The sequence below is a fragment of the Leiobunum rupestre genome, chromosome 1 (assembly GCF_980474605.1).
Source record: "Leiobunum rupestre chromosome 1, qqLeiRupe1.1.hap1, whole genome shotgun sequence".
NCBI lineage: Eukaryota > Metazoa > Arthropoda > Arachnida > Opiliones > Sclerosomatidae > Leiobunum > Leiobunum rupestre.
The window spans coordinates 12,310,605-12,382,693 of record NC_143384.1 but is presented as its reverse complement, the minus strand read 5'-3'; the positions used below and the strand labels follow the sequence as shown (position 1 = coordinate 12,382,693).

Here is a 72,089-nt window from a genome sequence, read left to right as displayed (position 1 = left end):
GGGGGCCTATTGTAAACTTAGCCCCCCCAATTAAAATGTTAATAAGTAATTAATGGAGACGGAGCAAAATGGTTACGACACGGAGCGTAATAGAGCAAAATGAGAGCAAAATGATGGATTAAGTAAATTTTGATTATGAGGATTGGAGGGGCCAAGTTTACGGAGCCCTAGCTGCGTTCTCCTTGTGTTTGTTGCTTCTAAGTTTCAGCTAGGAGCAACTATCACAACACCCCACAGAAGGAGAACGCAACCCGTCCAAAGTCGTTGATTTTCTTATGTACATTTTTCATTGGCTAGACGCTTTAGCGCCTGCTGCCGTCGGAAGGGGAAAATTCGGAAATTGTCTCCCCCCCCCCCGCCCGTAAAACGTTCAGCGTAAAGGCTCGTGACGCTCGTCCAAAGAAATTCGTACACAACCCTTCGTTAGCGTGTTTAAAGGTTGGCTGCGTTCTTCTTGTGTTTGTTGCTCCTAGGTTTCAGAGAAATTCTAGAAAAAAGTATAAGCTATTTCGAATATATGCTAATATTCTAAAAAAAGTTAAAATAAGATTACTATCAGATATTCGTCACGATGGTTTTTTTTATTGAAAAAATCATCTATAATTTCACACTTCTACAATAATTGCATGTTGCAAATAGTCTCACAACCTTCAATAATACATTGTTTCCATTCATCAAGGTCACGTACTTTTGTCGTGCACACTAAAGACTGTTGATGGTTATGTTATTTAAGTATTCAGTCGCTGTAAAAATTGGATCTATCGAATGTTGGCAGAATACTGCTTGTAGTTTTTGAAGGTGCTATGGGTAGAATTGGTGTCCAGGTAAATTGGCCTTACCCTGACGTGAGTAACCCCTTATTACCCATTGTGTTACTTGGTTTTGGAAATGAGGTAGCGAAACGCGAATATGCTTATTTAGATTAATTTTAAGACGAGCATAATTTTTCGAATTACCGGTTTTGGAAATAAGTTAGCCATGTCAAAAATCGCGAAACTCCACACAAATGGAAAAATGATTAACTTCTCGGGCCCAGATTCAAAAGAAAATATATTGGGATACGGAGCCTGGTAAATCCCTAGTAGCACAAACCTGGCGATTTAGAGTAGGCTGTGAGTCGCGGAGTCCATATAACGTTGGCGTCGGTATAAAGTCCATATTTTTCTGTTGCCCGCCAGTTATAGCTGGTTTCACACTCGACGGAAAATATGCCGGAAAGACGATAATAAACGCCGAGCTGAAAATTGATTCCCATTCGATATACCGCTAACGTTCAACTTTACGCTGCTAATTTTCCATCGAGTGTGAAACCAGCTTAAGACGATTATATTTTTTAGCCGACGGTAAAACACCCGATTAGCCTCCACCAGCATATTTTAATTATTACGCTGATGCTGTTTTTAATATTTTATGATATTTTAACTACTAAACGATTACGCCAGGCGCATTAAGAAAAATTAATCGTTAAAAACTAAATATGTCTTACAATCACAAATTAATTAAAAATTAAAAAAATTATAATTTACCGTCGACTTAAAAATATAATCGTCTTAACCGAAAACTATGGACTTAAAAACGACGCCAACCCTATATGGACTTCTCGGCTCACAGCCGACTCTAAAACGCCAGAATTTTGTTTGGCCGGATTTTAAAAGTATTATTATTTGTTAACAAAAACGTACTTTACAGCCACAAATATTTAAAGGAATTTAGCTTTGAAGTTTGTGAGTAACATCATATATATCCCCTGTAGCACAGCCGGTCGTATTAGAGTCGGTTTTAAGTCGAAGACAAAAAGCCAACTTAAAAAGTAGGACTTTTTGGAGTCGGTATACCGACGCAAAGCTGACTTTAAATAATAGTTCATTTGCCGACTTTAAAACGACTAAACTTTTTTAATCTACTATCGGAGCGCCATCTTTGGTCCCGTTCCGTAACTATTAGAGATAAATTATATTCCTGCTTTCGGTTGATTTACACGTGTCGTAACGATTTCTTAATATTTTATATGAAATATTTAACAATTTTAAGTAAAACATTTAAATTATCTGCATACAGTATCAAGATAATCTTCTAAGGTAAGCTTTTTCATTGACATTTCATTTTAATTTAAGATTATCTTCGTATAAGTGGAGGATTGGAATAGAAATTAGGCTTTGGTTTTATTTTGTCCACAACGCCATATTGACTAGCAGTGAAGCCAGTTGAAGGCAATAAAATATACCAATAAGGTCAAAGCTTTTGTTTACAATGTGGTGACTAGCTAAATTAAATTGATAAGTGTGAATTCGGTTAAATTAATTTTTAAATTTCTATTAAATGCAGAAGCTGTTCGCCCCTTGCCGTAATATCGTAAAGCTATTTGACATTGACGAAGTTATGAAATCTTAGGTAAAACACACATTTTTACGAGGGGTGATAACTGGGATTTGAACTACATTTTAAAACGGTTAAGAGAACTGAGTTTTTCGACGATAGCTCTGATTTTAATAATGGGAACTACATATTTTATTATCACGTTGCATTTTTTTAACTGTCACTTAACACGATGACTTTAAAGTTCCTTTATTAAAATTATACATGTTCTTGCCTCATACACACATTATATACACGAATTATTTAATGAATCTTATATTTTCCATTTGAACAAAAAATCTAAGTCGAAAGTAGAGGTCGGCGTTTGAATAAGAAATTATACGATTGTTTATATTTATCCATAACCGAGCATTATTCAGAAATATTCGAAAAAAATTATTAATTTTGCATGTTAAATCGTTGTTTAATCGTATAATATATTCGTATAAAACAAATAATACTAGTTTTAATGATTAATTGAGATTTTTGCGGTTAAGTTATTTGTTCCGCCGACCTCTAGAGGCTCTAGTCAAAAGATATGCATTGCGTTTTATCAAAAGTGGATCAAATAAAAGTAATTAAGGGCCCATAGAGCAACGCTTAAATCATTCGACACATTTGAAATCACGTGACTAGGCGATTCATAACCACCAAGCGGAGAGGTAGGGAAACAACAACTAGGATCAAATACATGTAACGATCGCAGGACCAAAAAATTGTTAAGTATTCGTGGCTGCGCAAATTACTTTGCGTAAATACCAAAAAAATAACAGAAGGGCAAGGGTCAAGGTTCGTAAAACTGCCTACTTGGATTCATGCTATTATTGTAATCCAAAATATAATGTTTTGATGACTACGGATAATCAAAACCAAAATGCGTGATATTGATAGTCCTCCAATTTGTGATATTTCCACTGATGAGGTAACTGCTTTCGATGAAGATATAATCAGCCCTAATAACCATGAAACTTCAGCTACCACTGAAGAATTTATTGGCGTTACCCGAAATAAATTCTTCAGTGGTAGCATGCACAATTTTACATACCCACATTAGAAATAGGCGATGTTGTATATTTTCTTCCAACATCACATTGCTTCTTTAATACTGTTGTTAAATATTGCCTCTTACTGATCCAGGATTTTTCTAACTGTCGCTGCACCTACCTAAATTGAAAAATATTGAGCTAATTTAACGGCCATACAGGTCCTTAGATTAAATTAAGTTACGGATATCATTGCTCGCCCATGCTCCTTGAAATTTGTTGGGTAAAAAGTTGGGTCGAGGAAAAAACATACCACCAATCAAATACCTATTTATCAACTCAAATGGTAAATAAATGGTCAGGGGCCAACCATCGAGGTCAAAAGTCATCTTCAAAGTAAAGTCAAACAAAATATGTTTTCAACTTTTCCCAAGGTTGTGTGGGTGGGTTTTTTGTTTAGGCGGCCATCTTGGATTTTTACATGTTAGGATTTAGTCACTTTCTACTGGTCACTAATACAAGTCTGTAACTGAAATGCAATTAGTCTGTAATGAACCTATATTTTCGCTGCTTTAGCGCTGCCACATTACTACATATAAGCTGCAAAATATCTGTAATGGGACTGCAATTGTCCTATAGTGCAGGTGGGTTTTCACTGCAATTCTGCTGAAAAGAACCCGCCTTATCATAATGGTTCCTTTTTTTTAATATTTTTCCTAAGGAAGTCAATGGCTCGGCGGTGAACTATCAGTATGGTAACAATGCGACCCGAGTTCAATTCCTTATCACGATCAAATTTTACATTAAAATACTTAAATATTGAATTAAATATAAGATTATTATAATTTATAAATATTGAATTAAATATAAGATTAATATAATTTATAAATATTGAATTAAATATAAGATTAATACAATTTATAAATATTGAATTAAATATAAGATTAATATAATTTATAAATATTTAAAATGATGTAGAATAAATTATAGTACCTAACGTTATAACTTTGTAAAGGACATTCGCCAAAGCTGTTTTTTAGAAAAACGCCGTAACTTAACAAGCGTTGGTGGCTGAGTGGTTAGAGTAAATCTCTTGCACGAGGCAGAAACCCTGCCATTGGACGTTGAGAGGTTGCATAACACTCAGCAATCGGTCCGTCCCAAAGTCATTAAGAAGTTGAAGAGAAAACGCCCGTACAAACCAACAAACACAACAGACTCAACAAAAACCAACTCAACAGACTCAACACCCACAACCGTCATAACATAAACACAACAAACTCAACACCCACAACCGTCATAACATAAACACAACAAACTCAACACCCACAACCGTCATAACATAAACACAACAAACTCAACACCCACAACCGTCATAACATAAACACAACAAACTCAACACCCACAATTGTCATAACATTCACACCCTGCACATAAACATTACAATAATGAAATATCCAATCAAACTGAGTTAAAACCGTCACGACGGTGAGCGTTAACGAAAGACACCATCCCAACCGATAACGCTCACCGTCGCACGGTGGTTTTGCCAACCCTTCGACAGTCCTAGAAACTGCGTACGCAATGATTAACCTGTGCACGGAAAATGCGAACGCGTTCGCAGGACAGACAGACAGACACGGTGATTTTTAAGTAAACATTTTCTCGACTTCCTATTGGTCGAATTCCATCGGGTAAAAGCTAAATAGACATAAAACGTCACGTGGAATAACTTTCTAATTGGAACCAACTTTCTAACACTTACGGTTCTCGAGATATTTTTTGGATGACAATAAAAATTGTAAAATTAGTAAAAGTTACAGAAATTTGCCAAAACTATTCCAATGTGAGAGAAGTGAAAACGTGGAAGGCCACAATTATCCCGCAAGGCCTTAATTATACAAAAAAACTAGATATATTTTATCTTGTATTAAAATTTTTTTAACTTGACGCTAAAACATTTTTAGGGGTAGTTTAAATTCAAATTAAGACAGAAATCATAGGAAGCTGAAAAAATTAGTTGAGTTATAAATGAAACTTAATATTTTATTTAAATTGCATCTTTCATAAAATGTTTTCATTTGATGGAAAATTAAACTGTGAAAAAGATTTAGAGAAGGCTTACATAAAGTTGTAAGGTTACATTTTTTATGAAATATATATGTAGCTATTTAATTATAAAATATATTTATAAAACATTTAGTAACGAATTAATTGATAATTATATCAATTGTGAGCAAATGTTAACCAGTCCCTGACCTTAAACCCTACCAGTGAGCTGTACATATTTTATACAACAGAATAATATTTACATCGTGTAACTTACCTTTGAACGTGAGTTAAAAACAGGAAAATAGAAATTTGATTAATTTTATAAGTTCTTGGGGTAATTTGGGCTAGAACATATTCATACATTAGAAAACGGTCGTAAAATTTACGCACAAAATGGAACACAAATGTGTTTCGTAATACAAATATTATAAGTTGATATATTTAAAACAGTCCACCGGAGAGTAAAACAAACAGAGCCCAGGTTATTAATTTATTTTTAAGAAGCAATTTCTCCAACACAATTTGCATCTTGTTATATTTTAAGCCTTAATTCACAAATACAAACACTTATTCGGCATTCCTTTATGCTAAATCTCTCTCGGAATGTTTTGCATCTTGAATTTGTGTAACATGCTAACTCATTTGCTTAAGTCTATAAAATTTTAAGCATTAAAGGGAAAAGAACCTCAGGGTTTTGGTGTGGAACACCAAGCTTTAAATTTTGGTCACCAGTGGCGCTCGCGAATGAATTACAGGAGGATGGAAGTTTTCTGTAAGTTTTCCCCTCTGTAGGCCAACTAATTTTTTCTAAGTTCTAATGCGTATTCGCGGAAAGAAAATGGCTTCGGTTTCGGGAAATATTAAAAAACGGTTTCGCGAGAAAGAAGAAGGAACCCGGTTTGGTAACCAAAAAATTAAAAGACAATGTTTAGAGAGATAAAGAAACAAAACAAGAATACATTTGCACACTGCAAGTGAAGAATTAAAAAAAAAAGATTTTTTGCTAAAGAAAGTTTTCGAAAAACATAATAGGATTAGGCCTTTGCGTGGAAATTTCGCAGTCCCTCCATTTGATAATTCCTCGTTTGTGACACATTTATTAGAAGTTCACAGACATAACTGTTTATCATGCTTGTCCGGTAAGTAACCAATTATTTAGAACACTGCGGCTCTTTTTTAAGGAGTTTTAGAAATTGTTAGTGACACCGAGGAAGCAATTTTACCACTCAACTTGCTTAAATTAAATAATAGATTAATATCTGATTTCAACAATGACGAGATTATACCACCTCAATAAGTGAAATCTCCAGATTGCAGGTAGGTAATTAATTTTAAATACCTGTACTCCAAAATGAAATACAAATTTGTATTTAATTTGGTAGTCTAACTTCCCTTCCCCATCTGATGTCCCCAATTATTGATAGAGAGTCAACAATGCATTTACCACTACTGGCATCAACGAATTGTCAATCTCCTTTACCAAATATATCTCCAGAATTTGGTTTAGAGTCGCCTATGTTTTCATCTACCCCTTTCGTAGCAGGAGTAAGGTAATTGATCTTAGGAAATTTGCAAAATATACACATTTGTAAGTTAACTGAAAAAAAAAGTATTTTTAGGGAAAGGTTAGACAACGCCCATGGGATATCACCAGCAACCCTTTCCAACCTAAATTGCACAATGTAAGAAACTTATTTCTTATATTTATATTTACCTTTACATTTCATACTAAATATTTTCAGAACAATCAAGCCAAATATTGCACCAAAGGATTGTCCAGAAAAAACTGACCTAATTTCAAAACATGTTGGTCGATTCTGTGAAGGGGCCAGCATTACATTACCTGTTAAATAAATAAAAATGGTGTTATGAGTCCTTGTGATTTAAGAATTTAATTTACCAATAATTACACACCATGATTTACATTTATTTTTTTAATTACAAGTTTAGGAATATATTTTACCTATCACTGAGCTTTTCATGTACATAGCTACAAATTCATTGACAAAAAATTTACAATAAACCAAATTCTTCAAAGCCTTTGTAAATTCCATTATCTGATGGGTAAACATCTCGTATAGCCCACACTTCACAAGACGGAATTATCACTCTATTTCTGGGACCCAATCTACCAAGTTTCCAATGAATAAATGAACGATAAGCAGCGTGACGGAATACTCTATGGGTAAAACCTTCTTCCACTTGAATTTGCTCACCTCGGGCGAGAATAACCAGTTCTAAAATATATCTCTCCAAGATATTTGCAGCAAATCTATGATTCTGTGTTACACATCTTGGATCTCTTGCGTCTGTACAGCAAACCCTTTCATCTCGGCAATAGCCACAGTAGCACCAGGATAAGTCTGAAGACTTAAGTGAAGGTGATTTTGGTTCTTCAGATTGACTTGATGTACCTGTAGGGTCCACATTCTTCGAAGCGGAACTTGTATGTTTATCATTTTGCGATACAGTGCATGCTCCTCCAGTACATACTACTATTTCTTTTAAAACACTCAGAGCATCAATTCCATTGAGACAATCAATTTGCTGGAATGGTAAATTAATTTTATCAGTATACGATTGTATATAATTCAAACAAATCAGAACCTGGCTAAGAGTCATTCCAAGACTAGTCCCATCTAATTGTAGTTTTTTGGCAACTATTTGAGAAATTTCATTGAAACTGATACATCCTTCATCAATTTTCCCCCGTTTCGTAATTATTTCAGTTAATTTCTTCACATAAGTAACACTTTTCTTTGGTCCCTTAGCTTTCGGTGGCTTTGTTTTTGGTATTTTCTTTGGTTTTCCATTAGCGAGCACTCTTAAGTTGTTTGTCTGAGTAGTTGCCTTTACTTTAATAATTGAATCAATTTAAGTTCAAGTTAATTTGAAATATAATTAACTATCAACAAACAGTTGAATATTCTTGGAATTTTTTATGAACTGATCCGTTTATATTTAAAAAACCAAAAGCATGTTCCCAAACTCGCGAGATGAAATAAAATTATAAGCGGTAAATACTAAGGTTATGAGGACTGACCAAAATTATTGGGAAGCCGTTTATTTAATTTCTCCCTAGACGTCACAACACCTTCTTTTTCTTAATTTCCCCAATTATTTTCTACGGATGAAGGATAGGCAACTTAGGAGGAATATGTTTTGCCTTACTTAACCCTAATTTGGTGCGAATATTACCCTTTGATCTTTTCAAGTCAACCGGCTTCAGTTATTTAATAATGTTGTTTATAGCTAGCGAATGTGAAAATTCGTACGTATTACGTCTAAAACTAAATAATTTTAATTTTTTTTAGCTGTTACTGATCCTCAATTACCTTTATTTTTAACTTTTCACTTAGCTCGTAAAATATTTCTAGTAAAGAAAAATAAAAATATATGCATTACAAAAATAATAACTTTTTTGTTTTGTATTTATTTAATAATTGATACTAATTTCGCTACATCTCATGTAAGTTATTTACGACCGAATCACTTTCAACTAAAATAACTACCAAAACGGCCAGAATACAGAACTGATTAAAACACGTCTTCATGGTATACGTTGAGCGGTGGTGTAGGCAAGGGGAGGGTTTACAGTTTAATTTTAGCTGTACTTTATTTTTACCGGTTCTCGATCCCGCATAGGTATTTTACATAGTTTAAACGTCCAGCTAACGCAATTGAGATATTTCCAGGTGAATTGTTTTTTTAAAATATTGTTGGATACATGTTAGGTCGCATAAAAATTGTGTTGAAGGGATGTTGAGAATTGCCTATCACCTGCCAAAACGTATTTCGTATTGTTAAAAGAAGACCTGAAAAAAGCTGTTGTTTAGTATTCATGAATAAGATAAAATTATTGAAATCAGAAGTTTTATCTCTAATTTAGGAAAGGCATAAATTTGGTGAAAATAACACCTTTTAACCTTATAGCTAACCGTTTATTAAAAATCTGGAAAATCTAAGATACGTTTATTAGTTTTTTTTTCGTTTTTGGCACCATTTTGAAAATTATATTTTAAGTACAATATAAATAACATACATTGATTTTAAGTTATTTGTCCAAATTTGTACTTAGAAGGTTCAATTATACTATTTTATTGATAACGTAAAAAAAGCAAGGAAATTTAGTACAATCCAAACATGATGACTACACAGTTTATTTGAAATTATATTTATGGTTAACACTGATTTTCAGGAATACAGTCGCCATTGCTATCGTATTGTAAACCATCTCCACAAATGCAGTCGTTTACTCGACATTCGTAAGTACAGAACGTCACTCCGCACGTTCTGCACCTTTGATTAGGAGCACATGATAGCCTCACCTCTCCAGGTTTTCCGCATGGCTCGCTTAAATCTGTGTAAAATAATAAAAATGACTAGATGGTTATATTCACCTTAAATTGTTAAAAAATATAACAATTTTATATTTGTGGTATTTCACCTGGTATAAAAACCATCACGTTATAAAGTGATTGTTTTCTGAACTAAATCATGCTTTTTATGGTCATGATTATTAAAATTATTTAAATATAATTTCTTTGATTTCCGATGTAAACGCTCTTTGAATATACTTTCAGTTTATTGTCCCAAAAGTTCCAAACAGGTAAGTCCATCGAGAGTGATTTCATACGCGATGTATTCTTATTTTACATCCCAGAGGTTAATGAGCACTTGAGTTGTCAATGGCATCATATGATATGACGCAGAAAAATACCGTTACGCCATTGTTTGGTACACAAAACCTATACCAAAGCTACTGCTAGAAGTACTTCGGTTAGTACTACTTATAGTCCTATTCTAAACTTTAGGTAAAAAATTAGTTTAGCTCCGAAAAAACGGTGTTACGGATAAGTATGTGAAACATTCTGGAACTTTTTCTACGAGTTCCAGTGACTAAATATTATTTAATGATCGTGGTGCTACTTATCAGAGAAACGGGCTTACAAACACCCGACGAACTTTATTATTTTCTGTACCAAATTGTTTTCAAAAATGATCATTGTTTTTGAAATTGGCATGCAGCTAGTATATGCTATTATTGTAAGGAGAGGCCCCAGGAAATGGTATAGAAGCTCGAAGATTTTGTCATGATCAGTTTCCTCAAAGATGAAAGCTAGATCGAGGGTCATCTGGTTTTTAGAAAGCGGGCTTAGAAGAAGGTGAAAATACAACCATGAAGCGAACGGGAAAGAGCGCTAGACGTTTCAAAAGACGAACAGTGGCGTCGGAAGGTTCATATTTGAGGGGGGGGGGATAAACCCGCGATATATATTTCCAAAGAGATGAAAGCTAGTTGTATACTTGTTGAGGATCGTCTAATAAAAACTTTAAGCGTGATATGCATTTAATCTAATAATAATCCAATAGGCTAAAATTCAAGAGTTTTTCCAACGCATAAATCATTTGGTTATTTGTAAAACCTATTACTAACGAATAACAAAAAGCCATTTGGGGGGGGGCAACATATGCCTGGTCCCCACCCGATTTTTTTGGGATGGGACCAAGTACCCCGGTCCCACCCCCCCCCCCGTTCCGCCGCCACTGAAGACGATGAGCAGCAAGTTCTTAAAAATATAGCAAAAATTTAAAAAAATTACCACCTCAGGCTCTAATACAAGCGTGAAACCTTCGCACAAAATATTAATGTACCCGTTCATAATTTTTAGGCGTGTTACAAATAGTCTCACAACCTAAAATTAGGCTTTGTTGCTAATCATCAAGCGTGCGTTCTTCTGTCTTGCGCACCAAAACCTTCAGATAATACCCGTAGAAAAATAAGCATTTGTTAAATCTGTAGACCGGGGTGGTCATTTACCTGCTCCACGACGACCTATCCACCTCAAAAGAAACGTAACTTCCAGATGGATCTCCGTCGTGCAAAATCACATGTCCCGTCTGGTTTCTAATGGAACGCCTTTGAAATCACTTGGAAAAAGTATCTTGCAAAAAACGTAGATAGGCATCTCCATTTAGACTAAGTTGTAGAAAAGGTCTACTTTGGTTCCGCTGGTGATGGTTATGTGAAATAAATACTTCATCACAAGAATAAGTGTCCTCCTCAAATGTTAGAAGAATACTGTCTACATACCACTGACCAAAGTCAATTCAACGTGGAACGTCAGCAACGTTTGAACTGGTGTTAATGTAGAACTCGCCAACCCATTACCTAATTAACCCCTACATGCCATCCAACTTTCATGGTACTTCAAAATTGGTTACTACCTATTGCCTAAAGGTGATAAGAGAAATTTAAAGAAATATTGAGGGAACTGCTTCTGGTAAAATCTTCGATTTTCTTAACCATTTCCTCAAGTCTGTCTATAAATAAAACGCATATTTGTTATTAGTAAGGTTTCCCATATTAATCCAAACCTTTATTACCGTTTATGAATTTTTCGAAACAGCATGCTATTTTATACTTAAGTATCTACTCACCAATGCATTTGGAGGAACTACAGTATTTTCCTAATGCATTTTTAAATGTTCTTATTCGCTCTGTTGTTCCACTGACAAGGAGACGACCCGAGGTGTTACACACCGATTTCGTTCAAACTCGAGGGATTGGTAGACCTTCATGTAACTTGAAAAATGCTAAAGGGAATTTATTCAATGGGCAACGGTTTTGCCATGGTAACGATAAATGTTTTTGACAACATAAAATGGAAATTTTTCCTATTTAAGCCATATTGGTTCATTTTCACCCATTTGGTTCAAATTGATCCAAATTTGATCAATTTTGGCATTTTAATTTTTTTTTAATTTTTCACATGGGGGACCCGTGGAATCGGTCCAAATCCCATGTTATTTTCAATGGGAAAATTACCATTTTATGTTGTCAAAAACATATTTCGTTGTCATGGCAAAACCGTTGCCCATTGAATAAATACCCTTTAGGATTTTTCAAGTTACATGAAGGTCTACTAATCTCCCTGAGTTTTAACAAAATCGATGTGTAATACCTCGGGTCGTCTCCTTGTGAGTAGAAAATTTTAAATAAATTCCTTTTGAAAATTGTGGGCATCTGTATCTTTGCTTTTGATGCTTAAAAGCATTCGTGACGAGAACATTTTATTTTTAACTTCATTTCGAACAGTATCATTACTTTAAAGTAGACTGTGACCGTTGTCAGACTTATCTTACTTCTAGACGCACAAAAATTAACTTTTGCCACTTGCATAAAATTTTATCGCTTCATTGATAAAATCAAATAATTATTTTAAAAAAACTAGTTCGAAAGGATAATGTTCTTCAGATTCGAAGCTGTGTCAGGTTTATAGGCAAGGTTTTTAGAGATACCTCTGAAACAAGCCCTTCGGGCCATGAGCATAGACCTTTTCTACTTATTGGGACCCATAGAATGCGCCTCTGAATTTTCTACGTACTTATCTGTTACACCCTGTATATTCCAAATGCAAGCGGAAAATGGTTCCAAGCTCAAACAACAAAACCACTACCTTCGTTGCTTTAAGAATATTACCAAAAGAAAATACAGACATAAAGTCTAATATTAGTGCCTTGACCCGCGACGCCTTATTTGAGGGGTAACAAGTTCCGGGTTTCGTACTGTAACTCCCCTCGCCCATTTTCTGGAACTTAAACCAAATGATGTGCTACACCACCGTATTAATAAAGTTCCTACAAAAATACGCGTATAGTATTTTGAAAATCGTATAATTACGGTAAAAATTGTTGAAATCCAATTAGTTTACCGAAAAAATAATAAAGCTGGTTTCTCACTCGACGGAAAATATGCCGGAATGTCGATAATAAACGCCGAGCTGAAAATTGATTCCAATTTGATATACAGCTAACGTACAACTTGACGCTGCTAATTTTCCGTCGAGTGTGAAAGCAGCTTAAAAAAACTATTTAAATCGCTCTGTAAAATTTCTTTGATGAACTTCAGGCTAACTCCATTGCATCCTCTTTGAAAATATTTATAACAGATCTGGTTTCTTACCAGCGATGTTTTGAAACGGTGAACCAAGCGCTTCGTGTATTGCCAATACGACAAAAAAAGCTAAGACAAAGTAGAAAGTAACGAACTTCATTTTTGCGTCAACTTAAATCCGGTTTTAGAGACAATACAGATCTCCTAAATAGATTTTTGGCATTTTATATAACGTGCAGAGAGTTCCATATCATGGAATCAATTATACTAATAATTGTATTTTCACAACAGGATATCCTTTAAATTTTATGTTCACTAATTAGAAGGATGCAATTTAAACTTATTTCTGATTATATTTATCTCATACAAACAGCTCTTTATTGGAGTAGATTGGAGCTTTTTCTGATATCAACTAGATTAGCCGTTCAAAGGTGGTGCAAGTGCCCAAACAATATATCAACATTTACTTTTAACTACCGTAGAAGTGACAATGTTCAAAATTCATTTTTGTTTTCGTTTCGGTCTCTATTGGAATGATAAAAAGGGAGCCGATTTAATTTAAAATAAAAAAAACCTAGGCACGCTATCTACAGAGAGATGACACTCAAGTGATAAAGCAAAAACCGACTGACATAGTTTTGGAATTAACCAATCTCAGAACCGTTATGAGGCTATTATGACTTTCAAATTGCCTTCTATTTACAGGTTCAGGAAAATTTGTTAATGGTAATTTTGGTTTGATTCGAAGGTTCACAAATTGCGGATAAGCGCGCTGAAGTTGCACCTACAAATGAAGCTAAGTTAGCTTTAACTGACGCAGCTTCGCTTGGCAGGTAGAGGCAAGATTGTTTTACAAACACCTTCATAATGAAAGTGTTAAAGACTATATTCAAATTTTGAAATATTTTGGCAGACTATACAGGGTCTTTTAAATTGATCGATCCAAGCGTTTTTCTCAAAATCTACGTGATGGAAAATTGTACGGGTGTACTGTAGATGTAGTCTTTAATTACAGAAGTCCAGCGGTGTTAAGTTCTGAGATCTAGCAGTCCAACGCACAGGTACATTCCTAAGACAATAGTGGTAGATATGCCTAGGTCTAAAAAGGTACTACGTTCTACAATCATATACTCTTATTGTTCATTTTTTTAACAAATGTTTTAGATTTGTTATCAGAAATCCGAGGCTTTAATTCCAACAAAGGGACATTGTTGTTATATGCTTATTTTGGTTTCAAAAGAATCGATTACCTCCTACGATCTGCTTATCTTTTTTCAATAACTCAAAATTCCGGGGGAAATAACCGTATTTTAACCGAGCCTACCATATTCTTACTTTTTTCAATATGCTCTTTAAATTTTTATTCGCAACCTCCCCGTGAAACAAAAATTCGAAAACGCACAAAAATTTACAAATTCAATTGCGTTATATATACCCTGAAAATTTCATAATTTTCCGTCACGTCGTTATTGAGAAAAACGCTTGAATCTATCAATATAAAAGACCCTCTATGTCAAATGTGTATGTAGAAGCTATTTCATGTAATATCTCTTCGTGGCTCATGAAAAATCCTCAAAATTGAAAATCTGGTTAAGACGGTTTCCCACAACAAACCGTAGTACAAATTGTTTTAAGAAACCCTTAAACACCCATCATTTGTTTCTTCCGACCTACGCTGAAGCGGGTGGTCGGATTTTTTGAGTGCTGGTTCATACTTCTAGAACAAACTCGAAAATAACGTTCTAAAAGTGTTGAAAGACTTGAAACAAATAAGGTTGCATTGCAGTTTGTAGCATTTTTTATTTATTTTTTATTAATATTGTAGTATTTTTAGAAAACATTTTTAGCTGTAATTGATAAATTACTCTATTTTGTTATCTTTATCGTTTATCCTATTTGATCTTTATGAAATAAATTTAAATTTATTACAATTTAGTTTTAAGAATAGTAATATGGAACATGTATTATAATTTGGTCTTCACCGTTTTTTTGAATTCAAAATAGCGATCTACTTTTGTACCACTTTTCTTACATGCATTACATTTTTCAATGAACTTAAAAAACTTATTTTTTTAATAAACGATTTGTTTTTAACAATTTGCATTAAAAAAAACAATGCTTTGACCGATGATATTGTATAGTTGTTGAAGTCACAAGGTTCGTTAACAATTGAAATCATACGGAAATACTACTATTTGCGTATAATGAGGCAGTGCTATAGTCATATACTACTTTAAAAAACAAAATAAAAATAAAAATGAGGTGTGTAACGAGTTTTTCCGAGATGATGGATAGAAAAAGAAATTAAAAGTGTTAATTTTAAACCATTGTTTATGTATCACTTAATTTTATTTGGTTTTACAATACTTTTCTCACTTATGCCAAAAATAAAGCATGTGAAGATAAAAACTGACCATTAATTAAAGATAAGTGAATAAGTTAAAAAGTACTTGAAAATTCAGTCCACTAATTATAAAAATATTTTATTATATTATTGAAATATTATCATTTAAGATTATTTTATATTTGGGATATTTTAAAAATGCTACACATTTTTTGGTTTGTCATCAACGAAAAGTAACTTTAAAGTAAGCATTTATATCAAGAGATATTTTATTGGATGACCAAATATACTTTTTTTTTACAAAATATTATAAGGATATAAAATAAAGTACCAATGAAAATATGCTGAAAAAACCTTTAATTTAAAGCAATTTTTTTAATTAACAACAAATTCCTGTGATTAACATTGGTTTTCTGGAACGCAATTCCCATCTTTGTTGTATCTTAAATCATCTCCACAAATACAACCGTTTATTCGGCATTCCAGAGTGCACACTGTCTCACCACATGTTTTGCATCCTCGATTAGGGGCACATTCTAACCTCACCTCTCCAGCTTTTGCGCACGGTTTGCTTAATTCTGCAAAATTTTAAAAAAAAACATTATCATACACCTTTTCTAAATTTAGCTAAATTATTTCTAAAACAATCAGTTAAATGAATTTAGATGAACTCAACAATTAACACATAAAACCTAAAAAGCATGTTCCTTATAAAAAATACACAATTTGTATCTATGGTGTTCAAATTAATAAGTTAGATGTTTTTTGAATGCCAAAATCTTTCTCAAAGACATATTTTGATTTATATATTACAAAGTTAAATACCTTTCTTATGTCACACCTTCTCAATTTTCTACTAAATTTATTAACAGGAAGCACATGGTTGACTTACGTGGAGAATATTGGGTGAAAAAAATTACCAAATATATTTTACGGGACATAGGGTTGTGCTACTGACACTTTTGAGTTTGCTTCGATTGCTATTGTAACCTTCACTTCACAGTTAACGTCAACGACAATTGTTAAAAATTGTGTATCAACGCAAGATTAAACCACTTTGAACAATTAACTCTTTTTGCTGATGCTCAATTATCTTTAACACTTCAAAAGTTATAACATTAATATTTGCATTTAGTTTGTAATTTTTTTAAATACAATAAAGATATTTAAGGGAGAAATAATATATTTAAAGGAGAAAGAATATATTTAAGGGGGAAAGAATATATTTCAGGGAGAAAGAATATATTTCAGGGAGAAAGAATATATTTCAGGGAGAAAGAATATATTTAAGGGAGAAAGAATATATTTAAGGGGGAAAGAATATATTTAAGTTAGAAAGAATATATTTAAGTTAGAAAGAATATATTTAAGTTAGAAAGAATATATTTAAGGGAGAAAAAATATATTTCAGGGAGAAATAATATATTTCAGGGAGAAAGAATATATTTAATGGAGAAAGAATATATTTCAGGGAGAAAGAATATATTTCAGGGAGAAAGAATATATTTCAGGGAGAAAGAATATATTTAAGGGAGAAAGAATATATTTCAGGGAGAAAGAAAATATTTAAGGGATAAATAAAAATATATTAAATTGACAAAAAATAATAAACTTCGTTGTGCATTTCACATACTCTTCTACATCTCAAAAATGTTTTACACAACTTACCATCACTTTTAACAGAAACACTTTGAACTAAAATAACTCCGAAAGCAATCAGGATACAACACTTAGCAAAACCCGTCCTTTCCATCGTTCAGCTATACGGAATTTGGAGGTTTCCAGAAAAGAATCAATTTATATTCCACATAACAGTTGGTCGTTAAAATATTATGTTAGGAAATTGTGAAATAATATTGTGTTAGGAAATTGTGAAATACAATAGAAGTGCCTGTCATCTGCCAAAACGTGTTTCGTATAGTTAAAAGCAGAACTGTTGTTTTGTATTAACGAATGTCACGAATTAGCAATTGAAATCTCTAGAGTTCTCGTAATACACGCATTAAAATAAAAGTTCTTACCCACAAAACTGACCATTTATTTCAATAATATTTCTTATGAAATATTTTTATTACTTAATATCAAGAATGTATTTATTTATACTCAGGGAGAATGAATATGTCGAAACTATCGACGGACACGTTGAGGCCCTAACCCCGTCACGCTAAGGGGGGGGGGGGGAGGCTGTCTAATTTTTTGCGTCCTCGCAACTTTAAGATCCAATGAGATTGCAGTATTATTTGATTTTATGAGTCATTCCATGTGAAATCGACCAGGCGGAAAAATGACTAATTTTTTATTTTAATAATACTTTTTCTACAAATACATTACAACTAAGATTCTCAAATTTTGAGTCTCGAAATTTCTTATTTCGAAATATAATTTCTTTTTCAAAAATTGAAATTTTTGGCTTTTCAATACCAAATTTTGAATATATTCAAATATCTTTTGAACCAATTCACCGAAATTAATGAAACTTCACACTTTAGGCATAACAAAAGAGCTGAACCTGAATCTGAAACCCAAATTTAAAAATAATTTTTTTTGAAATATTTGAATATTCGGGAGGTCATGGTTGGTCGCGATTTGCGACGCGTACTCCACCTTCAAAAAATCTGATTTTTTTTATTTTTCTTATAATGGGGTAAGAAGTCATTTAAAAACATAATTGTAAGGTATTATTTTTTAATCGCGAGAAAAAAATAAACACGTTTTTTTTTAAATCAATTTTATCGATATTTGAATATTCGCGGGTCACGGCTGGCCGTGATTTACGATTCGAACACCACCGTCGCAAAAAAAAATTTCTGTTTACCTAACCAGTTTATAAAAATAAATTTTTGGTTTATGTATATACAGGTTTCAATAATTCAACCCGTGTTGTGACAAGAACACCTTTTAAAATATTAAAGTAAGCCAACAAACTCCAGAACAATTTATGGTAAATGTGAAGTTAATAATAATTGAAAGCCCACTAAGACAATTTAAAAAAATAAAGTTAAATTACTGTGAAAGTAATTAGTATGAAAGTGATAGTTATATTTTAAACAACGTTATGTGTATCGTATTTTGAAAATAGCTTTTCAACTTTATCAAACTGATTTTCTTTCCGTTTTGAGTTGTTGGACATTCTACGTGACAAAGAATGTGGCAATCTGGAATCCAACATAAGTCTTTTCTTCTTGGCCAGCGGTATGACGATGTTAATCCACCAGGTTGTAAGAATTTGATGAGTGCGTCGTCCTTTTCATCGGAAATTTCAATTACGACTCCAAAATACAACTTGGAATCGTATACACTAGCGACAAAATTTCCTTGCGTTAAATTAACTAGAGTAGAGCATTCCTTTGGTTTAGAACCCACAAGTACTGTGAAAGTATCCGAGTCTCCCGAAAGCCTTGAAATCTTCATATGACACAGATCGGTTGGTATATATTTTAAAACCCTTTCCTTAAATTTGAGCCTTGAAACTGTAACAGGAAACTGATAAAATATTAAAATGCAAAGGAGTACGCGTGTACTTCCAGGGTTTTCTATTCGTCGAGGAGGGGGGGAACTACATTGGAAATCACTTACTTTTTCCATAAGAAAATAGCGAAAAGAGACACAGCAAAATACACGTATTCCAAATAACGAAACCTTCATACTCATAGCAAGCAGATTTTTACTTTAATAACCTTATATCTGGCCCTTTGTTTTAAAACAGTCGTCTGCTACGGTGTCGTGACTTGTTATAAATAAGTACATTGTAAAGTAATTATCATGCTTTTTTTATTTGTATTTAATTAATATGTAAGCGAGTTTTACTTTCATTTAATTTATAAATTCTGTCGGTTAGTTTGCATTTTATAATATTTTAAAATGAAGTGGCACTTGGTTTTTATTGTTATTTTTAGAGCTTGATATTGCTTAAAACTTGTTGTACTATGCTACCCAATAAATTAACTCCAGTTTACTATTATACTGAAAACTATATATATTAAATTTATTATATTTTCACATTAAACTAGAGTTTGAATCATGACTAACAAGATGCTAGCCTGTGGTTTGTGACTTGGGTATTAGCTTAGCTGATTATTATTTTTATTATTATAAGAATAAAAATCCTGATCAGTTCTGATCTTTTTCTGGATATTACGGAAAACATAACACCTTATATAGTTGCAGTCTCTCTCATATCTCAACTAAATTAATCATCAAATTAGGGGCTATGTAGTTGATTCTTGATTAGGTAGATTACAAAACATTTATACTGATTTAATAGTGTATTTTCTTTGGTGAGTTGCCACAAATTAAATGGTCTAAAGAAATATCTGTACCTTTCTAGGTCCCAACTCACCCCCCACCCCCCCCCCCATAAATTACCTTTAAACTGCTTTAAAAGCATTTTTAATTAATATCTGGCTCTTTCCCCTGCCCTACAGGGCATATTTATCGTATAAATTACTATTGTAAATATATGCCATAAGTAATCATTCAGTTACATAATTACATACCAGTTTTTTTTTAGAAGTTTTATAACTTTTCACTTTGTAGTAAAAATGTTAGTTTTGTTAATGAAAAATCCTACACTTTGATTCAAGCCGAAATGTAAAGAAGCACTATTAAAAATGTTGAAGACTAGAGTTTCAATTTCATAAGAATTCTTAAAAGTTTATCAATTAAAGGTAGGAGCTACAGAGATATCATAAATTTCACAAATGTGCAGTTATCAAAATTCTTTAAATTTAGTACATTTCACTTTGCACAACCAAATCATTAACTTCAATACTTGATTCATGCATTTTCCAACTAAAATTTACCAGATTCGGTCTTGTCTTTAAAAAACAATTTAAAGAATTCAGTTACATTTCCAATTGGAAAAAACACAATTTAATCAAGTAATTTTTTCAGTCTCTAAAGTAGTTAATTAAAGAACGAGTGGAATTTATTTGAAAAAAATAAAGTATTTTGTGGGCCACAGTGTACATGTACTTTGCTTCCTTAGCAATGGTATCACTCGTTCACTAAATAACTTCATTTCTACTATAAAATCAATTTTAACTGAAGAATAGGATTCGGCTCGTTGATTTTTCTACTGTAAATTTACCAGAAATCCTGAAATTAGAAACAAACTACTGAGACCACACACTGTTGACAAAAATGGGGTCAAATTGATCAGTGCCCACTATAATTTTAACAATTGCTGTCACTCCTTCATTTCCAGTCTAAAATATATTAAAACTGAAGAAAAGGACTGGCTTTTCAACTGCAAATTTAACAGAATTATTTTCACAAAATACCTTAACACTTATCTTCACTTATAGTCACAGTTTTATATTCTAATTTTGGAACTCTTTTTAATTCAATAGCAAGCTAGTCAGAGTTTCTACTTTTCAACAAATTACAAGGCCCCTGAGCTGAAATAATGTATATCCTACTCATAGATAACTTATTTTCTATCTGTATGATCCTACTACATCCTAGGAGGCCATCTAATGGCGTATAATTCTACCAGTAATCTTTGTTGCGCGAATTTTAAATTATTATTAAAACTTACCCTAAAGTTCTAAATATTAGTTAAAATTTTAAATAATTAACGTTAATAAAATTGTTTAGTAATAATAATTTTCAATTAAATAAGTACATCTGAACCCAATTTATTTATAAATAATACGTTTTTAAAACCGAAAAGTTGTAACACTAGTTTAAGGCGACATCGCAGTCCGCCATTTTATTTTGAAATTTTATAACAGGGTTGCTAGCTCAGGAACTTCCCAGCCAATGAAAGCAGACTTATGTCAGATTTGAGTCTATGAAGGAAAGCCATTGGTATACTCTTATTTACTTCCGAGTAAACCTTGTACGGCATTGCAATTTTAATGTGTTAATTAATTATTGTTGACAATAAGAATCATGCCGCTACCCTCCCTAATGCTGAATCTGGGGCATGAAAAACCTTGAAAATAATTGTCTTTTTTCAAAAAGTGAACAGAAAGTTAAATTTTTTCCTGCCTTCCAGTGTACTATCGATTCCCATAGGAAATCATGTTCGGCCCATAAATAACTCTGGCCTATCGGCCAGAGTTAATTATAAAAGACACAAAATCGCTTGAAAAAGTACAGCTCTTTTGACAAACAACCGATAATATACTTAATACAATTTTAAATCATTAATCAAGATTAAAATAAACTTTTCATTAAATAGCCCATTCCTATCCAAAACGAAATGATAACACAATCAAGTATTTTATTTTTTTGGAAATTATTATCAAGAAGTTTTTAAATCTAATAGGTACGTTTGTGAATTAGATACTTTACAAAGTTGAATCTCAGTATTAACTTAGTAAACTGCTTTCAAGTAGAAAGATGGGAGATAATAAGAAATGATACAATGTTTCAGATATGTAGTATCTGACTGTCTGGACTTTAATCAGGATGAAATATCAACGACCTTTGCGCAATAATTATCTACGGATTCGCTAAATTACTTTCAAAGGCATAAATAACATTTATCACCTTTTCTTTGAAAAATAAGCGCAAGATGACCTTAATAATTCATGCGATTTTTATTTTCGTTACATTGTCACTTTTAACAGCAATATCGAAATTATGGAGTTTTCTACGCATGGCTAGAACATTTAATCACTTGCCCGGTCTAAAGTCATGTCCAATTATTGGCGAATTATCGTATCTTAGACAATATTTGAAGAACGGATATCCTTTAAGCACAAGTAAGTTCTATCATTTCACTTTTAAACGATACACACGCGTAGGAAATTGAACATTTGAAAGTGGGGTGGCGTTGTCGTTAGCACTTTCACCCCGCAGCAAGAGGTGGCCACTTACAACAAGTTATCTTCCCACTCGTTCAAGGGATTTCTTGAGGAATTATTCGGTTTCCTCATGCTAAAAAACTGTTGGGGTTAACGGTCATAGTAAGTGTAGGCAGCTGTTGGCTCGTGAGGCATGAAGGGCTTGTCACCACCCTCCTATGCATAGTAACCTGGCCACCAGAATTAATGATTTTAAAATTCGCTCGAGAACTTGGGACTTGGGTATAAGCCTAACTAATTATTATTATTGCTCTTTAATTTCCCAGTATACTGTGATTTAAAATGATGACTTAAAAACCATTTTTCTATCCTGGATAATATACCCTGCCAGTGAGGCTTACTAATTAGAAATATGTAGTGACGACCTTTGGAACCTTTCGAGTATTATAGCCTTAAATTTCGTGACTGAATATGAATTGGCGAATCTAAGTTTTATATTTTCGCTCTTTTTACGTTACTTTTTTTGCGTCTTTGACTCAGGTGCTTGGTTTAATCGGGGTGACATATGTATATTTTAAAAACATATGAGGCTCTTATACTTAAAGGTACTTTAAAATAATTGGTTCTAGAAATGATAATGAATCAGGATTTTATTTCTAAAGCAAAATAAAAGAAAATATCTGAATATATGGCCTAATAGTATAGCGAAACTAGTCATCACCTTTTTTGTTTTATAAATCCCTGGATTCATATAATATATGACATCTCCGTATGTTGTGTATACCAATGCTAAAAAATACATAGTTTGTGGTTATTTGGCTAACTTCAATAGGAAATTATCATTATTTAGAATGAGATAAAATATCTTATTGAGTATTATTATATTGTCATTTATTTGTAGATTAAATATTTATCGAATTACTTTTTTCGAGTTTTTTAAAAAAAAATGTTTTTGATTGATTTGACTTCGGAAGCTTAAAGTAACAGGGATAGTTTGTGCTATTAAAAATTGCTTGGGACCTTTTAAGATTAATTTTACTAAAATCTCATAAATAAAATTTGCGTAAAATATTTCTTAAAATAAACCTACTATTATTAAGCCATCTCGAAGTCTTCATAAAAAAGCTCGCTTTTATGAAGGCTCGAGAAAGAGTTATTAGGGTTATCATTATGGTCATATTGCTTTAATCTCTGGACTTGTGCTTTTGATCCAGAAATGTTCACTTTACTCTTATTCTGGTGTTAATGGTGCAACTTGCCCTAGAAAAGGAGCTTTCTCAGTTATGGAAGAGGGTGCTCTCAGGTGGTGTTGGTTTCGTTACAAAGTGTTACTTCAGCTATCGTGACATTTTTAGAGAGTGTATTGACTTCTAGCTTTAAACACCAATCTAGTTATTCGGACCTTAGAAAATATAGAAGAGGAATAGTAACTCTTTAGCTTTGGTAATTACTTAAAATGTATTTCGAGGTTCTAAAGCAAGGGGCTGAGATAACAAACCATGTTGTTTATTCCACTTTATTTTCAATGTTCGGACATCGCCTAAGTAATAGAAAATGAGATACAATTTTTTTATAAATAACTATTTATTTCCCAAACTATGAAGCGAATATTAAATTAGTCTCTTTCCATATTTTGCAAAGACAATGTTCTAGCCAATAAATAAATATATTTTGTTTATCGAGTATATTTACATTTACTTAGAAATACCAGCAGTTACATTTTAATTTATTTTTTGTATTTTACTTAAATATATTTCATCTTTTAAAAGCCCCACCAGAATGTGTCTCTTTTTTAAATTAAACTCATTGATATAGCCAGGGCTTAAGAAAGTTTTCAAATCAAAAATATGAAGCGCAGCAAATAAGGTATCAATAATACCTTAAATTGAATAAGACATTCGTTACTTTAAAACATCACCCAGGGTAAAAAAATTACAAATAAAAGATTAATAAGATCCCATATTTTAACAGGAATTACATGGCACTTCAAATCTTGTCATTTTCAGGCAATCAAAAAGCTTAAAATAAATTAAAAAATCATGTTTCACCCTTTTGTTGTTATAAGTCATTAACATCTTGGAAATTAATGGTTTCCTTTTATTTCAATCTTTTTTAAGCAGATAGTCAAAAAAATAGATCTTTTACCATTTCGTTGTCTGGATCTCGGACACAATTGGGAAATTTTGTCCGTGGGGTTGTCTATCTGCTAAAAATAAATCAAATGAAAATGAAAAATAAACACATGCTTTTACCCTAAGAAAACTGTTGAATGTTAAACATGGCTGTATTCGACTGGGAATCATATGTTTATTGAGAATTGACCGCTTAGTGATTAATTTCTTTTTTACCTCATTCGCGGCATTTATATGGGGAAGCCAACCTGGAATGTTATATTATATTTGTAACACAGAGCATATATTTATACATTTAAATAAACAAAGCCAAATAATTTACATTTATAAACAATTCAAATCCAATCAAATCAAATCAAATCATTTTATTTTTACAATTTTACATATTGGAGCGATCGGGCCAAGTCATTCTGCGACTTATAGCCCTCAGTATATTTAGTTTACATCGAGATAATTATTTAATTTGTTAGAAATATAAAAAGTTGGCAAAAAAACAAAAAAACACACACACATTTTGCGAAAATGAATTTAACTTTTACAACAATAAATAAAATAAATCGTAGCATTACTTTTAATTCACAAGACTGGGTTTACGTTATTTGTAATAATCACTTAAACCAATAAATTTCAAAAACCTTTTAACAGATGCATATGTTTTTATATCTTTGATCTTTACGTAAATTTCGTTGTACATTTTGACACCTTTGTAGAATATAGAGTTAATTTTTTTAGTCGTTTTACAATTGGGCAATTTTAGTAGGGGGAGATTTTTATAATTTATTTTAATGTAAAATCCATTGACTGCTTCTATTGGTCATCTTTGGGTGGGAATTGGTCTATAATATAAAAACCCAAAAGAAAGGTTTTCCATAGGTAGTCCAGTTTGTTACCAATTTGAAATTCAATTTTAACAGTTCAGTTTACGAGACCTGAGATTATCGGTAAGGCAGTTAACGGGAGAAATACCTCGTTAACTTTGAAAATTGTCACTAGCGAGAAAAAATGCAATTTTAAGGCTCTCGTTAAGAAAATGGTCGTCAGAAGAAACTTAAAATTGTCGTTAATTCTAACGACAAAAAAAGTTGTAGTTAGAGCCACGGGCGACAATTTTTTTTAAAGGTGGCGATATTTTTGAGACATGAAATTTGAGATTTAGCACTGGAAATTGAAAATAAACGCGATTTATAACTTCAAAAAGTAATACGATATCGAGCTCAAGCATTTGAATAAGATGAGTATAGATTTAAGCGTGTATTTACGGTAAAAAAGAAATCACGTATACTCATTGTGATAGGCTTGGTGAGAGTTTATCAGAAACCAATACACTGGCAGCTAGGAGCAACAAACAGAACACCCCACACAAGGAGAACGCAACCCGTCAAAAGTCGCGGATTTTCGGGATTACATTTTTCATTGGCTAGACGCTTTAGCGCCTGCTGCCGTCGGAAGGGAAAAATTCGGAAATTGTCTTCCCCCCCCCCCCCCGCCCGTAAAACGTTCAGCGTAAAGGCTCGTGACGCTCGTCCAATGAAATTCGTACACAACCCTTCGTTAGCGTGTTTAAACGCTAGCTGCGTTCTCCTTGTGTTTGTTGCTCCTAGCTGGCAGTACCAGTGAATATTAAAAACCATAATTAACTTACTAGATTAATATATCTAAAAATACCATAGTCAAGTAAATTATAATACTAATAAATTATTCCCCTCGGGTGTAATAACAACAAACAGTTACTTTTTCCATTTGATTATGTTTTTAAAGGCATCGGTTCCAATGAATTTTGGTAACGTAAGATGAAAATATTTACCAAATACGCAACTAGGAACGTTGATTAACTCAAGATATTCTTTTATTATTCACAATGAACACTTTTTCTTCTTCTTCTACATCTAAAGCTTGGTTTACACTAGCGCACGTCATATTGTATTTTTCTTTACGCGCCTGAAAACGTTATGTTTGTGTCAAAGCCGAGAAACGCGTCGTCGCGCGCGCTAGTGGTAACCAAGGCTTACAGCTTAAGCCTAACCTCTGTAGAATAAAACATTAATACCGTCTGCTGCTATGGAGGATGAACGAAACAACTGATAAAACTACGCGTCGCTATTGGCTCTAGTTAGAACGAACTGACTTGCCAATACAAACCCGATTGCTTATCAAATGGTACGAGAATCTAAAAAAATCCCAGAAGATTGTCAAAAGGGCCAACTAAATTTCAGTGGGTTGTCAATAAGGCCAATAAAATTCCAGTAGCTGGTCAATAGAACCAATTAAATTCCTATTTGTGTTCAATTTTCTTTTTAATTGAGGGTGTACGCAAAAATCTTATTTATTAAAATTTTAAAACTACAAGTAGTTATAAAGGTTAATTCTTTAGTTAAGGCCTCCGTTCTCTTCTTAGACCCCGTGCAAGGAGGCAACGAACCTCACTTCTCATCAGTCATGGTGCGACTAGCGGTAATCGTTCCTAGTGTTTTGATATAAGTAGCTTTTTAATTGACCATACCTACTATATCCATGTTTAACTAATCATCGCAACGTTGAAAAACCCTGTATTTATAAACTCTTTTCATAGGGTTAAGGTTTCGGGCATCCTCTATTTTTTTCAAAACAATTTTTGAATTTTTCACCCTTTCTGTTTTATTTAAAGTTTTAGTTGTTAAATTCAATTTCTACGCTTATTAATATTTTCGCCACGTTTTTTTAAAAGACATCCTAAATTGTTTTCAGCAACCAATTTTTACAAAGAAGCATACCACTTTCTATCTTTCAAAATCAAATGTTTGAACATTCAGAATCCATTTGAAATTGAGGAACCCCACTTAAGAATACTTAAAGTATAATTTGTAATTTTATAAACACAGTTATTCAGCGAAGTTTGCATGGTCTGACAATCTTGTATCCGAAAGAATCGATCGTAAGAGTCTGGTGTGGAATACTACCTTATGCTATCATATACGGACCAGATTATGCAGAGGTATGTTATTGGGGCCGTTGTCACAAACACTAACAATTAGAAAAGCGACGCACCACAAATTATGTAAGAAATACTCAATTCGTCCATACATTATATACAAAATATTAACCTTTAAATTATTAAAATTCTTTGAAAATTAATAAAATTTATTTATTGTTTTTCCTTTAGAAAACTAAGCACAAATAAGAAAAGGGAGTGACGATTTGCTACGATGCCTTAATATATGTGACATTAAAGCAACCCCTTCTCCTTCATAATTAATAACTCATATACTTGTCAGACTTTATAAAAAATAACTGTTCGAATGATGACCATTAAACATAACTTAATTTAGTTTAAGTACTTTTCAAGATAAAATCTAATCGTAGTACTGGAATCTTTTATTCTAAATTTAAAAAAAAACATATATATTTATACATTGGATGATACATTTGACACTTGATACATTTCCGATACCGTCTAGACGTTGAAATGTAATTCCTTAAATATAAACTAAGTTCCAAATAAGTAGCATTTGTAATTTAATAACAACTACCAAATTGGCGCAATAAATATATTTTTCAAGCGTTAAATGAAATGATCAAAAATTGCGCGGTTTATCCTTTTAAATAAGGTGACTCGAATTTTCGTTGTAGGTTCTACTTAGCAGCCCCAAAGAAACAAACAAATCCAGGGAGTACACATTTTTCCACTCGTGGCTACAATTTGGTCTTTTAACTAGGTGTGGTATATTTTATGTGCAAATTTACAAGCTTATGTTTTAGAATTTTAATCAATTTAATATTTAGTTCGGGATTAAAATGGAAGGCAAGAAGAAGAATGCTCACCCCGTCTTTTCATTTCAAAGTTTTGAGAGATTCTCTGAGAGTGATGAACGAACAGTCTGTCATACTTGTTAACCATCTTTCAAAGAATATCGAAATGGAATCGGTTGATATTCTTAGCTTTATAACAATGTGCACTCTAGATATTATTTGTGGTAAGTTAATATTAAATATTATTTTTTAACATTAAAGTACGATAGATAAAAAAAAAATATTTTATAAATTTTAAAACGTTTCTAGTTGATAACCATGTTAATATTAAATAAAAAATGCTTTTATCGAAGTAGTTGAAAGGTTGATGTAAGGGGGAGTAGTTGAGATCTATGAAGGCGCAGATATTGAAAATGTTTTAGGTTTAATGAGTTTTGTTTTTTGAATTTTCAAAAGCGAAATAAATTTCTAAAATAATTTCCATCGATTTTCCTCACCTTTTATAAATTTTAAAACCCTTCCCTTAAATTTGAGCCTTACAACTGTTACAATAAACAGAAATTTTTAAATTGTAAAGGATTACGTGTAAAATGACAGCATTTAACTTCTATATATACATAGAGTAGTTTCACTCTGTAGCTTTCCCATTGGCCGGCATTTTGTGGGGGATTTTTCCTTTATGGGAAAAAGCATGGGTGACGTCTTATCACGTGACACTGAAATCACTGTAGAAATACATATATAACAAACTAAACTACAAAAAAGTCAACATTTCAAGTAGGCCCAGGCCTACCCCGGCCTATTGCTGGAGCTGCTACTGATTTTACTATATTACTGAATGTAATTAACGGTATTTAAAATAGTTTTATATATATTATACTCAACTTCACGTATAATTGTTTTATTTCAAATTGACTTTAATTAAATCTAGTGCAAAACTTTTTATTTTACATCCCCATTAAAAGTGATCCATCGTTAGATCATCTGGAATCGCCAATTGAAGAATTTCACAGATTGAATCCTCGGAATGTAATTGGTTATTTTTGCATAAGGTCATTAATATTGAAAAACTTGGATAGGTTTTTTTTTATGAAATCGACAATATTTTGACATTTACATTTTGTATTTATATCATTTTGGTATTTGAACTCAATGACATTAAGTAATATGAAACCTCAACAAGGGAAAACGTTCTTACAGATCAGTTTCGTAATGTAATATTGATTTAAAATAGAGAATTAATAACCTTGCAAGAACGCTTATCTAATAATTACCATTTATGTACAATATTTTATTTCGATAACAACGATGCGGCAAAAAGCTTGTAAAAATAATTTATCCGATATACAAGCAGGCCAGCCAAATATTTCTTAAACCCACATCTCTACTGATCAACTGATTATCTTTCCCAGAGCCCACGAGATAGGTCATACTAATCTTTATCTTTGAGGCGGCATTTTCAAAATTTTTTTAAACGGTAAAGCCCTTAATAGTTGACAATAGTTAACAATGATTAAAATACTTAATAATAATAATTGATAATATACAATTAATTTACTGGGAATTTTGGAACTTGCAGCTCTTACCGTGTTACATTCCTTCATGCGTAGGCATTAGTTTTTAAGAGTGAAATAAAATTAATTTAAAAGGATTATGGTTATTTTAATATTTTAATAAACAATGTACACATTATTAAAAGCAGCTCAACCAAATAAATCATTAACTTTAATTCAAAAGTTTAGTAATAATAGTTAGAACTATGTGATTAAAAATTTAAAAACTAATTGATCCAGAATGATTATATAAGAAAGTTATTACCGTATACGTACAGGGGTGCAAAAGCTTTAGTTTTTAAATGTTAAGAATATGGTTATTTTATTTTTTTAAATAATTAAAACGCATTAATAAATGCATCTCAACCAAATTTATTTATAAAAAAACACATTTATTACACTGAAAAGATTTAAAACTAGTTTGAGGCGATGCTTTACAAATATTATTTTTGATTTTTGTAACACGGTTGCAAGCTCAGGAAATTCCCAGCCAATGAAAACAGAAAAATGTGTCTATGAAGGAAAGCCATTAGTATCTTCTTATTTACTGTCGAGTAAATCTTGTATAGCATATTGCAATTTTAATGTGTTACACAATCATTGTTGACAGTAAGAATAATGCCGCTTGCCTCAATTATGCTGAATCTTGGGCATGGAAAACCTTGAAAATAATTGTCTTTTTTCTAAAAGAAAACAAAAAGTTATATTTTTTCCTGCCTTCCAGTGTACTGTCGATTCCCATAGGAAAGCATGTTCGGCCCATAAATAACTCTGGCCTACCGGCCAGAGTAAATTTTATCATAAATTTTCAATTAACTAAAAATCATAATTTTGGAAATAAAGGAAAATATTTAGCGTTAGGCTAACCATACTTCTAACGGTTGGCAATATCCACCCACAGAAAACAAATAATTATATAACTAATAAAAAAGCATAATAAATTTAAACCATTGTAAATAAAGAAGACAAAGAGTAACAGTAAAAGGTTTAAGTTCAATCAAAGTCCATGGATAGAGAAGTATATAGAATTCAACACTCAGCGCCGAAAAGAAGCAAAAGATGAGTTCAGCAAGTCATTTTTGAATTAGGATGCTGCTTAATCGGCCAATATATGTTGGATTTAGTATCCTTTATATCAGCAAAACCTGCATGTATGAATTTCATTATAATGAGATAATGAAACGCTATGGTTCAAATGCGAAGTTGTGTTTCACAGACACTGACTCACTATGTTATCTAATTGAGACCGACAATATTTACAACGACATGGCAACGTGTACCCATTTTTATGATTTTTCAGACTTCCTAAAGATCATATACTATTTAGTGAAACGAAGAAAAAACAACCCGGATTTATGAATGACGAATTGTGCGGCAGACTTTTATGGCATGCCATCGAGGACAAAATTCTCAAATTAACCAATTTATATGTCGAAACGCCAAATCGAGTTTTTTTTTTATCGAAACCGCGAATCGAATTCATTTTTACATCGAAACCGCGAATCAAATTCATTTTTACATCGAAACGTCGAAGAAAATAATTATCATTTCGAAGTTTACACTCACGTTACTCGAAGTTTACACTAGCGTAACACGAGGTTTACACTAGCGTTACTCGAAGTTTACAGTCGCGTTACTGGACGTTTACACTCGCTTTACTCGAAGTTATTCTGGCTCTACTCCATTATTTGCCCTATACAAAGACTACATACACTATAGATGGACTGCAAAGGTTCAACATCTTATGCTGGATGGATGAATGAATGGATGGATAATGTTAGAAATCAATTTTTGGTGGTCAATTTTATTGGAATACCATGCTTGACCAGGGGTGGACCCGTCTGATTGAGCATTTAAATATAACCAGCCTAAACAAGGCTCATTTAAAAGGCTTCATCGGTGTTTTAAAAAAGTCGGGCTCAGCTTCAGGTAGCTCGAGCCACGCATGACCTCCTCTCCGATATTACAATGAGCGCGTGCGGAAGCTAGCGCTGTAGCATAGCCAACGCGCACCTTTGCTGGTGGGCGACCTTTTTTCAGAAGACATTTAACTTTATTTAATGAAAAGATTTGTATTACTATAATACTACGATAAACATTTTACTGGGTGGTATTTGACAAGAGCGTACCCAGGATCTTATTTCGGGTGGGATTTAAACTTTCAGCCCCATTTGAGACTTTAAAGTATAATCAGCGGCGGCGATCGGAAAACATTTCTGTGGGGGCACTTAAGCAAGAAAATGTACAGCTCTTAGTTTTTATAACTATATAATTTTTTTTAAAGTGTTCTTTTTTATATCTCATCCGTCAAGGAATACTTTGATAACATAAGCTAAGTCGATATCTTTAGTGAGGCGTAGTAATCAGAGAAGTATCATAACGGCGGAGTGAGGCGTAGTAATCAGATAAGTATCATAACGGCGGAGTGAGGTGAAGTAATCAGAGAAGTATCATAACGGCGAAGTGAGGCGTTGTAATCAGATAAGTATCATAACGGCGGAGTGAGGTGAAGTAATCAGAGAAGTATCATAACGGCGGAGTGAGGCGTTGTAATCAGAGAAGTATCATAACGGCGGAGTGAGGTGAATTAATCAGAGAAGTATCATAACGGCGAAGTGAGGCGTTGTAATCAGAGAAGTATCATAACGGCGGAGTGAGGCGTAGTAATCAGAGAAGTATCATAACGGCGGAGTGAGGTGAAGTAATCAGAGAAGTATCATAACGGCGAAGTGAGGCGTTGTAATCAGAGAAGTATCACAACGGCGGAGTGAGGCGTAGTAATCAGAGAAGTATCATAACGGCGGAGTGAGATGAAGTAATCAGAGAAGTATCATAACGGCGGAGTGAGGTGAAGTAATCAGAGAAGTATCATAACGGCGGAGTGAGGCGTAGTAATCAGAGAAGTATCATAACGGCGGAGTGAGGCGTAGTAATCAGAGAAGTATCATAACGGCGGAGTGAGGCGTAGTAATCAGAGAAGTATTATAACGGCGAAGTGAGGCGTAGTAATCAGAGAAGTATCATAACGGCGAAGTGAGGCGTAGTAATCAGAGAAGTATCATAACGGCGGAGTGAGGCGTAGTAATCAGAGAAGTATCATAACGGCGGAGTGAGGTGAAGTAATCAGAGAAGTATCATAACGGCGGAGTGAGGTGAAGTAATCAGAGAAGTATCATAACGGCGAAGTGAGGCGTTGTAATCAGAGAAATATCATAACGGCGGAGTGAGGCGTAGTAATCAGAGAATTATCATAACCGCGGAGTGAGGTGAAGTAATCAGAGAAGTATCATAACGGCGGAGTGAGGCGTAGTAATCAGAGAAGTATCATAACGGCGGAGTGAGGTGAAGTAATCAGAGAAGTATCATAACGGCGGAGTGAGGTGAAGTAATCAGAGAAGTATCATAACGGCGGAGTGAGGCGTAGTAATCAGAGAAGTATCATAACGGCGGAGTGAGGCGTAGTAATCAGAGAAGTATCATAACGGCGGAGTGAGATGAAGTAATCAGAGAAGTATCATAACGGCGGAGTGAGGTGAAGTAATCAGAGAAGTATCATAACGGCGGAGTGAGGCGTAGTAATCAGAGAAGTATCATAACGGCGGAGTGAGGCGTAGTAATCAGAGAAGTATCATAACGGCGGAGTGAGGCGTAGTAATCAGAGAAGTATTATAACGGCGGAGTGAGATGAAGTAATCAGAGAAGTATCATAACGGCGGAGTGAGGTGAAGTAATCAGATAAGTATCATAACGGCGGAGTGAGGCGTAGTAATCAGAGAAGTATCATAACGGCGGAGTGAGGCGTAGTAATCAGAGAAGTATCATAACGGCGGAGTGAGGCGTAGTAATCAGAGAAGTATTATAACGGCGAAGTGAGGCGTAGTAATCAGAGAAGTATCATAACGGTGAAGTGAGGCGTAGTAATCAGAGAAGTATCATAACGGCGGAGTGAGGCGTAGTAATCAGAGAAGTATCATAACGGCGGAGTGAGGTGAAGTAATCAGAGAAGTATCATAACGGCGGAGTGAGGTGAAGTAATCAGAGAAGTATCATAACGGCGAAGTGAGGCGTTGTAATCAGAGAAATATCATAACGGCGGAGTGAGGCGTAGTAATCAGAGAATTATCATAACCGCGGAGTGAGGTGAAGTAATCAGAGAAGTATCATAACGGCGGAGTGAGGCGTAGTAATCAGAGAAGTATCATAACGGCGGAGTGAGGTGAAGTAATCAGAGAAGTATCATAACGGCGAAGTGAGGCGTTGTAATCAGTGAAGTATCATAACGGCGGAGTGAGGCGTAGTAATCAGAGAAGTATCATAACGGCGGAGTGAGGTGAAGTAATCAGAGAAGTATCATAACGGCGGAGTGAGGTGAAGTAATCAGAGAAGTATCATAACGGCGAAGTGAGGCGTTGTAATCAGAGAAGTATCATAACGGCGGAGTGAGGCGTAGTAATCAGATAAGTATCATAACGGCGGAGTGAGGTGAAGTAATCAGAGAAGTATCATAACGGCGAAGTGAGGCGTTGTAATCAGAGAAGTATCATAACGGCGGAGTGAGGCGTAGTAATCAGAGAAGTATCATAACGGCGGAGTGAGGTGAAGTAATCAGAGAAGTATCATAACGGCGGAGTGAGGTGAAGTAATCAGAGAAGTATCATAACGGCGAAGTGAGGCGTTGTAATCAGAGAAGTATCATAACGGCGGAGTGAGGCGTAGTAATCAGAGAAGTATCATAACGGCGGAGTGAGGTGAAGTAATCAGAGAAGTATCATAACGGCGAAGTGAGGCGTTGTAATCAGAGAAGTATCATAACGGCGGAGTGAGGCGTAGTAATCAGAGAAGTATCATAACGGCGGAGTGAGATGAAGTAATCAGAGAAGTATCATAACGGCGGAGTGAGGTGAAGTAATCAGAGAAGTATCATAACGGCGGAGTGAGGCGTAGTAATCAGAGAAGTATCATAACGGCGGAGTGAGGCGTAGTAATCAGAGAAGTATCATACGCCTCACTCCGCCGTTATGATACTTCTCTGATTTATACCCTGGACTCCCCAACCCCCCCCCCCCCCGAAATAAAATTGAGGAAAAATCGAAATCAGGGAAAAATTTATAATCTCACTTCCTTTATTTGGGTCCAAATTCACTCTTTTTACAGAAATTATTTTGGGATTGCAGATGCGAGTAGCATTAAGCTGATATAATCGTAAAATGATTTCAATAGATTCGTCCAAACAGAAATTCGCCGCGTCGTGTACCCTATTTTACCTAAAATTCCTTCGTAAAAAGGCCAAGAAAGGCTTAATTATCTAGCCATGCACACAGATATTTTTCTTAAGATAACGAATTAGCTTTTGTTATCAAAGTATTCATTGGCGGATGCGATATAATAAAGAACACTTTAAAAAAAATTATATAGTAATAAAAATTCAGAGCTGTACATTTTTTTGCTTAAGTTTTAAGTATATGCATTTTTGGGTTAAAAAATAATGGCCCGTGCCCCCACAGAAATGTTTTCCGATCGCCGCCGCTGATTATACTTCTAAGTCTCAAATGGGGCTGAAAGTTTAAATTCCACCCGAAATAAGATCCTGAGTACGCTCTTGTCAAATACCACCCAGTAAAATGTTTATCGTAGTATTATAGTAATACAAATCTTTTCATTAAATAAAGTTAAATGTCTTCTGAAAAAAGGTCGCCCACCAGCAAAGGTGCGCGTTGGCTATGCTACAGCGCTAGCTTCCGCACGCGCTCATTGTAATATCGGAGAGGAGGTCATGCGTGGCTCGAGCTACCTGCCTGAGCCCGACTTTTTTAAAACACCGATGAGGCCTTTTAAATGAGCCTTGTTTAGGCAGGTTATATTTGAATGTTCAATCAGACGGGTCCACCCCTGGTCAAGCATGGTATTCCAATAAAATTGACCACCAAAAATTGATTTCTAACATTATCCATTCCTCATAAGATGTTGAACTTTTTCAGTCCATCTATAGTGTATGTAGTCCTTGTATAGGGCAAAAAATGGAGTAAAGCGAGTGTAAACTTCGAGTAACGCGAGTGTAAACTTCGAAATTATAATTATTTTCGTCGACATTTCGATGTAAAAATAAATTTGATTCGTCGTTTCGATGTAAAAATAAATGCGATTCGCGGTTTCGATGTAAGAAAAAATTCGATTTGGCGTTTCGACATATAAATTGGTTAATTTGAGAATTTTGTCCTGGATGGCATGCCATACAAGTCTGCCGCACAATTCAGCTTTCATAAATCCGAGTTGTTTTTTGTTAGTTTCACTAAATAGTATATGATCTTTAGAATAGTCTGAAAATCATAAATATCGTCGGTCTCAATTAGATAACATAGTGAGTAAGTGTCTGTGAAACACAACTTCGCATTTGATCCATAGCGTTTCATTATCTCAGTATAATGAAATTCATACATGCAGGTTTTGCTGACATCAAGGATACTAAATCCAACATATATTGGCCGATTAAGCAGCATCCTCATTCAAAATAACTTGAAATAGTACACAAAATTCGTATAAAAATAAATTATTTCATTACTTTTTCTTAGCCATTTCTATTCCTACGAGATTTTCATTAAAAATTCTAGCCCTTGTGAACCGAGGTGATGCGCTCATTTTTTCCACTTGTTTTCTTTTATGAACTAGTCGTGTGTCTCGGCGGTTGCGAAGATTTCCCATGGATTTTCCTACAAATAAATTTTTTCTTTAAGAATTAAAGATATTTATACATATTTATTTTTAACAAATAATAACTTACCAAAGAAAGCGTTTTTCATAAGTTTGAAAAATGACTTGCTGAACTCATCTTTTGCTTCTTTTCGACGCTGAGTGTTGAATTCTATACCAAGTGAAAAGTATGATTTTAGATTTCTGTAGTGGATAATATAGTGATTCCTATTTTAAAAAGTTGGTTTAAGCTTTGGTTGATTCCCCATAAATTTTGCAACGAGAATATGCAATTGCTTTAAAGAATACGCAGAAAGTTCTTCCTGTTTGACAGCTTTACTAATGGGAGCGAGTTGATATTCATCATGCAGATCGTGAATTTCCTGAGGGTACTCCGAATCAACTTGTAGAATATAGCCTTCTGGGCTATCATCCTTGACTTTTATTAGATCAAACGAATCTATTTCTTCTTCATCCATCCACTGGAATCCATCTGTAGGCATATACCGACTCATTGCCCACCCGTAAAGAATATTAGAATCGAAATACATTAGATAAGAGCTTGGTTTTGAGGAATCATAGTTTTCCATGTATCTATTATTAGCTTCAGCGTAGCGCAAAGAAATCATAGAAATTCCTCCTCTAATGCCGTCCTCAATGAAAAGATATTGATCGGCATCGGTCAAGAGCTCCAGCTTCACAACAGGCATCAAAAGACACGCTTGCCAAGCTAATACTGGAGAACTGTACACATAGCAGGGGTCTAGCATACTTAGACTTTCAAAGACGTCAGTGAGCAGAAGCGTATCATTTAGCACGTAAAGATTTTGGTATTCCCCAAGATTATTTAGGTGAAATTTATCCCAGATTAATTGGGCGTAGTCATAGTCCTCTTGAGATATATGCTCATTGGTAAGATTATTGAAAAATTCTTCTTTGGGAGGGAGTGACGATTCTTCAAACCTGTTGAATCCCTCCTTATACTCATATGGGAAAACACCCTTTCTGGTCAAACTTTCGGCATTATAAGGCAACGGAAAAGCGTTTAAACCTCGAACTCTGAGATTAACAACCAAGGAGTCTAAGGACGCATTTAGAAACTGTAACGAGTCCAAAAATCGCAACCTTCCTAATGTAAAAGTTAAATATTTTCCATATTGTGCGGTATGCAAGTAATTCCACGGTTTTTGAAGCATCCAAGACTCTCCATTATTATATGCGAATCATAATCCCGCAAGTTATGTATCACGATCGGAATGTGTTACAAGAATTATGAGCAGCTCCTAAAAAAGCCCGGTACGATGTTCGTAGTCTCGAACTTTTCTGTCACTATTTTCAAATTTATTTCAGCAAATATAGCAATTAGTACAAGAGTCGAATTTTCTCTGTTCCTCCACCGATAGATTCATGGGAATGTTAATATGCATTATCTCCAATAGTTCATTTTCTTCCTCTTGAAGACACTCCAAAAATGCTTTGAAGCATTATTTCCATTGTAAACCACTGGCTGCTTAATCAATTTTCCCTCGGGACCAATTATTACGTACGCAAAACTGGAAGGACGATGTTTCCCAATATTGGTTGTACTTGACTTCACTGGATCTGGCTTAGGAGTCTCAATTTTCTCAATAATACATTCAAAGTCCGCATATATGACGTAATCAACTCTCGTTTGCATAATATGCTTGTTAAATGTCAGCCATTTTTCATTCTCATCAGGCAATTCAACCCTTATAGGGCCATAAACTTTGCAATATTTGATATGCTCTTCCAATATTCCTTCACTTGAAAGTCTTTGTAGACAGTAATTACAGTCAAAGCAAGATTTGTTTTGGAAAATAGTAGCTTGTTTAAGTTCTTCACCAACGTTAATGTTTTTCATGAAAAACTTCGATGAAGTTATGAATACAAGCATAAGTAGCATAATACCTTATGTTTGACAGGGGTACATTTTTACTACATCCTTTCTTCACAGTGCCACCAAAAAATATTAGAAATATCGCCACTTGGTAGCGGTTTATCTAACCCAACTACCGGTAACGTGATTTTCCGGGAATTTGGTGCCAGATTTTAAATACTGCAATATTTATTTGCTCCGGCAATAATAAGTCTTTATATTGGGCAAACGGTGTTAATTTAGAAATTCACAAACAACTCCAAAATTTTGGAATACTACTGCAGTACATTGAGAAGCTGTATGCCAATCTCATTGATGTTTATCAATCTTTAAAATAAATTCAAAATACGTTAAAATTGTAAAAAAAAAGCTAAATAGCTGTACTACTCTGTTGGCTAATTTTAATGCCATTTTAATCGTTAGAACTTGAAGTTAATATTACCGCTTCGTTAAATTAAGCCTTTGACATTAAGAACACTTAAAACTACCAGTTTCCGTTTTAACGGTTTTTATCCTCCAAAGTTAATTTACATTGCCTTGATTTATAAACGGCTTGTTTTGACTTCAAAACACTTATCATATGTCAAGTAATATAGGGCTAATAACTGGATAAAAGTATCTGATAAACCATCTATAAATCTTTACGCCGAGTGTTTGTAGGCAACACTTTGGTGACGCAAAAATCGAATTATGAAGTACTATGATTCGCTGAATTTGGGCTCTGACTCATTTTCGATGACCAATCGAAAAATTCCAATCACAAAAATTGTTAATCTTCCGGGTTACTGAGTTGCTAGTCGTTTTACTGATTTATCTATGGTGAATAAAGTATGTAGTAAGAAAAACGCATAAGCAAGGCTATAAGTGTCATACTTAGGGGTCTTATGTTACTAATGATACAAATAATACATAGCCTTTGACCAGAAAAATATTTTTCTGAACCTTTGTGTAATTTGGGGAATTTGCATGAGTCACTGTTAAAAATTAAGGTTTATAAAACGACTAAAATTGGACTTTTAATTTATTTCAAGCCATTTAGGTACTAAAAAAGATTTAATATTTTGTTTTAGACCCATTTTACTCTCTCATGTTTAAAACAATACCGTTTGGGGTACTGAAAGGGAAGAAGCACTATGACTAAACCTTTCCCAGTCCTTGTGGTAAAGGTATAAAAAAGTAAAGTTCTTACATTTTGTCCTTTTGAATAACCATTTAATTCCTTTCAACGAAAAGAAAATTATATGGAACAATTTCGAAACTTGTATTTGAATACCTCGTTATTTCCATTATTCATATTTTCTTTAAAATAACACAATGCGAAGAAATTAAAATAACCTGAAATATTTAACAACAGTTAAGTCTTGAAAAGTTTGATTGCATATTTTAAATAAAGGGGATATTGATAAAAGCGTCAAACTATACGTACTCAATTACGGGCGTCGAAGAACTTCGGTTATATCGATATCAAATTCGTAAATACTTAATAATTATGATACGTTTCGTTAATGTTTAATATATTTTGAATAATTTAAATAAATAAGGACCTGTAGAGGACTTAAAATAGAGTTTAAAAGGTCTAACTTCTTACTGTTTATGGAGTAAAATGGATTAAAAAGTTTTAAATGAGTACTTTAACGCTAATGAGAATTAGTTTTAAAACAAAAACAAAACTACGACCATTATTGCGTAAGTAAAGTCAAAATTTTATTTACACTAAAAACCAACTAGTTTCGGCACACCTCTGTGCCGATGTATATGTGGAAGACAATGGCACCTTGACAAAGGCACAGAGGTGTGCCGAAACTAGTCGGTTTTCATTATAAATACATTTTTGACATTACATATACGCGTAAGGTGATTTAAACCCAGTACTTAGTGCTTAATATTACTTTAACACTATATATAAGGACCGAATTTGGAGAACAGAAGTTTTAAATACATGTAAGTTATGTTACAATAACCTAAAATATTTTAACCACTTTAGATGTCTAAAACCGACCTCTATTTTTATCAGTGTGATGCACGTTTTGTTGACTTCCCAACATTGATCTTTATGTTTAACATGGTAATTTGTAAACCCCTTTTTTCTTGCTAATTGAATCCATAATAACTATTATTCTTCATCTTCGTGTAAAAATTTCAAATTAAATTGAGTAGATGCCATAGATTTAAACAATGAATACTTTCAATTTAAAGGGTATCAGTTGAGCAATTCTGAAACGTATTTCACCATTGTTTTAAACACTTTTTATTGAAATTAACTTTATTATAAATGTTTAAGCTTATTTTTATATTGCATACGACCGCGTTTTTTCGCATCTTTAAATTCAAGTAGAATTAAAATCATGTATATCTAAAAAGTCCGCGTCTAATCTTATATTTTTCATAATCGGGTAAATGGAACTAAATCAATTCAAATCTCAATATTATTTAAAAGGCAAAGATCACCCTAAATAAACATTTTTATTAATAATGTATTGACTTCCAAAAATAAGCAATATGTTTTTAATTTTCGTTTACTACACTTTCGTGTATTATAAGTTTCATCCATTTAATTTGTTTAACGAAGCAATATTAAAGCAATTTTTCAGTTTTTTAATAGGTCTTACATAATTGTACACTATTAATTAACCTTAAATGAATACCTTGAAACTAAAACTCTTTTATAAGTAAGAGTTTACCAGGAAAAAAACTGATTTGTGTGATTAAAGATTACGGAAAAGTCTAAAGGTTAACAAAGATATGATAATCTAATTATGAGGTAAGGCTCGGGACATTTACGATAAGTAAAGGTCAACGCAATCGAACAGTTTTATGGTATCAGACAAATGTTGAAGAGGTCGAATTTCACCAAACCTCTATATATAGAAGTTTGGTGAAATTCGACCTCTTCAACATTTGTCTGATACCATAAAACTGATCGATTGCGTTGACCTTTACTATTCATTCCCCTGCTCCTTACCCATTTTATAACTTTTCTAACGCTAGATAGAGGGCAACAAGCGAGGCAACAAGGTTACCATAAAAGACTTAATTCGTATTTACATTTATCTTATTTTGTGTCATGCCCCCAATTAACGAAACGGTAATGCTACAGTCCTCTAGCAAATTTACTCTCTGGCTTGAAAGATTATTTCCAACCGCAACGTTTTCGCTCCACATTGTGCCCATCAACTGTTTTTGACTTAAATCTTAAGGTCATTTACTTTTAAGGTTATGTTTCCGAAATCAATAAAGTAAAGGTTATTTTATCTAGTCAATAGGTACTATAACATAAAAAATGCGGCCTGATCATTGGAGAAGTATCATTTATACATCCTCTTTTATAGAGACAGCTATGGGTGTTTCCATTGATGCCCAAACCAATAGTGACTCTCTTTATGTTAAATCTCTTCATATGTGAGTATTTCAATACTTTTTACCTACAATTTAAATAGAACACTGATTTCTGCTCGATCTTTATTATATTATAAATATTTTAAAGTTTATCATCGCATTTAGTTTTAAATGCGATAGGAAGAAACTATATATGTTTACATTTTTGATTCTCAAAAGATACAATGCCACAGTGCTATGGAAGTTGCTCGACAAACGGGTGGCCGGTACAGAAACTACGTCGAATGTAAACATAGGGCCTGGTGCAGAGACGTTTTGCGATTCCTGTTAATTTTAACGCGAGCCAACAGCTAACTACACTAACTATTACCTTTAACCTCTACGATGAAAATCCTGGCTCGTCTAATTAATAATTTTCTTACTCTAATTTTATTATAAGGTTTAAGAATTTTTATAGTTAAATCCGTTATTTAATTAAAATATATTTATATAATATAGCCACGAAGGGAAAGCAAATCAGTTTCTGAAGAATGAGAGGTTATCCAAAATCATTTTTAAAGCAATAAAATAGTGCATGAAAATTAGTTTCATCTGATTATATAATTTTCTTACTCTTATTATTTACTAAATTGGTTGCATTTATTACACAGTTTAATGGTTTTGTTATTTTAAAGATATATTTTTATAATATGGTTGGTACACCAATAAAATAACGAATGAAAATAAGTTTCATTACTATTATAAGCCAACATTTTCCGAAAAGAATTCCCGGTTAGAAAATGAGCCGTATCATTTGGTTTTTAGGAAAATATTTATTTCAAAACTTAACTGATAGCAATTAAAATAAATCTAGTTATAACATAAATCTACAAATAAATAAACAGCAATTTCACGAGTTTACAAAAATTGGTAATTATCTAAAGCAATTTCATGCGAAATATTCTATATTGATCACACGTAAAACAATGGTCCTGCTTTTTGATAAAAGTTGTTGTTCTACCTAATTATCTGGCATTAACATAGCCTAGTCCAGGTATAAATTGTAACCAATGATATAAGCGTGTAGAACTAACTGACAAACACTTTTAAGGTAATATATCAAATTGGCTCGGTAAGCTCTTGATGCATGCCAAATAAATTTGAATATTCCAATACATCTTTAATCGCCACTCCTAGTCTACCTGAGGAAAGGTTTCTTCTCGGTAGATGAATTGGTTTAATCGCTGGTTGATAGCTAAAGATCTTTAATATACTGAACAAATTCACCATGTCATTACTGACTCATTAGTTAAAACCCACTGCATACACTACCAGAAAATAAGGATCTATAAATAAACCAAAGCTTAGAATACACCCAAAGTAGTAATATATTCCTTATTATAATTTATTCTTACCTGTAAATCTGCGAAGAGTGGCTGGCTTATTTTTCTGTTTCGTAAATCATGATTATGGTTAGGCCTTGGCTCTGACAATAATTTTACAAAAACATTTTTAGAAAGCGATAATGAGTTAGAAACTCAAATTTTAATAATTTAAAAGATTCTGACCTACCGTGTAACCCGTGTTGTATTATTTATCTTATTAAAGTAGGTAAAAAGCGTTTCATTCTCAATTTATTTTTCGAGCTCTTTGCGTACCACAATCCGCCATGGTTTTAGCGAGCTTTTCGGCGGCTAGCGACTGCCGTAGACCTCTCGAAAAATAAACAGAACGTATTCCTGTTTATTTTGCGATCGCGATGTCTCTGCACACCGATTTGGCGTGAAGCTCGCGATTTTCCCAAACCAAGCCCCCTTTCTGTTAATTAAGCGATTCTTAAAAACGTCTCTGCACTGGGCCCATAGTTATCACACTGAAGATTTAGAAGTCTTCGTCACATTTTTCAAGAAACTGGTTCCAAGTAAAACACTTAAAAAAGAGCACAGAAATTAAGTGAAATTATTTTCTAGAGAAAACTTAATGTTAACAAGGCACCGAGTTAAGCTAAGGATATGGAAACAAAAATCTCCGCTGTAAAATCCAACGGTAGACCAGTTTCGTCGTATTTGGGACTCGTCAGTACCGTGCGGGAAATCTGGCTTGCGACTATAACACCGAATAGAGAAACTAAGCCTAAATATTAAAAAATTCAAAACGAGTTGCATAAGCGAGTTAAGCTAAGAATATGGAAACAAAAATCTCCGCTCTGAACCACGCTCGTTTCTATGAGAACTGTCAGGGCCACCATCGTCTTCCGTAGACATTCTAAGTGTATACATCTATAGTTTTCTGCTTAAAGTAAATCGAAATAATTTTAAAAATGTATTCACAGCATGACCGACATAGCCGTTCTTAGATCGGTGAATCCTTTTCATTGGTCAGAATTCTTGTTCGGAATGACAGCCAAAGGAAAACAATACAACGAAGCATTGACGGTCGTTCATGGTTTTACAAAAGACGTGAGTTCTTTTTTATTGAATAATAAAATTCAAATTAAATATCTATATCGTACTCATCGCAAAGAAAATAAGCCTTAAATACATAAGAAACCCATAAAATGTGTCATAATTATTATTTGGTTAGAATCATAAATTATCGCTTTAATATTATGAAATATTTACTTTTTTGGGGAGGCATATAAATAAATATTATTACAGGTAATCAGAAAAAATCTGTTCGAAAAAAGAACCAACTCGAATGCTCTGAATAACGAAGAGGGTGCACTCCCTGAAAGTACGCCGAAAAAGAAGCTAGCATTCCTTGATATTCTAATTGAAGAGCATCGTCAGAATCCGGAATTTTCTGAATCTGATATCCAAGAAGAAGTTGACACATTTATGTTTGAGGTAAAACGTGACCCCTACATAGAACCCAAGTTTAATTTTCTTAGAAATAAATTAATAAATGGGCACCAAGAACATCGTTTTTTTTAAGGGAAATTCCTTTCGACAGACCTTTTTAAATTTAAATCGTTTATTTTACTTAAATTTACTCAAATATTTGTGAATTTAAAGTTTAGACTTTCATAAAATTTGTGAAATGTTCAAGCTATTTTAAATAGGAAAATTCTCATACTTAGTTGTCAAAAACATTTTCGGTTAACCTGGCAAAACGGAAGCCCATTGTAACTTTTCCCTTTTGCTATAGTTTCAAGTTACATAAAGGTCTACCAACCCACCCGAGTTTGAACCAAATCGGAGATAAACACCTTGAGAAAACGTTTTACCAAATTACCACTGACGCTGAGCCAACTATGGGACCTAGGAGAAAATGACAAGGGACAATTTTGCTTCTCATTACATGTTTAACATTAAATAAATCTTTGTGAAATTTGTCAAAATCCATTTCCCATAGAAAAAATATGATGTTCTTTATGCCACAATTTCTTTCAAACGTTTAATGTCTTTGATTAGTGTCTATGATGCTTAGTTATTAGGTTATCCTTTTGTTGATAGGTCAACAGTTTTTATTTAATTTTATTATACTAAGAATTTATCTGATTGTTTTTAATTAACGGGTGAAAATATTACTACTGTAGATGCTCTAATCTAAAATGCTGATCTAAAAGCCTGCTAGACCATAATGTTCACGTAGTTTAACGTCCGAAATAGTGAAATTTATATCGCGCAATTGATGCAATAGTATATTATAACAACGACACCAGGCCTATTTCTTTAATAAACAGATTTGAAAATTAATTTAAAAAATAGAAGAGAGGGCTTAACTCTATATTACAAAAATTAAGTATGCTGGGACAGATCTACAAAATAGCCGCTGAAACATGTAAACGTCTTTATATGGAAGTTTCAGTAGCATCATATAAAGTTAAACTTATGTAGTGTAATATCTTCAAAGAATAAAAGGTTTTATCTGATTCAGGGGCACGATACAACTGCAGTGGGGACCAGTTGGTGTGTGTATTTGCTAGGACTTCACCCCGAGGTTCAAGAAGAATCTTATAACGAAATTTTAAGAGTAGTTGGGAATAGTAAAAACAGTATACTAACTGAAGAAGAACTGAAAGAGCTCAAATACCTGGAGTGCGTTATCAAGGTACTTTTTAAACTGTAATTATAACCAATTGTAATTCAATCACACAATTATTCCTGCAGTATCTAAACTTCCTGTAAAAATATTTTTTCTTCAAAATATTACAGTATTACAAATTGCACTCTATTTAGTAACTTCAGTTAAAGGGCAACGCAAGTGGTCATGCAGGGGGGGAACTATGTTTTTTTTTCAATAAGCCGTAAGTAGGTTTTCCAAGGATCATTTTATACAGCGCGAAAGTCTAATTCTCCTTGGCGTAGCCACGTGGCGCAATTTCGCTCTCATTCGCGAATTTTTCGATTTTCTTCGCTGAGTTAGCTCGCAATCAACGAACCCAGGAATTTAGGCCTAGCTTAACTTAATTATTATGGAGAAAAGAACTGGGTAAGTTTCCGAGAGTTGGACTTTGATATTTTCGATTTAACAATGTTTTGGAATAAAATTATTTGAGAATTGAATATTTTTAATAATGGAAGTTGAAACATTAGGCCTTGGACGCGGTAAATCTCTGCCGCTAGCCTCACATTGGATTAAGAAAATTCAACACCACACACACTCCTATATCCCGTCTCCCTTAACAATTTCACTATCATTATACCCCGACAGAATATTTATCATTTTTTATTACATTTATTTTGTAGAAGTTTAGGATCCGATTTTTCGGTAAGCACGGAGACTTCACTTTCCTCGGCCATTTTCGCGACTAAAGAATGCATGGATTTTGCGTAAAAACCGCGAGAGGCGCATTTATACAAAAACAATTCGGCAAATATGGTTCTGCTTTTTTACAGAGGGAAAGGCTATGGCAGATAGCGCATGCGCAGTCGTTCTTTTTATCTTTAAGATTATTTACCCCCTGCATGGTCACTTGCGTTGCCCTTTAATTTGACAAAACCAGTGAGAAACCCTACCCTTTCAAAGGAAAGACAACCATTTCGAAAACCTCTTTTGTAAGGGTGAAGATAAATTTCACCGAACCTATACATAAAAATTAAATAAATCAGGAGGCCTGTTTTCACGGGTCAGCTTATCTCCAGAATTTTAGGTATTAGAAAAGGAACATAAAGTAAATAAAGGGAAACACTTAACAGTTTTCATGCACAAAAATAAATGAAAACAAGCGACTTTAAAAACATTGAAATATTTCTGTCCTTCGTTATTTCCAACAACTCGATTTTTAAGACTTTTATTTGAAGTGATTTATGGGGATATATTTCGAACAGAGGTACAATTGGTCCTAAAAAATCAAACAGTCAAAGATTTTAATACATCGTACGCAAGATATCGTCGCAGTCTACAATCGCAAGACATTTTTCAAAAAATAATTTATCGTTTGGCTGTATTGGCTTATTAAGAAATCCAATTTTATCGTTAAGATATTTTTCAAAAAATATGATCCAATTATTTATATGACAAAATATTTAATTTTTTGCGAGGTTAATTGCTTTTTATAGCCTTTATTTTATTTTATTTGGAAATTGGCTGTTTTCATAAAAAATATAGATTTCCCATCGTAACTTAACTTGAGTCTAAGTGAAATGTGTGTGGGGTGTAATTAGTTTAGATGAAAAAGAAACAATTGGATATTTAAACAATTATTTAGCTGTCATTTGGTTTCATTGTTTACTCATTCTCTATTGAAAAAATGACGCTGGTTTTATTCAATTATTTCGGCTTTTGGTTGAGTGACTGGTTTAATCCGACAAGAGTCCAGCAAAATAACAGAAAAACGTTATTTAGTTTCAAAACTAACCCCAAAACCATCTAAACACAATTAACAGTAGACTAGATATGTTGGTAACAAATCATTATATTATTTTATCACTAATTTTTAAGACTTATTTTATGGAAAAAATTAATTAGCTTTTAATTTTGAATCATATATTTTTCTGTTCAAAAATATTTTAAATTAACAATAAGGATAATTATATTTTTGGTTCGTCAACAATTGATATATTTTGAAGTATGTTAACTTGTTTATTGAAATGGGTTTTACAGTGCATCGACCTTTAAGTTAAAACATTTAACCATGTTTTATTATAAGTTGGGTATGTTAGCCAAAGTAACAATCAATTTTAAAAACCGTTTAGGAATCGCAACGAATGTTCCCTTCCGTTCCTTTAATTGGACGAGAGCTGAAGGATGATTTGATAATAGGTATTCATTTTGCTTAAGATTTTTTTAGGAATTTGTGATATAAAACAGCTATTCAATTATTAAATTAATACATTTATTATTTAATTATTAAGTTATAATGATCGATGTTAATTATGAAATTCCGATTTTAAAATGCCGACGTTTGACGTTTTGTACTTAATTGAAAGTTAATTTAACTTCGTGTTTAATTTTCCGGAAAAATAAAAAGCGGAAAAATTTCCAGGAAATATTCCGGAAAAGTTTCCACAAATCGGGGGAAAAAATTAAACAAATTACTTTTTAAGGGTTTTTAATTTTATAACTTTTTATCGATATAAAATGTTTAATAACCGTAGACATATTACAAATAATTAAAAGTGTTACATTTTTAATTAGATTAAAGCTAGTCTATAGGTTAAGTTTTACTTTTAGATTAGAAAAAATTAGGCAAAAATGCCGCTTTATTTAAATTTGAAAACAATATTAAACTAATCATGGAATGAAAACGTTTTTTTTATTTTTTCCGGAAAAAAGACCTAGGTCATTTTCTGGAAAATTTTCCCAGTGTTAAGTGTTTAGTGGAAATTTTTCTGACTTACAACACTATTTTTAACTTTTTCAATTTCCTTTTGGAGAAATAAGCAAATCCTAAGGAACAATCAACGACATTTTAAGATTTTTCGAACGTGACTAGTTAAGAAATTCAAATGCACGGTGTAAAATGCTGTATGGTTTTGATTTTCGAATGGAAAGATACTAGGGCTGTGCGATTAGTGGTTTTCGGCAAGCAAGTCGATTATCGAGTATAAATTTTTACATCGAGTATTCGAGTCGAGTAATCGAGTACTTGATTAAGGAGAAACTTTCTCTTATTCGAGTCGAGTAACTAAAAAAAACCTCGAGTAATATTTTTAACGAGTCGGGATATCGCGTACTTGATTAGGAGCTGTTTTTATTCAAGTTATTAGGAAATTAAATTTAAAAGGAGTATACAGTAACTTACAATTCTGAAAAATATTCCTTTAATTTAAATGAACCCGAATATGTAAGTTTTTGGTACTCGGTAATCGACGAGTATTTTCCAATTACTTATTCGAGGTCGAGTTCGAAAAAGGCCGAGTACTCGCACAGCCCTACAAGATACCACAATGATACATTATAACACCATGTTATAATATGTTGAAGGCAGAGTACTTTGCTATTAGAGAAAAGTTTTCTGCCATCCACGACTCAAAATGTTTATTTCATAAAGAGAAAGTAACTTAGCAATAAGGTCATAGCTGAACTTCGTTAACTCCACGACCGCCAGCTTATGTTAAGAAAAACGTCAGAGTTTCTAGCACACGTGGCCAAGCATTGTAATGAAGCTTTGTATCGTTCTGTTAAAAGCAAGATTAGATAACACTATGTGTTTTAGTCTGTAAAAACTTTGTCCAAGCGAAATTTGTTTGAACTAACATCTAATTCGTTTAACAAATATAATATTTTGAAATCTATTTTCAGATAACAAAATATTGCCCAAGGGATCATCGGTTTTTGTTTTTATAAGTGCCCTTCATAGAAACCCAAAGTACTTTCCCAACCCAAACTTCTTCGATCCCTCCAGATTTACGTTAGAAAACAGTAGTAGAAGACATCCTTACGCATTTATACCTTTTTCCGCTGGTCCTAGGAACTGCATAGGTAATACATACTAGTACATATACTACTTAATAAATGGATACCGAAAAGATTATATTTATGAACGGTTATCTATGGATAATTTTAAAAATAAATATGTTCGGATATTTTAAGACTTTTCCCAAAAAATATTTATCTCCTTTTTCTTGCATAGATACAATTAATCAAAATTGTTATTCAGTTCGTGGAGATTTTGGCCTATTGGGTATTTTTTATTTAAATTACAATGATATTAAACTGTTGAAATTGGAGAAGAGGAGAATCTGTAATCGCGGGTTTCATATTTTATTTTGTAAATTATATCAGGAAAGTTATTTTTAGCGCAGAACGAACATTGTTGAAATTTGAAGGTAAAAAACGATGAAATATTAAATACCTAGCTTATTTGGTTGGTCTCCAAGATTACTTTTTGGTAATTGTTACAACCGTCAAATGATTTAGTTACTTAAGTTATTAAGTAATTAAATAACGCTAGTTATTTCATCTGGATATTATACCACGCGTTCTTATTATTTAAGGTCAAAAGTTCGCTCTTAACGAGGAGAAAATCCTAATGGCAAACATGATTCGTAATTTTTCATGGGTCTCTTTGGATCAACTGGACAAACTGACGTACGCTCCCCACATGGTGTCTCGTCCAGTCCCAGGACACAGGATCAAGCTCTTCAAGAGAACCTAGTTACAAAATATCTAATGGGAAATCTGAATTTTTTTAAATCATTTATATTTAAAATCGATTTTTATATCCAATTAATATGTTATTAATATTGTGACCTCTAAACCGTTCATTATTATTTTGATTTTCAATAAAAATTACGCAAAGAATGTAAAAATATTAACGGAAAAAAGTGTTTTTTTAACCAGTTAAATAGAATTGAACAAAATTAATATCTAGGTCAAGTAAGATAATTGCAAAAGATAATTTTTAAATTAGTGATTCGTCGATATTTCAGTAGGTAGAGCGTTAGGATACAAATATCAAGTTTTTATTCATACCAAATATAACTGCTCCTTTATCATCCGTCGTGAGCTCAGAATGTTGGAGCGATGGGCAGAGGAGGTCGTATGAGAGTTATTCTTAGGTTTTTGGTTCATTTCTTGTTCAACGATTATTTTGACTCTTACAATACCATGCATAAGAACCTTTTTTTAAGAATTTCGTTAGCAATATGCTACTTTTGAAGTTTCTTCAGGGGCCTGTCTAGTTGGAATTTAAAAATAATAAAGCCGCAAATATTTACCTGATGAGGTATCTGTAAGAAAGCAAAACTATTCTTCGTGATTTGTTTTACTTAATTTTTATAATTAATATTTTAAAATAATAAACGTTTTTAATGTGTTATTCAATTTTAGGTTGGAATTTCCGGAAAAGCGAAGATTCGTAGTACCACTATCATAGTGGTAAAATCAGCAATCTTAAGTACATTACGATTTCAAACTTCAAAATGGAGATCTTGAACTTAAAAATGTTTTATATTTAAGAATTTGCTAATTTTCAAATTCGCCTACAGGCTTTTCGCTTCGTTATCCTTTTATAGAATAGCATTGGCTATAAGCAGAAGAAAATAGGGGGAAGTACGCTTCTAGTCAGCTTTGGAAAGGCGTCACTTTTCACGAATTTTCGCGCCAAAACGGTTTGGCGGGAAATCGCGGATGAATACATCGTTTAAAAAGTCATTTTTCTTAAATTGAACAATTGTAACATATTGCCCTTCTCATTCTCTGCTATTTGAGTTAAGGCGTATTTGCTTTCGTCGATTATAGCCGTGTTGAATCAAAACAAAAGTAGAACTACTTTTTCAGTTTGGTTTATTATGCGTAAAAAGGCGTTTTCGTGGGTCACACGACGACTTCTACGGCTCAAAGCTACAGATACGTACTTCCCCTATTTTCTTCTGCTATAAGTAAGTAACATTTTCCACCAGCTTTCCAAACAGAATGTACGATTATTCTAAGCAGTTTAAAGGTTGATATAAGAGGGATAGACGTACTAAATCGGTCATCCACCAAAAGATACAGGCGGCCATTTTAGTAGAGGGGGGGGGGGCGGGGGAAAGGAGCAAATAAAAAAAATGGGAGCAAAACCAAGCAGCAATTTCCGGTTTCCTGAACGCCCTCTTGTGTTGACTAAGTCGGAATTCGGAAATAATTGACGGTTGTAATTCTAAAATCCTTCCATATTTGGCCCCTCATTTTTAGATTAATGTTTACGATTCTAGGAAAGTATATGTGTAATATTATATAATTATATATTTTATACTAATCATGAACTTAGTACGTATAAAAATAAGTACTTAATTTAATAACCACACTATACAGGATGTCCATTTTTATTCGAAAAAGTGATTTTTTCATAACCGTTGTAGTTAGAATTTTGAAATTTTTTGTGTGAATTGTTAGTACCGGGGGCCATTGTTGTACATAAAGTTTATCGATTTAAAAAACATGTATTGGAGATCGTCAAATTTGGTCAAAGAGAAAAATGTAGAGCGACGTCGAAAACATAAGAATAAAGTTTGGTCGTTGAAAACAAAATCATTTTTCACGAAGTTACACGCGTTTGAAAATTGACTTAACGGGTAAACAAAATAATTGGAAAAATCAAAAACTAAAATCTTTTTTATGCAGTGGAAGCCGTAAGACAATATTATTTTTAGACTAAATTAAATATTATTTTTATTTATTTAAATGAAATTTAATGAAAAATAACCGAAAGGGAAAACCAAAATTCTAAAAACAATATCCTCAAAATTGGACACAATAAAAATTAATTTTATTTATTGTTTCAAATAAAAAAATCTATTTTTACATATCCCGACGCGACGTTCTATTAACGATTTTTTTAATTGAAATTGACCTCTTGAATTTGGTGAGGTCCTTCTATTAAAAAATGTATTCCCTTTCGGTTATTTTTCATTAAATTTCATTTAAATAAATAAAAATAATATTTAGTTCAGTCTAAAAATTATATTGTCTTACGACTTCCACTGCATCCAAAATATTCTAGTTTTTGATTTTTCCAATTATTTTGCTTACCTGTTTAAGTCAATTTTCAAACGCGTGTAATTTCGTGAAAAATTATTTTCTTTTCAACGACCAAACGTTATTGTTATATTTTCGACGTCGCTCTACATTTTTCTATTGGAAAAATTTGACGATCTCCAATACATAAAAATTTATTTTCTCAAAATTTGAAAATATTTTTTTGAAATCGATAAACATTATGTACAACAATGGCCCCCGGTACTGAAAATTCACATAAAAATTTTCAAAATTCTAACTACAACGGTTATTGAAAAAATCACTTTTTCGAATAAAAATGGACACCCTGTATATGATAACTGTGATTAAATATTAGGATATTTACTACGACGACCACGTTTATTATTTTTCAAAACTGTCCCTAAAATATTTCCCCCCAAATTGAGATAGGTCCGCGATCGCGCTTTTTCCAATAGGGCGTAATAGTGGTCGGGAGTAAGCGCTGTTGGAAGGTTTTTCGCATTGAGTCATGTCCTGGATTTATCATTATTTGTCCCATGGATAGAGTAAGTTGGAACCTATCACGGATCAAATATTTATTTTATTCGATTTTATTTTAGATTAGATTTATTTTTGTTTATTTCATTATTGTTTGAAAAAAATTGTTGTTAATTTTCTTAAACTTTTCGTAAATTGATATACATAATTATATGATGGAATTGTATATATTTTAAAAACATTGAAACCGTAAAAGTAAATTGTTAAAATATTAAATTGTAAGGAGTTTTTATTTTTGATAAGATTTTTAAACTCAGTTTATAGGTAGCGCTCTTGTATCTATACGCCCTCTTTTTGTGGCCGTTGAAAACTAGACACTTGGGGAGTTATCTGCTACACTGCTGTAACATATTTGAAGAATTTTCTGCAATTCTGCTCGCATTTTTCGGAGTAAGTTTTTAACCTTTAAAGTGGTTATATAACATAATTTCATGGGTTTTTATGTATTTAATTAAAATTGTCCTTAAATAGAAAATAAATTAATCGGTTCAGGAGTTTTCAACGTTACATGAAAAGGAATTGTCGTCCATAAATGAACATTACAAATTTTGTAACATAATTACATTTAAATGTAATCATGTGATGAAGTTACAAAAATAATTTTAAACTTTTAGCACGTTTAATATGTAATTTATGTATAGTTTCGGTTTCATATCTGTTTATATCATATCATTTTTAAACACATGTTACAAAGTAACTGGTGTTATTAAAGAATGGTTTTAAATTTGTTTAAAAGGCTCTATCTTTAGTAATGACCTTTTATTTTAAAGCTTTATGTGATCAATTTATGAAAAGTTTGCATTTGTTGTTACTTTTAGCTTAATATTGCATAATAAATGAAATTGCAAAACACTCATTGCCCGTGTTGCGAAACATTAGTAAATTCTTATACCAAAAATGTTGAATCACAAAACTCATAAACCAAAGGATATTATATATTTTTGTTTTAAATAGATTGGTTTTAGTAATTAGTCAGAACAAAAATAACAGTCAACGCTGCTATTTAGTACGTAATTCTTTACAATTTAATATCTTATCAATTTTTTTTACGGTTTCAAGAATTTAAGCAAAGAGTTTTAAAATATATACATTTCCATCTGATATATGTTTATCAGTTTACGAAATGGTGACGAAAATTGACTACAATTATTTTCAAACATTTATAAAATAAACTAAAATAAAATAATCTTTTTTAAATTATTCCCCAAAATATATCTCCAATTTTAAATATATCTGATCCTTGATAACTGTCAACTTACTCCATCATCCATAAATCGTCTTTTAAACTGCATTATTGTTTTAATATCTCTCTCTTTATTCGGACCCACAGGTCATATTTTTGCCTTTTTTCGTTCAAATGAGGAATATTAAGAAACCTGAAAAATGCCAGGGAAATTTTTAATAAAATAGAAACATTTGTGAAATTTTAGAATTTTAAGTTTCTTTTTATGGCAATGATGAAATCGAACTTCTTATTAAGCCAAATTCTAACTCTAGCTCTCATGCTAAAATATTATCAGGTCACTCGGAGCTGTTAAGTGAAAAAATCTGATAATCGAGAAAAAATTGTATTTACTACACTGTATTAACCTAGGTTAATACAGTGTAGTAAATACTGAAAAATTATTTCGGGCCAAACTAGCTAGTTTGGCCCGAAATAATTTTTCAGTAATCAAAAGATTAAATTAAATATAACTTATTTTAAGATTATTTTGGAAATAATAAAATTATACAAGTAATAATTAAGCGTACTTATAAGTAAGATAACTAGATTTGTAGGTTTCGTCATTTCTCCTTCATGTTAATTAAAGAGTAGTATCTCTTACCTCACTTGGCCAAAAAGTAGTGTAGTAGATTCAACTACATCCTTGTGAAATATTAATGGTCATTAACCCCTAAAAGAGTTAAAATCTTTACAGTGTTACGCTTGAATGCCCAACCACTTAATTGGCAAGAAAATGTACTCTATATTTAGGTTATACAATGAATGGAACTTCCAACATTTACCTTCTCTGCTCTTGAATATACAGAGTGTTTTGAATTGCTCTGACTGGGCATTTTTTTCAGAATCTGCAAGAGATAGAGTTGCGAAATTTTCAGGGTATTATTTCTAGTGTGGGATCGCGTTAAATCCTAAATTTCAGAAATATCAGAAATCATTTCGGGTTTTTGTAAAAAATATTTTTTCACCGGTAGGTGCTAGAAAAAACGTTTCATTGAGAAAGTTGTGCTGTCGAAAATGTCCAAAGAAATTATTTTCATTGGAAAAGAACACTTTTTCACGAAGATATGAGCTGATGAAAAAAAAAAGCTGTCCATAGGGGCCAATGGCCTATTTTGGTGCGAATCATCAAGCAAGCGTCAGAGGTGCAAGCGTCAGAGTTGCAATCGATGATCTCGGATTATCGACGAACTACGTGTGGACCACTCTTCACAATCACAACTTCCATCCGTATCAAGCGACCTTTCACCAAGCTCTGCACGTTGGAGATATGGAACGTAGATTTGATTTCTGCAACTGGCTAATAACCAGCATCAATCAAATGCTGTTGGCCGACGAGTGTTCCTTGGAGAGAGATGGGCCTCTCAACCATCAAAACACCCACATGTGATGTGACGAAAATCCTCACTGAGGTTTTCCTCACCATCATCAACAACAACTTCGACTGAATGTTTGGGCGGGTTTGCTCGAGTTATTGGCTGATTTTAACCCTTAGCTCGTCTTAATGTACAACGCTACTTGGCGCTTTTGCAGAACGAAATAGCCGGCGCTTTAGAAGATATTCCGCTGGAAGCTTACAGACAGATGTGGTACCAACATGACGGCGCACCACACCACGTACCTTGATGTGTAGTGGAGCATCTTAACAACGAGTTCCCTCAGCGTTGGGTTGGCAGGATTGGTCACGTTCGATGGCCTGCGAGGTCTCCGGACCTAACTCTAATGGACTTTTTCTTGTGGGGGTTCATCAAAGCGCAAGTTTATGGGACACTCGTTGAGTACATTGAAGATTTGCGTCACCGAATCATTGCAGCCTTCGAACTTGTCACTCCTGATATGATCAGACGCTCGTTTCAAAACATGCTTCATCGTGCCCAAACATGTATCGCGGCCAACGGAGGTATCATAGAACCTCACTTGTAAAATTCTTACGTTTATTCGAGTAAAATGTGCAATTAAATCTTTCAGACATTTCTTTCATTTACGTACAAAAATGCGAAGGCTATTGGCCCCTATGGGCAACTGGTTTTTCAGCAGCTCATATCTTCGTGAAAAAGTGTTATTCTCCAATGAAACCATTTTCTTTGAACATTTTCGACAGCACTCTACAAGTTTATCATTGAAACGTTTTTTTCTAGCACCTACCGGTGAAAAATACGTTTTACAAAAATCCGAAATTATTTACGATTTTTCTAAAATTTATGATATAAAGCGATCCCACACTAGAAATTACCTGAAAATTTCGCTACTCTTATATCTTGCAGTTTCTGAAACAAATGCCCAGTCAGAGCAATTCAAAACACTTTGTATAACTTAGATGCTCTTCACAAAATTTCAAATGCAATGCAGATGATCAAAGTGTATATGGTCCAATGCGTATGTTGTAACTTTTCTAAGCGTAAAAAAAGTACTATAAATAGTTCGTTTAGAATTCTTATCAGTCTTATCATAAAAAAAATAAGTTTGTTTTTTAAGCTTGATTATAATCATATATATACAGGGTCTTTTTTTTTTGCTCGGAAAAGTGTTTTTTTTTTCAAAAACTATTTATAGTACCGATTTCAAATTTGAAAGGTCAATTCTCTATACCGGGGGACATCAGTTTGAGAAATTTGAGCGTTTTCGGTAATGTTTTTCACCAATTTTGAAAAATTATTTTTCGACCACTAGGTGCGAGATAAAAAATTTCTATTATAAAGTTGTAGGCCGTCATCGAAAACCCTTAAAAATTGTTCACTCGACGAAAAACAATTTATTTATCAGTGAAAATTCGAGCTTGAAAAATTTACAAGTTGGTGAAGCCAAATTACGATTGTTTGAAACGATAATTGAAACCGAATTACCTAATCCAGTTGAAACTTTGGTTAAAAAAACGACCGGATTTAAAAAAACACGAGGCTATAGGTCAATCCTAAACATGCATTGGGTATTTAAAGGAAAACTTTGGGAGATTATTATCAGTGTTTGATAATATTTCGAACAATGCCTCGTTATTCAGTAGCTGAGGGTACCGAGATAGTTGCCATTTACTATGGAGAAGCAGCGCAAAACCTTAGAAGAGTGACTGAAATCTTCGCAGAAAGACATCCAAATGGAGCACCATCTGTAAATACAGTAAGACGAGCAATTCACGATTTCAATCAATTTGGTCACTTACAACCTAGGTTTCGCGGATTGGGTCAACCGGATTTAGACTTCGAGAACAATGTACTCGCGTACTTTGTGGCATATCCTCGTCGCAGTTGCGCTAACGCCGCTGCTGATTTGGGTTGTTCTGCAAATCGTGTGTGGAAAATTCTTCGTAAGAATCGCTATCACCCATACAGAGCTACGCTCCACCAAGGACTAATTGACGGAGACCATCAAAGACGTTATGAATTTAGCAACTGGTTACTAAATGCTGTCCAAGAAGATAGACAATTTTTGCGCCATGTTTTGTTCTCCGACGAAGCGTCATTTTCTAGAGATGGGCCCTTTAATCATCAAAACAGCCATCTTTGGTCTGACATCAACCCACATTGGGGTTTTGAATATCATCACCAGGTTCAATTTGAACGGGTCAATGTTTGGGTTGGACTTGTTGGAAACCGTTTGATTGGTCCCTTTTTCCTGCCGACGAACCTCAACGGCCAAAGGTATTTACATTTTCTACTGAACGAACTGAGTGACGCAATCGACGACCTTCCATTGGCTGAAAGACGTCAGTTGTGGTTTCAGCAAGATGGCGCCCCTCCGCATTTTTCCCGGCAAGTAACTGAGCACCTCAACAACGAGTTTCCTGAAAGGTGGATAGGGAGAAATGGTCCAGTGCATTGGCCAGCAAGGTCACCTGACCTAACACCGCTGGATTATTTTCTCTGGGGATTCGTTAAAGCAAAGGTATACGCCACGCCCATTGAAACTAGGGAGGAACTCATTAGACGAATAATAAGTGCTTGCCGAGACGTCACACCAGAAATGGTAGAGAAAGCGTTTGAGAACTTAATTGTCCGCGCACAAACCTGTGTTGCAGCCAATGGTGATATTATTGAAAATGTTTTGTAAAAATTTATGTGAATAAAATATCTGCATTTAAAAACCAAACGTGTACAATTTTTTCAAGTGTGAAAACTCTACTACGTTTGTATTAGACTTGTTCCCTTTTCAATTATCGTTTCAAACAATCGTAATTTGGCTTCACCAACTTGTAAATTTTTCAAGCTCGAATTTTCACTGATAAATAAATTGTTTTTCGTCGAGTGAACAATTTTTAAGGGTTTTCGATGACGGCCTACAACTTTATAATAGAAATTTTTTATCTCGCACCTAGTGGTCGGAAAATAATTTTTCAAAATTGGTGAAAAACATTACCGAAAACGCTCAAATTTCTCAAACTGATGTCCCCCGGTATAGAGAATTGACCTTCCAAATTTGAAATCGGTACTATAAATAGTTTTTGAAAAAAAAACACTTTTCCGAGCAAAAAAAAAGACCCTGTATAAGCCGATTGTACTATTGTTGTAAGCCAGTCAGCTCCTGCAATGTAAATAATCCGTTTTGATTAACGCTACTCAATGAGTAAAGTTTTCATATATACTTTATAATAAATGCTCTTAAATTAAATTAAGTCTCTCTTATTACTTTGTCGCTAGTTTAGGTTATCCAAGTTCGAAGTTAAAGCGTAACATTATGGGGCCGAAAACCCGGGAGGAGTAACCAAGATAAACTCAGTAAGAAGTTTAACGTTTTTTTACCCTAAAAACCACAGCGACAAGTACCTAAGCAGAACGTGAATCAAGCGCTATCATTCGACAACTATGGAGCGTATAAAGAAAACGAGACAGATCTTTATAACGAGAACAGATACAATTTTGAAAGACATTGAACATGAGGTTTCTGCCACTGTAATCAGAGAAGAGCGACTGGAGACGTTATTGAAGCAGCTAGAGGACAAGGAGGAAAAACTGATAAAGAAAGACGAAGAAATCGAGGAGTTGATACCACTTGAGTTCCTGGAAACGGAAACCGACGAAGTCGAAAATTGCAGAGAGCACATACTGGAGGGAAAAACTAGACTACAGGCTTGGTTACGAGATATCAGAGAAAAGAAACACAAACCTCAAAGCGCCAGAGCCGAGCGTGAAGAAGAAGTCATGGTCAAGTTGCCTCGTGTCCTCATTCCAAAGTTCAATGGAGACCCTACCCAATGGCTGAGTTTTTGGGATCAATTCAAAGCAGCAATCCATGAAAAGGCCGAGATCGGAACAGCCACGAAGTTCGTTAATTTGAAGTCGTACATGGAAGGAGCAGCCTTAAATGCATTAGCTGGTCTCACTCTGACGGAAAGCAACTACGACCAAGCAGTGGACATTCTGATGAAGCGTTTCGGACGAAAGGGAATAGCCATCAACAGCCATCTCAACAAGATAACCAGTTTGAACCCTGTAAGAAAATCATCTGACGTTGGAGGATTGAGGTTTCTTTATGATACCTGCGACGTACAAGTCAAATTCCTGGAGGCATTGGGATTTCCGAACGAGAATTATGGACTACACCCGGTAGCTAGGAAATCTGGACGAGTACGACGTTGATATTCTATTGGAGCACTTAAGCAAGAAGTCGAGTGCCGAGAACGGGCTGCCATTCTAAACAAGTCAGTACGAGACGTCCACGAAGATCGGTTGGACAGTCACTTCAGCAGAAGCCAACGTCACCACAGGACAGATTCTAGCCACTTGACTTCAAGCAGATTCGTAACAAAAAGCAGAATATCAACGACGGCAGTCCTGAATGTAGCGGTTTCCGGATCAGAGTTATGCTGTTACTGTAACGCCACCGATCACAAGGCTGAAGACTGCAAGGCGCTGACGTTACCACGTAAGATGGAACTATTAACTAATCAAGATAGTTTTCTGTGTTTGAAGCCAAAACACATGGCGCGACGTTGCAAGTCAAAGAAAAGATGCAGTCAATGCCAGAGACGACACCATTTATCAATCTGTCGAGATATTTTTGGAGAAGTCATACCCTTTGGACACTGAAACCAAACAGACTGAAGGGGCGATGCCAACAGTATCAATGGCAGCAGTTGGTCCAACACATGACCAAAATAACGGACACGTTCTTCTTCAAACCATCGTCGTGTACGCCGAAGGAAATGGACAAAGACTTCATGTAAGGTGTTTCCTGGACAATGGCGCACAGAGGTCGTTCATTACCCAGGACGTAGTGGAGAAGCCTAATTTGCCAGTCGTAGGGCAAGGAGTCATAGCCGTTGGAGGTTTTGAAAGTGACAAATCGAGTACCTCTATCCGAAGAAAAATTAAAGTTGTCCTGAGTAACCTGAACGATCCTGTAAGCCGTTTCGAGCTAATAGTCTTTGAGAGCCCGAAGATTCTGGGAACCGCCATCAGAATTCCAGGTGAAGAGATCAAGCAAAAGATGGCTCAGAAAGGAGTTCAGCTAGCAGATGTTGAAAAAGTTCGAGGCCAACCTGTAAAGAAAGAATTATCAATGCTGATCGCTTCGGGACTATCGTATCGGGGGTAATCCACCGAATCAACGAGTCTCTCGTCGCACTGGAAAGCAAGCTGGGATGGGCGGTACAAAGGTCCGGCTCCCATGACCTCTAACGTTTTCGCACAGGCCGTGTTCGTTATGTCGGAAACTGGCGAAGTCGAGGGAATCAATACCAACCTGAAAGCATTCTGGGAGCTGGAAGCTCTGGAAATCTAAGGAGAAAAAACTATTGAAAAGATTGACGAGGAAATCATAGCCCAGCACTACTCTACGATCCAATTCCGCGAGGGACGTTATGAGGTTCAGTTACCTTGGAGCGAAAGTCAGAACGCACTGAAAGGGAATTTCCAGATGGCCAGTAGAAGAATGCGAACTTTAGTCAAGCAGTTCCAACAAAAGCCCGTACTGTACCAAAGATATCAAGAAACATACAAAGATTACCTGAAGCAAGGGATCATCGAAGAAGTACCGCAAGATTTAATCCACTCCGATGGGCCCAAGTACTACATTCCTCATTTTCCCGTAACCAGAGACGATAAAGAGACAACGAAGTTACGAATCGTCTACGACGCAGCGGCTCACGAAAAGGGACAGCCATCGCTCAACTCGCTGCTCATTCCTGGTCCAAACCAAAATCCAGAGCTGCTTGTTTTCTTAATGAGATTCCGAAAAGGGAAGATAGCGGCTATGGCAGACATCGAAAAGCATTTCTGATGGTAGGTTTGTCTCCCCAAGACCGAGAGTTCACTAGATTCCTGTGGATAAAAGCACTGCCGAGTGAGAGCGTCCAATTCATTCATTACCGGATGGCCAGAGTCGTGTTCGGTACAACCTCAAGCCCTTTCCTGTTGGCGGCTACCACATCGCTTAATACGAAGATCAGTATCCAGAGACCTGTGTGGAACTCCTGAAAAGCATCTACGTAGATGACTTGGTTAACAGCATGTCTGGTATCGAATCAGCGAAGACTCTATACTATCAATCGAAAGAAATCCTCGCTCAGGCTGGCATGAATCTGAGAAAGTGGGTATCCAACTCAAGCGAGCTTTCGCAATGTTGGCAAGATCAAGACAAGAAGGAAAAATCCTTGCTGGTACCTGTCGATGCGTCGCCACTGTCGCTAAAAGTTCTGGGAATTTCTTGGGACCCACAGACTGATCGCCTGAGTGTTGATGCATTAGCCTTATTGGAAATTTTGAAGACCAAAAGGAATTCGAAAAGAAGCGTCTTGCAAGCTGCCACTCGAGTATTCGATCCAATAGGTTTCCTCTCGCCGTTTCTGATTAGAGTCAAGTGTCTGTTCCAGAAATTGTGGATAGAAGGTTTAGACTGGGATACCAAGTTACCACCAAATCTCGAACAAGAATGGAATCAATGGTGCCTCGAACTGTCAAGCCTGCCACAGGTAAAGATTCCCAGATGGTACTTCGAAGGCGCAGAAGGAGAAATCAGCTTGAAAGAAATACATGTTTTCTGTGACGCCAGCAAACAAGCGTACGGAGCAGTTGCGTATTTGCGATACGAGACACCGAAGGGAATTATTGGTGTCAGCCTTATAGCGTCAAAGACACGGGTTGCGCCGATCAAAGAAATGGAAGATACCACGTCGAGAATTGATGGCTGCGCTGATTGGGGCCCATCTATTGAATTATACCATGAACGTGTTCGAAGGAAAAATCACCAAGTATCATTGCTGGTCCGATTCAACCATAGTCATCAGTTGGATTCGACGAGCTTCGAGGGAATGGAAGCCATTTGTAGCCAATCGTGTAGCAGAGATACATGATCTAACGGAGCCGTCATCTTGGAGGCACTGTGCTGGTAAGACCAACCCCGCCGACTGTCCTTCACGTGGATGTACCCTAGACGAACTGATGAACAACGTCTGGTGGCAAGGCCCGCCCTGGTTAAAACAAGAAAAGCATTTGTGGCCGACGGACGTAGAAACTTCTACCGTTGCCGACGTAGAAGCGGAGAGACGTAACATTTTCCATCTGCCGAACCATGTTCGTGAGATCGAGCCTGTCCTAAAACTCGAAAACTACAGTTCATTACAGCGAGCAATTAGAGTAACCGCCTGGATACTCCGTTTCCAGTATAACTCTAGAAAACCGACATTACGAAGTAATGGCCCACTGACTGTTTCTGGAATCAACAACGCCCGCAAACTATGGATCCAGCAAGCTCAAAATCATGCGTTTCCCGACGAAATGACGAGACTTCGAGAGAACCACCCGCTGCCAAAGAACTCTAAGATCGCTCAGTTCACTCCATTTCTTCAGGAAGATCTTCTCCGTGTGGGAAGACGACTCCAGAAATCCACGCTCGATTAGCGGAGCTCTTGATCAGAGAAAGTCATGTCGCGACAATGCATGAAGGCTTGAACAGTACCTTAACGCAACTGCGAGAAGAGTTCTGGATACCAAAGGGTCGTCAGCTGGTAAAGAAAATCATTGGTCAATGCGTAGTCTGTCGTCGGTACAAAGTTAAGGCTGGAGAGCAAGTCACTGCCCCTCGACAGAGTCAAGGAATCGCCACCGTTCACTGTAACCGGAGTCGATTTCGCCGGGCCATTGTATACTCGTCAAAAGGGTGGTTCAACAAAGGTCTACGTAGCTCTATTCACCTGTGGGGTTACCAGAGCCGTCCATCTGGAACTAGTGTCCAATCTCAGCGCCGAGAAATTCATGCTGGCATTCAGACGTTTCATAAGTCGAAGAGGAGTCTGTTCTACAATTTACTCCGCTAACGCCAAATCATTCAAGAGATCTGACCAAGACCTGAATAAACTCTATCAAAACGTAGAAGGGAAGCCTTTCCAATTATATCTGGGTCAAAAGAGAATACAATGGCGTTACATCGTAGAGCGTGCCGCTTGGTGGGGCGGGTTTTGGGAGCGGCTTGTCCGTTCAGTAAAAACTTGCCTGAAGAAGACGTTAGGGAAAAATACTCTCCTGTTTGAAGAAATAACAACTAGCATAGCTGAGATAGAGGCAGTGGTGAATTCCAGGCCTTTGACGAACAACGAAACCGATCCAGACGAACCGTTTCCGCTCACTCCTTCGCACTTCCTAATTGGTCATCGAGCCACAAGTATTCCTGATCAAATTTTCGGGGGTGTCCAAACCAACGCCAATGAAACTCAACTGGGAAAGCGGCTAAGACACCGGCAGACGGTCATGAATCAGTTCTGGAATAGCTGGCGGAACCAATATCTTCTAGAACTTCGTTCAGCCCATTGCAGTAAAAGCGTGTCGCAAAGCATTTCTTTCAAGGTGAACGACGTAGTACTCTTGGACGACAACAAGTTTCCACGTTAAGTCTGGCGAATGGGCCGTATCACTCAAGTATTTCTGGGCCGATACGACAAAATCAGAGCCTGTAGCGTTCGTTTACCCGGTGGAATTGAAATCAGAAGAGCCATCCAATCCCTCTATAGCTTGGAGATCAACCACGAATGAACAACTACTTTATAGTTCATTGGGCGGAGGATGTTGTAACTTTTCTAAGCGTAAAAAAAGTACTCTAAATAGTTCGTTTAGAATTCTTATCAGTCTTATCATAAAAAAATAAGTTTGTTTTTTAAGCTTGATTATAATCATATATATAAGCTATACTATTGTTGTAAGTCAGTCAGCTCGTGCAATGTAAATAATCCGTTTTGATTAACGCTACTCCATGAGTAAAGTTTTCATATATACTTTATAATAAATGCTCTTAAATTAAATTAAGTCTCTCTTATTACTTTGTCGCTAGTTCAGGTTATCCAAGTTAGAAGTTAAAGCGTAACAGCGTACCTTTAATGTCCCTAGAACATCTATTGAACATGGAACATTGATGTTGAATTTAAGGTCGTTAAAGGAGCACCTGTGTGACATCGAAATTTCTTATTAACTTTAAAATATTTTGAGGATACAATTATAACTAACCGAAATAAAATACAAATACGCAGTTTGGGGACCTCTAAAATGGATTCCAGCAGCTCAACAAAGGCAATTTATTTATTTTTACCCGCAAAACCTGTATCTTTATTATTGTTTTCCAAAACTTTAGCTCCATCTATAACGAAATCAAAACAACAAACGTTAATGAGGCATCATTAACTTATGATAACAATCATAGTTTCAATATTGTAGACGCTCATCAAATTAAGGAAGACGTTTTTACGCACACTCTTTATAAAAGTTTAAAACGTAGCTAGACCAGAAAGTCTTCGTATAATTTTCTTTAATATGATATTGACAAAAGCATTCATAAAAGGGTTTATTTTGAGCGCACACTTCTTAATACATTGATATAAAGGTTCATGAGCTATTTTAAAGCAAAAAAATATGCGTGCGAACTTTAACTATTTGCGACCGAAAACCATCGCTTTGGTCCACCATTAAAACATTAATACAAAGAGGCAAAAGCAGACGCTATCAGTTTTTCTTCGTCGTTATTCGTAAATATGACTTAATAAATAATGATTATCGCGTTATAATATAAGTTTTGTATATTTGCTTATATTTTTTTAAGTTTATACTTCATTACTTTTTAATTTGTCTGTAGCAGAAGCTTGATCATACTGCGCTACCTTGGATAAGCTAGTGCCGTTACGCCACCTACGAAGACTTCCTTCCGATAACATAAAAAGTTGATTTACCTAATTTTAATAAACTCAATTTTTATTTTTATCTACCGAGCATTCCTATTGTACGTTTCAAATATCGAAATAATATTTAGGAGTATCACATCTCTATTCCTCACGGCTTCTTAAATATAAATATATAAATATGAAAGCTCCTAAAATTTAAATGCATGTTATAAAATTTATTTAAAATGTAGCTCTTCCCTACCTCAACTTTTGTGAACAAACCTACAGCCTTTAGTTTCGTATTTCACGCCTTAAGGAATTTTGACCTCTGCAAAGTGACGCAGCATCTTGTCACTTGTGGATGTGTTTTTGGTGCGTCAGATTTGAGTACAGATTCACCTGGAAATCTTTAAACTATATGCTTGTTTGAAAAATCGGTAATTGTTGTTACAGGTTACCCTATCATTTAAAAAAAAGTATAATCAAAAAATTATTATTTTACCGTTGATTAGATCTTAGTATAGAAATTGGCTTACTTAACCCTTGGCTCATGTCAATGTAGGCTTTTGTCAAAGTTGTATCACTCTTATGACAAGGTTGGCTTGTGTATTGTGCTGTGCAGCCTTTGAAATTGAAATTTGTTCACTATTCAAATCAAAATTGTATTTAAATGGCTCAAGTGTATTCTGCTGCGAAATGAACAGTTTTATTTCTAATAATATAGAGTTATATAATCTAGGAGGATTCAAGTGTACCTGGAGAGGAATTCGGGGGGCCACGGGAGAGGCTGCTCAAAGCCTCAAACCCTCGGACATAAAACTACAACGGAGCCATCTAGTGGGGAAAATGTGAACTAGGACCACGTGTTTGGTTTAGGAACTGGATAAAAAATTATATTTTTATGGCACCTAGAATCGCTACGACATTTGTCAAAGCAACAATATTTCCCCATAATTAAATTTGAAACTTAACATTCACCGCAATTTTTTGTGAAATTATATAGTTTTCGGGTAAATTTCTTCGACGTGTCCTAAGCTAAAAACCGTTAAAGTTCGAAATACTGTCTAGCAGACAAATGTTTTGGTAACTCCTAGGTTACTTTGAAGCTTTGTAGGTGGCGCTAGAAACGTTATGTCCGAGTATTTGACACACCAGGCGATAGCTGTAGCCGAGCCGCGAGGCTTTGGTCGGGGGAAAACAAATTTCTTCTCCAGGTACACTTGAATCCTCCTAGATATAATAGGCATGTGTTATCACTGCATATAAATGAGGGTGCATTTTCAATATCATGCAAAATTTGTCCATACAAATGCAATACTAACACCACTTTTAAATCTCACTGTCGCAGGCAACACCGTGTTATGGCAGAGCCTCAAGCAATTGTTCCGAATTTAATTGAACCTCCTTCAGATATCTTTAGTGAGGATAGTGTTTATGATTTTCAGAAATTTGAAAGAGATGAAGTTAATGCTAATTTTGATGAAAATGAGAAAGAGCGTCAACAATCTCTAAGTCGTTCCTTAGGAAAAAAATTTTCTTAGACTTGAAGCAAAACATGGTATTAACAGGAATGCCATAAATAATATAGCTTTAGAAATTAAATATGTATTGAATGAGGTTGGGCAGTCAATGACAGACGAATACCGTGTTTAACGCAATTAATGAATCTGAATTTGATCTTTACAATGATTCTTACGATTCTATATTTTCTTTTACAGCATTGACTAATCAGTTTTTAAATGACCAAAAGGGAGCCAAATGATTTAAAAAAATTTTCAATCGTTTAGAACCTAACCCCATTTACATGGGTAAAAAATAAAAGGTAAATTAGACAAAAAATCTTAGTATGGCTATACGGTTCCATTTTTAGACAATCTAGAGCTCTCATTAAGACACCAGATGTTAATTTTTGGTTGTCAAATCCTCACGCAAGTAGGATTTGGTATTCCGAGATTGGTGCGATGGGGCTTTTTATAAGGCACGTCAACTCTCATCATCATTATGCCTTCAAATTGTTATCCATGTTGTAGATATAGAGACAGTTAATCCAATTGGTGTTCATAGGAAAATACGTAAGTTCACTGTTTTATCTTATGAATTGGTCAACATTCCACCCCAATTTAGATCACTTTTACACGTAAAGCAACTCCTTGCTATTGCAAAATCTAGTGATGTAAAGCTTTACGGTATGAAACCAATTTTAACGGAATTAATCGTGGGCGTAAAAAGCTTACAAGAAGGCTTTGATCTTTTACATGATGGTAGAATTTTCAATAGTTTGCTAATTGGTACCAGCATCAGCCCAATTATGGGGGACACAAGAGGGGGTTGCATTTGCCCGTAAGCCATGCAGTAGTTGTGAAGGGGAGATACCTCAAATCTGTGAGAACTTTAGTGTAAAAGATTTCATTTTGCGCACAATTTAGAATCACTTAGAAAATTGTTCAATCTTAGACGAGAAAACATCTAAATCTTTTAATAAAGAATGGAGCTCGAAGTTTGGCATCTAATAATTAAGAGTAAGCCAACTCAAATAGATGAACAGGCGTTGTCTGAGAAAGTATCTATCTCCCTCTCAGCTTCAGCATGTTTAACAATTTTGAGCATTTTACCTTTCATATGAACTCAAAGTACCTGTAGACAATTCAAAGTTGTTACTTTTCAATCTACTCACGGACATTTCATTTTTAAGTACATCTCCATTTGCCACAGAAAAAAGTGCTAACCAATTAAATGAAGCAATAAAAAACCACCATGAAAATTTAAGAATTGAATACCCAAATGGAAATTTAACTCCAAAATTCCATTATTTAATTCGTTTTCCGCGACTACTTCTTTTATTTGGACCTTTGCAGCCGTACGGGTAAAATAGGCCTACAAACCTCTGTTAGAGGGTAAAACACCCTTGAGCCAGGAGACATACTATTATTTATTATTTTGTAAATGTAAAACACGGAGAGAGAAGCATGGTTGAAGCAGACGTTATAGCTAATATGTTCTCTGTTCTCTATACAGGGTCTTTTTTTTTGCTCGGAAAAGTGTTTTTTTTCAAAAACTATTTATAGTACCGATTTCAAATTTGGAAGGTCAATTCTCTATACCGGGGGACATCAGTTTGAGAAATTTGAGCGTTTTCGGTAATGTTTTTCACCAATTTTGAAAAATTATTTTTCGACCACTAGGTGCGAGATAAAAAATTTCTATTATAAAGTTGTAGGCCGTCATCGAAAACCCTTAAAAATTGTTCACTCGACGAAAAACAACTTATTTATCAGTGAAAATTCGAGCTTGAAAAATTTACAAGTTGGTGAAGCCAAATTACGATTGTTTGAAACGATAATTGAAAAGGGAACAAGTCTAATACAAACGTAGTAGAGTTTTCACACTTGAAAAAATGTACACGTTTGGTTTTTAAATGCAGATATTTTATTCACATAAATTTTTACAAAACATTTTCAATAATATCACCATTGGCTGCAACACAGGTTTGTGCGCGGACAATTAAGTTCTCAAACGCTTTCTCTACCATTTCTGGTGTGACGTCTCGGCAAGCACTGATTATTCGTCTAATGAGTTCCTCCCTAGTTTCAATGGGCGTGGCGTATACCTTTGCTTTAACGAATCCCCAGAGAAAATAATCCAGCGGTGTTAGGTCAGGTGACCTTGCTGGCCAATGCACTGGACCATTTCTCCCTATCCACCTTTCAGGAAACTCGTTGTTGAGGTGCTCAGTTACTTGCCGGGAAAAATGCGGAGGGGCGCCATCTTGCTGAAACCACAACTGACGTCTTTCAGCCAATGGAAGGTCGTCGATTGCGTCACTCAGTTCGTTCTGTAGAAAATGTAAATACCTTTGGCCGTTGAGGTTCGTCGGCAGGAAAAAGGGACCAATCAAACGGTTTCCAACAAGTCCAACCCAAACATTGACCCGTTCAAATTGAACCTGGTGATGATATTCAAAACCCCAATGTGGGTTGATGTCAGACCAAAGATGGCTGTTTTGATGATTAAAGGGCCCATCTCTAGAAAATGACGCTTCGTCGGAGAACAAAACATGGCGCAAAAATTGTCTATCTTCTTGGACAGCATTTAGTAACCAGTTGCTAAATTCATAACGTCTTTGATGGTCTCCGTCAATTAGTCCTTGGTGGAGCGTAGCTCTGTATGGGTGATAGCGATTCTTACGAAGAATTTTCCACACACGATTTGCAGAACAACCCAAATCAGCAGCGGCGTTAGCGCAACTGTGACGAGGATATGCCACAAAGTACGCGAGTACATTGTTCTCGAAGTCTAAATCCGGTTGACCCAATCCGCGAAACCTAGGTTGCAAGTTACCAAATTGATTGAAATCGTGAATTGCTCGTCTTACTGTATTTACAGATGGTGCTCCATTTGGATGTCTTTCTGCGAAGATTTCAGTCACTCTTCTAAGGTTTTGCGCTGCTTCTCCATAGTAAATGGCAACTATCTCGGTACGCTCAGCTACTGAATAACGAGGCATTGTTCGAAATATTATCAAACACTAATAATAATCTCCCAAAGTTTTCCTTAAAATACCCAATGCATGTTTAGGATTGACCTATAGCCTCGTGTTTTTTAAATCCGGTCGTTTTTTTAACCAAAGTTTCAACTGGATTAGGTAATTCGGTTTCAATTATCGTTTCAAACAATCGTAATTTGGCTTCACCAACTTGTAAATTTTTCAAGCTCGAATTTTCACTGATAAATAAATTGTTTTTCGTCGAGTGAACAATTTTTAAGGGTTTTCGATGACGGCCTACAACTTTATAATAGAAATTTTTTATCTCGCACCTAGTGGTCGAAAAATAATTTTTCAAAATTGGTGAAAAACATTACCGAAAACGCTCAAATTTCTCAAACTGATGTCCCCCGGTATAGAGAATTGACCTTCCAAATTTGAAATCGGTACTATAAATAGTTTTTGAAAAAAAAACACTTTTCCGAGCAAAAAAAAAGACCCTGTATATGTAATTGCTTGTCGCAGAGGCAGGTCAGAAGGGAGAGAGGAGAGCAGAGAGTAGGCGAATCAACGTGGCTGTCCTGTTTCAAGGTAGAATTTTTAAGAATCTTCCATTGCGGAAGTAAGCAGAGGTTAGCTAATTCGGCAACGTGCTCCTTGCAACAAAATAAAGGGTAGTCTAAAAACTGCCGGTGGCTATGGCCCTCTCGATGTTAGTAACGATCTTTTTTGTTTCTTTATCTTCTAAATTGTTAAATTATCCGAGTAGTTAATGGATATTATTGTTATTAAATATATAATGAAAACAAGTAAGCCTCTACCTCTTGGGGTCTTCTCTTTTTAATTTGACAATACACCTCATCGTGATAGGCCTACGTCCTAGGGTTCAGTCTTATTGGAATTGTTATACCAATGGTGCATGCGTTTTGAAGCTACATTCAGTGTTTTAAAAGGAAGAAAATGGGGGTCTTTCAAAAACATTGCTTTAGGTATGTGCCGGTACCATTTGCTCCGCAGTTTCTTTTTTCAGAACAATTGTTATGGCTGACCAAATGAAAACTTCCTTTAGAGTCATGATGCATTATTGAGTTGTTGTTTCCTCCAAAGTCTGGTTTTTTTGTAATGTAAATTTTATCTTGTAATTTATGAATATAATTTTATATAAGCCACCAATATGTCATTTCCTGGGCATATATTTTACAGCTGTAATTAAAGTATTTAGGTATTCATAAGACAGCCAGTGTTGAAACTGCAGTCTTTTTTATTTTAAATAAATCCATTTATTTCTGTAGGCTAGTTGAAATTACTGAAAAAAATTATATTTTCCCAACTGTTATACCTATTTTACCTAAAATTTAAGATAACCCGAAATATTCAGACCCAACTGTTTTCTTCGTGTGGAAATTATCAATGTAATAGCTAAATAGGAGGCTGTGAAAAATATATTTTCCCAGCTATTATACTGTACCATATTTTAACTAAAATCCAAGACAATCAGTCATATTTAGACATAGCTGTTCTCTAAAAATATAGATACTTTTTATTGTGAAAAGAAACCCAAATAATTGTTGAATATTATTTTGAAGTAAGCAGTTCTTTTCAGCAAATTATCATTGCATGCTCCGACTTACCTTCCCTTTAATTTCTATCCTATGTTAAATACATATAAATAAATTAAGTTTTTTTTCCAGGAGTGGATCCAGGCCATCAAGTAAGGAGGGGCGATCATGGGCATTCAAAAGTCGTCTGCTATTTCTTCACAAATTTAGTTTACACTTGGCAGGTATTAAAGTAGATGGCGCTATCGTTTCTAAGCTCGAAAGCTATATGGAGCGTGAAAATGTAACGTGGAGCTCTCATTTTTGTTTGCTTAAACGATGTACTTTCTACAACTAGAAAGTCTAGTATACTCTAGTCTCTCTCTAAAATTTGAAAACACGTAAAGAGTAGATTGAAAAGGCAGAACAAGTAACGTGTTTAGCTGCCGCTTTAGGCAGTTAGGAAAGTTTTGTACAAAGTCTTATCAGACTTTTCGTTCATATTCTTATGAGCATATCTTTTACTTTTAAACAGTCTGCTTAGAAACAAAGCTTTTTTACTTCCGTCTTCAAACACCATGATTGTGTTGTTGTTGTGTTAGATATAATATAAATCATTTTTAAATTAAAAATTTAAAAATTATCGAGGCGCAATGAAGAGAACAAATCC

The 72,089-nt window shown here is 34.4% G+C and overlaps 4 protein-coding genes and 1 long non-coding RNA gene across 6 annotated transcripts; 4 read left to right on the top strand and 1 right to left on the bottom strand.

The window, feature by feature from the left end:
- Window positions 1–16,029: 16,029 nt before the first annotated feature.
- LOC149961106 (uncharacterized) lies at window positions 16,030–17,387 on the bottom strand. 2 transcript variants are annotated; one of them, XR_016479785.1, is made up of 3 exons: window positions 17,300–17,387; window positions 16,145–16,209; window positions 16,031–16,106 (listed from the first exon to the last, which is right to left on the bottom strand). It is a non-coding gene; the product is annotated as an uncharacterized LOC149961106 (long non-coding RNA). The 2 variants fall into 2 exon arrangements; XR_016479784.1 differs by having other exon boundaries at window positions 16,030–16,209.
- A 4,851-nt stretch (window positions 17,388–22,238) lies between these two features.
- Window positions 22,239–50,293, top strand: LOC149961105 (cytochrome P450 4V2-like). The gene is made up of 11 exons (XM_090157559.1): window positions 22,239–22,344; window positions 27,377–27,489; window positions 28,125–28,210; window positions 28,278–28,468; window positions 41,711–41,780; window positions 44,029–44,155; window positions 44,354–44,542; window positions 45,576–45,749; window positions 47,837–47,903; window positions 49,386–49,565; window positions 50,081–50,293. Exons 1-11 carry the CDS (start codon window positions 22,239–22,241, stop codon window positions 50,239–50,241), a joined length of 1,464 nt encoding a protein of 487 aa, XP_090013685.1. The 3' UTR covers window positions 50,242–50,293.
- An 8,827-nt stretch (window positions 50,294–59,120) lies between these two features.
- Window positions 59,121–60,344, top strand: LOC149961104 (uncharacterized). The gene is made up of 2 exons (XM_090157558.1): window positions 59,121–59,861; window positions 59,916–60,344. The coding sequence occupies exons 1-2, from the start codon at window positions 59,121–59,123 to the stop codon at window positions 60,342–60,344; spliced, it is 1,170 nt and encodes a 389-aa protein (XP_090013684.1).
- Window positions 60,345–61,173: 829 nt separating this feature from the next.
- On the top strand, window positions 61,174–61,536 carry LOC149961103 (uncharacterized). The gene has a single exon (XM_090157557.1). It carries the CDS (start codon window positions 61,174–61,176, stop codon window positions 61,534–61,536), a length of 363 nt encoding a protein of 120 aa, XP_090013683.1.
- Window positions 61,537–63,190: 1,654 nt separating this feature from the next.
- Window positions 63,191–66,939, top strand: LOC149961102 (uncharacterized). The gene is made up of 3 exons (XM_090157487.1): window positions 63,191–63,262; window positions 63,309–64,129; window positions 66,747–66,939. Exons 1-3 carry the CDS (start codon window positions 63,191–63,193, stop codon window positions 66,937–66,939), a joined length of 1,086 nt encoding a protein of 361 aa, XP_090013613.1.
- Window positions 66,940–72,089: the final 5,150 nt, after the last annotated feature.

Bases quoted from the DNA above. Each gene is read 5' to 3' on its own strand.
- LOC149961102 (XM_090157487.1), top strand. From the start codon at position 63,191: ATGCATGAAGGCTTGAACAGTACCTTAACGCAACTGCGAGAAGAGTTC. The intron at 63,263-63,308 runs GTAAAGAAAATC...GTCGGTACAAAG, and splicing joins TACCAAAGGGTCGTCAGCTG to TTAAGGCTGGAGAGCAAGTC. The intron at 64,130-66,746 runs GTTTCCACGTTA...TCACTGTCGCAG, and splicing joins GTACTCTTGGACGACAACAA to GCAACACCGTGTTATGGCAG.
- LOC149961105 (XM_090157559.1), top strand. From the start codon at position 22,239: ATGGCTAGAACATTTAATCACTTGCCCGGTCTAAAGTCATGTCCAATT. The intron at 44,156-44,353 runs GTGAGTTCTTTT...ATATTATTACAG, and splicing joins TTCATGGTTTTACAAAAGAC to GTAATCAGAAAAAATCTGTT. The intron at 47,904-49,385 runs GTATTCATTTTG...ATCTATTTTCAG, and splicing joins GAAGGATGATTTGATAATAG to ATAACAAAATATTGCCCAAG.
- LOC149961103 (XM_090157557.1), top strand. From the start codon at position 61,174: ATGGCCAGTAGAAGAATGCGAACTTTAGTCAAGCAGTTCCAACAAAAG.
- LOC149961104 (XM_090157558.1), top strand. From the start codon at position 59,121: ATGGAGCGTATAAAGAAAACGAGACAGATCTTTATAACGAGAACAGAT. The intron at 59,862-59,915 runs GTAGCTAGGAAA...GGAGCACTTAAG, and splicing joins AGAATTATGGACTACACCCG to CAAGAAGTCGAGTGCCGAGA.